Source organism: Neomonachus schauinslandi, chromosome 4, assembly GCF_002201575.2.
Source record: "Neomonachus schauinslandi chromosome 4, ASM220157v2, whole genome shotgun sequence".
Classification (NCBI taxonomy): Eukaryota; Metazoa; Chordata; class Mammalia; order Carnivora; family Phocidae; genus Neomonachus; species Neomonachus schauinslandi.
Window position 1 is genome coordinate 100244650 of NC_058406.1, and position 67279 is coordinate 100311928.

The 67279-nt window shown below is 46.0% G+C and overlaps 1 protein-coding gene and 2 non-coding genes across 3 annotated transcripts; 2 read left to right on the forward strand and 1 right to left on the reverse strand.

Annotated features, from left to right (window-relative positions):
- Positions 1-1635: 1635 nt before the first annotated feature.
- Positions 1636-35493, forward strand: LOC110581980 (neuroblastoma breakpoint family member 6-like). Its single transcript, XM_044914346.1, is given in 16 exon segments — positions 1636-1734; positions 11652-11862; positions 13789-13836; positions 14676-14867; positions 16131-16167; positions 16756-16970; positions 17066-17096; positions 19042-19256; positions 20063-20114; positions 20895-21174; positions 22122-22173; positions 24195-24243; positions 24847-25187; positions 29065-29304; positions 31523-31684; positions 35372-35493. Coding segments are annotated over 16 exon segments (2346 nt in total).
- A 10790-nt stretch (positions 35494-46283) lies between these two features.
- On the forward strand, positions 46284-46497 carry LOC123324599. Its single transcript, XR_006539907.1, has one exon. It is a non-coding gene; the product is annotated as a small nucleolar RNA U3 (small nucleolar RNA).
- Positions 46498-57915: 11418 nt separating this feature from the next.
- On the reverse strand, positions 57916-58076 carry LOC123324797. Its single transcript, XR_006540062.1, has one exon. It is a non-coding gene; the product is annotated as a U1 spliceosomal RNA (small nuclear RNA).
- Between the last annotated feature and the right edge of the window lie 9203 nt (positions 58077-67279).

Below are 67279 nucleotides of genomic sequence, written 5' to 3' on the forward strand. Positions count from 1 at the left end.
TCAGAAATGCAGCTTCGTGGGCCTTATCCCCAGGGCATTCTAACAGGCACCACAGTGAATCTAATGAAGGTGTTTTTTAGCTCTGCAGCTGGTGCCCAGGGACGGGACCCCTGTCTGCTGCATGATATCCCATTTCCCATCTAACATTCCAGTGGTTCGTGCTGCCTTCTCGGAGTTCTATTCTACATTTTCTATCAGACACGAGATAAATATGCTCAAAGAGATAATTAAATCATCCACGAAAGCGTATGTGACATGTGGTGAAGCTGCTGTTGGCATCTTGGACTGCTTTTCTGAAGGCTGTGCTTCTATTGCTTCAGCCCAGAACCGGGATTGGGTTTGAATGGAAAGATGGTTGGGACTGGAGATCAGTAAAAGCTCGTTATTGCTGGTAACGGTTATTTATCCCCTTGACAAGTATTTACTGAATGTTTCACCTGCAGGCTCTCGTGGAGGCACTGGGGACATGGGGTGAACAGGCAGACCCAGTGGGCCAGCTCTCAGGAAAAAGAACTTTGGGACAGTAGTCAGATATTTTATAGATAATCACCTAAGAACATTTTATTTGTGACTATGGTAAGTATTATTTAACACTTTTGTGTTCTGTGATCCTAATCCCTGAGCCAGTGATTTAAAAGTTAATATAAATAACAGAATTATATAATTGGGAGAAAAGATTTGTCCCCAGAAGGCCTTCCTGTTTTGTTTTTGTTTTTTTTTTTAAAGATTTTATTGATTTATTTGACAGAGAGAGAGACACAGCGAGAGAGGGAACACAAGCAGAGGGAGTGGGAGAGGGAGAAGCAGGCTTCCCGCTGAGCAGGGAGCCCGATGCGGGGCTCGATCCCAGGACCCTGGGATCTTGACCAGAGCCGAAGGCAGACGCATAGTGACTGAGCCAGCCAGGCACCCCAGAAAGGCCTTGTTTTTAACAGTGGAAATACCAACATTTGATCCAAAGTCTCCTGAAAATTATTTATTTATTTTTAAGCTGAACTTTTAATTTTGGTGTCCCCTGAAATTCAGATGTGGGTTTCTAGAGGGTGTGTTAAGGAGCCTCCACAGGAAAGCTCGCAGCCAAGGCCTGTGTGGGGGCTCTGGTGCCATCGAGTGTTGAAGGAGTTTGGGAAAATCTCTTAATCTCTCTGGGTCTCAGCTTCCTCATCTGTATGATAAGGTTGTTATTCAAATTCTCCAAAGTCCCTTCCTGCTCAGTTTCTGTGAGTGCATGAGGGACTGAGGTGCCTGTTAATCCGCCCTGGGGACTGCAGCTGAGACCTGACTTGGTCCCTTCTCTGTGTGTCTCCTGCAGGAGCCTGAGCTGAGCCCACACTGAAAACAGAAAAGAGAGGGAGCAGATGGGAGACAGAAAATCAGCAGGTTTGGAGGATGAGAATAACCCCAGGAAGGACAAGGCAATGGTGGAGCAGGTGGTTGCCAAAGGAGGTAAGAATAAGGACAAGTTGAGTTCAGAAAAATCCGGGGAAACTGAGGAATGCATACAGAAGATTCCAACTCTGCAAGGAGCAGCCTGAGCTGAGCAAGGAGTTTGGAAGAGTAACTTCGTCCACTGTGAACCTGTGCACCTGCCGAGGAGCCCCACAGGATGAACTGGGGTTGGTTTATACTGCTGGGATGCACCAGTACCACGAGGAGGAGGATGTGACCATGAGGCTCTGCTCCAGACGACCTAGCTGCGACCTTGGAGCTGCCCTCACGGTGGATGTCCTCCAAGTAAGTGTGGATTGAGAGGGATCAGTGATGTTTGGATAAGGGTTGGAGATGTCCATTCTTACTGCAGATAGTTCTGCTCTAAGGTCAGGAAGGGCCAGGGTAGGGGATCCTTGCATCTGAAGCCACATGATATTAATAATACTCTTAGTAATGCTGCCTGGGTTGGCCTTGAAGAGAAAGGGTCAAGGATCTACTCAGAAAGTGAAGTTTTAGGGAATATAATACATGAGTGGGGTCAAGTGTAGTGTAGTGGGAGAAAAGTTACTGCATTTAACAGCACCTAGTGACTTCTGGGGAAACAAACCTGACCCGAATCATGGCTCTAGATGCCAAATAACAAAGCAAACCACTTACTTCCATTGGTAACAGAAACAGGAGGCCCTTAACGCACATAAGAAGCTGGAAAGTTGCTCTGCCTGTTGGGTCATGCCATAAAACAGATCACTCGAAGGGTGGCTCAAGAAGGGGCTGGGTTGAGTTTGTGACAGTATCCCCTAGGTCTTGGAGAAAAAGGTTTGGGGCTTTGGAAGTTACAGGTGAGCTGGCTCGTAGTAACATTACACAATCTTGGGAAAACATTTCTAGCAGAATTTTGGATTCATTGGACACTAAATATTTAGTCCATGATCTGCAATCATATCTTCACAGATTACCCACTATTGGCTTGAGCCAAAAACGACTTTTCTATTCTTAGAAACACCAAGGGGCGCCTGAGTGGCTCAGGCAGTTAAGTGTCTGACTCTCGGTTTTAGCTCAGGTCATGATGTCGTGGTCGTGGGGTCAAGACCCACATTCGGCTCCGTGCTCAGCACAGAGTCTACTTAGATTCTTTCTACCTTTCCCTCCCCTCTGTTCTCCCATCTCACACTCACTCTCTCAAAAATAAATAAAATCTTGGGCGCCTGGGTGGCTCAGTTGGTTAAGCAACTGCCTTCGGCTCAGGTCATGATCCTGGAGTCCCTGGATCAGTCCCGCATCGGGCTCCCTGCTCGGCAGGGAGTCTGCTTCTCCCTCTGACCCTTCTCCCTCTCATGCTCTCTGTCTCTCATTCTCTCTGTCTCAAATAAATAAATAAAATCTTTAAAAAAAAAAAAGAAAATTAAAAAAATAAATAAATAAATAAATAAAATCTTTAAAAAGTAATGATGTTCACAAAGATGCAGATTTAAACACATCCTATGATGACTTTGATGAATAACCAGGTAAAGCAGCTGTTTTTGTTTTTGTTTTTTTTTTAAACAGAGAGCAGAATTGTAATTCAGGATGTCAGTGGAAGAGGCGAATAGCATCATATTATCTCAACACCCGAAAGTAAACAGGTAAAAGAAGGAATGTATAGAATTATATGTCATGTACACAATGATTGGTTGGTTATAAACAAATTGGAATAAATCTATGTTTATATTGACTCATGGGTCCTGTCAAAAAGGCAGAGCATTGGGGAAAAAAAAAAAACAAAACACTGGCCTGAAAGTCATTTGGGTAATTGGACTTTAGAAAACCATTAGACAAACATAAATCAAACACATTTCAAGCTGTTTGTGAGTCACATTTTAGCCCATCAAGGGTGAACTTTAGGAGAGACACCTAATACTGAATGGATGCTTTGGTTTCTTTGAGACATGTCACCTGAGCCACTGGGAATGTGACCTTGTGAGTCACACAGGTGAGCAAGCTTTACCTGATAAGATGTTAAGTTCAGTGCCTAAAGAGGTAACATAAATATGCTACACACACCAGTCTTTACTTAAACCAGAGATCATTTACTCTTGGTTTGGGGGATGAAGCTGACACAAAGGACTACAGATTCTGTTGCAGAATCAGGACCCGAGGCTTCCAGACTGTTGGGAGTGGACACCTACTTCAGATTTGGAGTCAGAGCCATTGTCTCCTAAGGCAACTGAGTCAGACAGCCAAACTCCCTCAGTCTGCTACTATTGTTTAAATGCTGTTGGTGTCATTTTAGAATAGATCACATAGAAATAAGACGGATCAGACTTGGGCACAATTCATGGTATTTGATGGATATTTCATCGCACACCAATCTAAATCTTCTGGCAGTACCTCATGTGGGAATAGATGACTGAAGACTAAGTTACATAATAAGAGAGAACATTGGCCTCTAAATTTTGCAACTGTGGTATTGCAGCTAAACACAAGATTAATTGGCAGCCTTACCAACTGAATGGCGACACTCAAGGAAAGTCTATTACTGAGCATACACAATATTTCACATGCATTGGTCCATTAGACTCTGTACAATCTGCCCAGCCACAGAACTTGCTGTGGGTTGGGTTATTCCTTTTCCTTGGGCTGCTGAGAAAAGTCCAAGTGAATGGAATAAGATTCTTCTCACCTGACAAATACCCAAATCTCCAAAGAAATGGTCACTGCCAGATCTAGCTTGAATCTGAAATGCATTTGTTTGTATCAAGATATAACATCAGTATATAAAACTCAGCTGTGTTTTATGTGAGCGCAATGCCTAACTGAAATGTGACAAGTGATATCATTTATAAGAGCATGAAGCATGAAATACTGAGGGATAGATCTGACTGAAAATCACAAAATATTTCACAGAGAAATGAATGAAGCCAGAGAAAATGAAGAGAAATTCCTTATTCGTGGGTCATAAGATTCAATACTGTTCAAACATCAATTTTCCCCATTTGATCAATAGATTCAATTCAATCTCTCTCAAAACCTCGGCCTGTATCTTTGATAGAAAGCGACCAGTTGATTTTAAAATTCATATAAAAATATAAATGACCTAGTATAATCTTTTGGAGCACCTGGGTGGCTCAGTTGGTGAAATGTCTGACTTTTGATTTTGGCTCAGGTCATGATCTCAGGGTCCTGGGATCTAGCCGCCCATCTGGCTCCATGCTCATCAGGGAGTCTGCTTGGGATTCTCTCTCTCTCTCTCTGCCCCTCCACCCCAAAATAAATAAATAAATCTTTTAAAAAAGTATAATCTTTCAACAAGTGGTAAAGTGTAATCTTTTCAACACATGGATATGGATATGACATATGTGTGTGCATATGAAAAGAAATAAATACATAAAATTGGATCCAGAACTCACACCATCCAGAAATGAGCCTAAAAGAGAGTAAGGGCCAAAGTAGAAACGTTAAAATGTTAAAACTTTTGGAAGAAAACATAGTAGAAAAATCTTTAGGAGCACCTGCATGACACAGTTGGTGGGTCATCTGACTCATGATTTTGATTCAGGTCCTGATCTCATGGGTTGTGGGATCAAGCCCAGAGTTGGTCATGCACTCAGTGGGCAGTCTGCTTCAATTTCTCTCCCTCTCTCCCTCTGCCCCCCACTTGCTCTCTCTCTGTCACTCTCTCTCAAATTAAATAAATAAAATCTTTGTTTAAAAAGATTTGAGATAGAGAGAACACAAGCAGAAGGGCAGGCAGAGGGAGAGGGAGAAGCATACTCCCTGCTGAGCAGGGAGCCCGACAGGGGGCTCAATCCCAGAACCCTGGGATCATGACTTCAGCTGAAGTCAGATGCATAACGAACCAAGCCACCCAGGCGCCCTAGTAAATAAATCGTTAAAAAAATCTTTATAACCTTAAGTTGGACAATGATTTCTTTTCTTTTTTTTTTTTAAGATTTTATTTATTTATTTGACAGAGAGAGAGCACAAGCAAGGGAGCTGCAGAGGGAGAGGGAGAAGCGGGCTCCCTGCTGAGCAAGGAGCCCGATGCTGGGCTAGATCCCAGGACTCTGGGATCATGACCTGAGTCGAAGGCAGACACTTTACTGAATGAGCCACCCAGGAGCCCTGGGACAATGATTTCTTAGATATGATACCAAAATTGTGATTAATGAAAGAACAAATTGATACATTGGACTTTTGGAATTTAAAATTTAATTTTAAAATTTAAAATTTAAAACTTTTGTTCTTCACAAGACATTGGTGAGAGAATGAAAAGTCAAGTCACACATAGGGAGAAAATATTTATAAGTTACATATCTAATGAAGGTCTCCTAATAGAACACTGACAGAACTCTCAAGAGACAATAATAAGAAGACAAACAATCCAATTTAAAAATGGGTAAAAGAAAAGTGCCTGGGTGGCTCAGTTGGTGAAGCAGCTGCCTTTGGCTCAGGTCATGATCTCAGGGTCCTGGGATCTAGCCCCGCCCCCCTCTGTCAGTCTCCCCACTGACAGGGGAGTGTGTTTCTCCTCTCCCTCTGCCCTCCCCACCCCACCCCACACCCCCGCTCTTGCTCTCTCTCTCTTTCAAATAAATAAATAAAACCTTTAAAATAAGAAAATCATAAAATAAAATGGGTAAAAGATTTGTAAAGACAGTTCAGCCAAGAATATATATGGAAGGCATATAAGAACATGACGAGATCTACGTCATTAGTCATTAGAAAAATGCAAATTTAAACCACTATCTGCCAATTAAAATGGCAAAAATGAAAAGAATTTCCATTCCAAGTATTGGCAAGGATATGTATGAGCTAGAATTCTCATACACTGCTGAGAGGAATGTTAAATTCTACAACTACTCTATAAAATAGTTTGGAAATCTTTTTTTTTCTTTTTAAGATGGATTTCTTTGAGTGAGAGGGAGGAAAGTGAGTGGGGTGAGGGGCAGAGGGAGAGGCAGAGGGACAGAATCTCAGGCAGACTCCCCGCTGAGCATGGAGCCCTATTTGGGGCTTCATCTCACCACCAATGAGATCATGACCTGAGCCAAAATCAATGTCAGACACTTAACCGACTCAGCCACCCAAGCACCCCAACAGCTGCGACATTCTTCAAAATATTAAACCTCTCCCTACCATAGGCCACCACCATTCCACTCAAATGAAAAAAAAAAAAAAGAGATATATTCATACAAGTCTATTGATAGAAACTCTATTTTTAATTGCCATTCAAATCCATTCACAGGTAAATGACCAAAACAAATTGTGGCGTATCTAGCTCGTGGAATACTACTTGGTTTAGCAGAGTAATCTCTTCACATACATAACAAAATGGGTAAAGATTTTATTTTTTGCTCAGATAATTATTCTGAGCGAAAAAATACCAAAGCAAAATAATGCACATAGCATATGATCTCAAAATATAAAACCTTAGGAACTGGAAATCATTCTGTTGTAACAGAAAGCCAATCAGTGGTTTCCTGAGGTGGGAATGTGAGGGAGCAATTGCCTGGAGCACAAGGAAGCTTTTGGGGGGGGATAGATATATCCACTACCTGGGTGATGCATGTATATGTTCAAATGTACTAAACTTTAGACTTTACTTATATACACTTTCTTGCATGAAATTATATCTCAATATACCCGTTGAAACAGTTCAAATTACAAAGGCAAAAACTTTCATACCCTCAAATTCAATAAATGTTTTTTATATTTTCCAAAAAGCTCAACCGTATGTTTTTGCAAGCTTAAAGTAGGCAATGAATTATTTCTTTGGATACAAAAACGAACTTATCTATCTTTATCTTTCTATAGGGAACTCTCGAAGAAAAGACAACCTTAAGAGAACATAAAGGGAAGCCACGATATAGAAGTATGTTTATCTCCTACAAAGGACTATTCTCTAGAATTAGATATCATATAGTCTGATAAGATAATCAACACAATACAATAATTGGTCAAAAGATTTGAATAGAAACTTCACAAAACAAGATATATGAATGGTGCATTAGCACATGAAAAGATGCACAACTCATTGGTCGTGAGGGAAAGAAGTCAGTACTACAATGAGATATCATGCGTATCTATTGGTATGGCTAAAGTCAGAAAGTCTGAAATCTCACATAAAACACCTGGACATCTCATATAGCTGTGGGGATGAAAAATAGTACAACCACTTTGAAAAGCTAACTTCCAGTTACTTATAAGATTAAACAAATACAAATCCTATGGACAGTCATTCCAATCCTAGGTATTTACACAATACGTCTACAGAATGATCAGCATGTGGATGTGTGTAATAGCTTTATTATTATGCCCCAATTATGATTGCCCCAAACTGGAAGTGATACAAAAGTCCAGTGACAGATGAATGTATAAACAAACACGAAACACTTGAAATCCTACCCAGCAATAAAGATGTCATGAAGTATTGGTGCATGTGGGAATATGGATGAATTTGTTTTTTAAAGATTTTATTTCTTTATTTGATAGAGCGAGAGAGCACAAGCAGGGGGGGGCGGCAGAGGGAGAGGGAGAAGTAGGCTCCGTGGGGAGCAGAGAACCCCACGCGGGGCTTGATCCCAAGATGCCGAGATCAGGACCTGAGCTGAAGGCAGACGCTTAATCGACGGAGCCACCCAGGTGCCCTGAAATATGGATGAATTTTAAAATCATTGCACTGCATTGTATGAAAGAAGGCAGACATAAAAGCGTATATATATGTATTTCCAGTTATATGAAGTTGTTAAAACTGCAGTGATCTCTACTATTCATGGTTCCCTGGGTCTGAGGCTGGAGGCAGTGATGGACCACAAAGGGGCACAAGGGAGGTTGTGAGGTAGTGGAAATGCCCTGTGTCTTGACTGTAGCAGAAGTTTCATTAGTGTGTACATCTATCAAATAGCATTTAACTGTATGCTTTAAAACGCATGCAGTCTATTGTACCTAAATCATACCTTAAATAAGTTGATTTCACAATCTATTGTATCTCTCTGCAGGGACAATTAGTAGTGAGAAAATGAAATTCAGTAAAACGCAAAGAGAGTAACATCCAAAATTATTAAATGCTTATGAATATATAAAAATGAAGCAGACCCAAGACCCCTAAAAACTATTGCTGCGAGAAATTGAAGAAGACTAGTAAACAGAGAAATAGGTAGCATGTTCGTTGATTGCAAGCCTCAGTTTTGTTAGGATAACAAATTAATATTATTCTGATCAAGATTGCTGTAGGTATTTGTGAAGAAAATGGCAAACCAATTTTAAAATGTATATGAAGGGACGCCTGGGTGGCTCAGTCAGTTAAGCGTCTGCTTTCGGCTCAGGTCATGATCCTAGCATCCATTCATTAAAATGCAAAGGCCATCTACAGACCAGAAATGATTATTTTCAATGTATGTATCTGACAAAACACTCATCCAAAATATATCAAGAACTCTTATAAATCACAAAGAAAATGAGAAACAACCTAGTGTATTAATGAGCAGAAATATTTTAAAAAGCCCATCCCAAAAGAAGATATCCAAATGATTAATAAGCATATGAAAAGCATAGGATATCTGCTAGATTGGTTTCTTTCTTTCTTTCTTTCTTTCTTTTTTTTAGTGGACCCCAACACAGGGCTCCAATTCACGACCCTAAGATCAAGGCCTGAACTGAGATCAAGAGTTGGATGTTACCCCCAGAAATGGATTCTAATGGCTCCCTCCTCTCTTCACTAGATATGTGGCCTTGGGAAGCTTTGTAATTTTTCTGAGGTTTTTTTTTTTTTTTCTCATCAGGAAAAGCATAGCATCTTAATAATAAGATAGTTCATAGGATTTGGTATGATCACCCAGAAGGGTACATGAACTGTACTTTTTGCTAAGAATATATTTGACCTTGAATTCTCCTTTATACATTTTTAAAAGCACAGACAGACAATTCGCAAGGAATAGACAAGTTGTTCTAAAATAAATACCCTTTCAACTTTTCTAGAAAGAAATCATATATATAATAGAAAATTGGAGAGGAACCAATTTGTATTGAACAACTTTCCCCAAACCCTGAAGCATGTCTACTTTCCATTAAGACCTGAGATGAACGTCTTGACTAGGTCCAACCCCTGCAGTCTTCTTGGTCTGGAGGGGTCTGAGAAAGTCCATTCTAGACCTAGAATGATCTGGACTCCTGGACAAGTGTTCCTCAGAAAGATAATCAACTACTCACCTCTAAAGGCCCTGAGCAATTTGTGAAACTGTGGGTGAGGTTAAGACCAGCTCAACTATATAAGCAGGACTCTCCCCTGAAACAAAGCTAGGGTATCGACGGATACCATTTCCAAAATCTCTGTTACAGGCCATGGCATGCTCCATAGGAGGGAAAACAGGCACATGAGTATCAATTGAGAGAAATATCAATCAACAGACAAGAGACATTATTAAATAATGTCCACTACCCATTACAACCCAGGAAAGCTCTCATTCAAAAGCCATGTTTTGAGGAATATGTAGTTATAAATCTCCATGATTTGGGGCTAGAAGCCAGTTTCTTAAATGGACAAGCAACCCCAAGGATAAATGGATAGACTGGATTTCATCAAAATTAAAAGCTTTTTGTTTCAAAGGACACTCTCAAGGAAATGAAAAGACAATCCATGGAATGGGAGAAATATTTGCAAATTGTATATCTGATGGAGGTCTGCTATCTAGAATACATTAAAAAAAAAAAAAACCCTTACAACTAAGCAGTAAAAAGCCAATTTAAAAATGGGAAAAAGAATTTGAGTCGACTTTCTCTAAAGGATAATACCAATGCAACACCGAATACATGAAAATATCATTAGTCATTAGGAAAATACAAATCTAAAGCACAGTGTGATCCCACTTCCCCCCACCAGTATGACTTAAAAAAAAAAAAGACAATACATGCGTTGGGAAGATTGTAGAGAAATGGAACTCTTAGATCTTCCTGGTGGGAATGTCAAATGGTGTAGTTGCTTTGCTTTGGAAAATAGTTTGGCAGTTTCTCAAAAAGTTAAACATAGGGTTACACATGACGTAGCAATTCCACTCCTAGGTAGTTAGCTAAAAAAATTGAAAATATATGTCCACATAAGGGGAAAAGAACCCTACGTAACATAGAGATGCAGGAAGAAGAATACCGAGAGAGTTGGAACAGGAAACAGTTTCATAATTAATTGCATAAATTAACATTGGTTTTTCTCCTGTGTTTTGGCTTTTGTGTGTGTGTGGTTTTTTTTTTTTGCTTTAAAGAACATTTCCTTTCCTACATACATCCTAAGAATGTATTGTAAATGGAGGAAGATCCAAATAAATGTAAAAGCTTGTCAAATACAAAGCAAACAAAGATAACTAAAGTGCTAGGATGCTTCTCTCGTGTTTTTAGTGGACAGAGGAAAAAAAAAACCACAGACACAGGGAAGACCATCATGACAGTGTAAGACATTGGAATCTATCCCTTATTGGAAACGCCTTCAGATCTGTTTTACCTTAAAGGCAAGTGGGATGAGTCCATGACAGCCCTTAAGAAAACCTGTTGGGAGGGGTGCCTGAGTGGTTCAGTTGGTTGAGCATCTGACTCTTGGATTAGGCGAGGGTCATGATCTCATGGATGGTCAGATTGAGCGCCTTGTCACACTCTCTCCCTCTACCCATCCCCCCAGTCTCTCTCTCAAATAAATAAAGATGAACAAAGAAGAAAACTACTTGGGGAACTATTTCTGCCTTGGTGATTTATACACACACAAGAATGAACAATCAGAACTATGCTGAGATAATGTTTTAGAAAGAGATGGGAACTGTGGTATTAGCACAAGGGTAGACAACAAGGGAGAGTGGCCAGTGAGGGGTGGTCCCCATCAGTGGGGACCTTCAGGGGGACCAGGCAGCCTTGTGTATCCACATGGCCTCGGCAACAGGAAGGCAGCAGCTCCCCAGGTTCCATGACACCCCGGACGTTCCAATTCTGTTATTTCAAGTGCAGACCGTCACCTGGCATTCTGGGTGCTCCCTCTGTGGTTCCAGTTGGAGTCTGAGCTAGGGGCAGGGCCTTCGGCTCTCAGCTCTGGCATCTTGAACCTTGTTTTTGTGGTTACCGACTCTCAAGAGCTGTGGGGTGTTGTTCCAATAGTTCCCAACAGTAAGTAAAGACTTCCTGTATCCTCACCCCTCAGGCCTGATTAAACCTACTTGATTTCACTGGTTTTTAACCCATCATGTGTTTGGGTTTCTTCTCCTCAGTCCCCCGCTCTTCCTCTTCGGCCACACGTCACCATGGCAGCACCTCTTGGCCCTCTGTCTGATCCAGGGGCAGAAATCAGCCTCCTGGAAATCAACCAGGAGCTTCAATCCCAGCTGGAAAAAAGCCAGCAGGACTTCCGAGACCTCAAGGAGAAATTCCTGATATCCGAAGCTATTGCCTACTCCCTGGCCAACCAGCTGCGGAAATACAGTAAGTCCTACAAGGTCATGGTCTCCAAAGAGATGGCTGTCTGTATTCCTTCTGAGAAACTAAAAACCTCTCCAGATGCTGTCTTCTCTATTTCCAATGTCATGATAAATTTCATCTGACCACAATCTGGGAAAGGTAGAAGTGGGTATTTACCCTCAGTTTGCTGAGGATGGGAAAACTGAAGACAAATAGGTTAACAGTGACATGTCAGGTGGGGTTAGAGTGAACATCCCAGTTACTGCTTCCTGGTGCAGACACAGAAATGCCTGGTCCTCTCAGGATGGTCTCTGTGCCGTATCAGATCCTGCATCACTGCTGGCCTAAGTGTCAGGGACTAAGGAACTCTCTCCGGTCCCGCTTCTCTGAGGTCCCACTGGTAAAGCACCGAGATGGTTACACTGGGGAAACATGCTGATGGCACACATGGGCGCGGAGGTGGGGAGGGGGGACGGTAGCAGGTGACACCACCTGCTTTCAAGGAGACGGAAGTGAGGTCTCCTTTCCCCCCTGAAACCGTGGTATCCATGAGTGACGCCATCCACACAGTGACTCCCCTGGTGAGAGGGAACCCGTTCACAGACTCTGCTTCCTGAGTCCACGGAGGCCATTTGATACCCAGTGGTAAGGTTGAGGGTGTTTCAGGGAACATCAGACGATCGGTGCTACCTCCTCTGTCTCTCCCTGAGCTGGGGAACTTTGAGAGATGCAGGATGGCCAGCAGGTCCAGGCCTGGGCCAGGAGACACGTGGCCAAGTGAGAATGAGGGTGAGTGGGGGAGACCACATCCCGGGGAACCACCCAAGGCAGGGTGTGGGGCAGGCCCTCCCCCACAGGCAGCCTGAAATGGGGAGCTCAGCTGCCTGTTCATTAGGAGGGGCCTGCGGTGACAGAAGGATCGTGAGGACGGGGCACGTGCAAAGCCGAGAGATAAGAAGGAATCCTGACAACTCTGAGCCCGAATTTTGGTCATTTTCTCACAATTTGCTTTCAATACAACCAGGGGTGGTATAATTAAAAACGAGTGATGCAGAGAAAAGTAAAAACTGAGGCCTGCTCTTTAGGAAAGGGAAGAGATGATGAGCTTCCAGGGAAGGACAAGCAAAGTTTTGTTTACAACTTTCCTGAAAATCATCACATAACTGTGGGAAACCGGATGTGAAGATGATGCAAAGAGATGTCACCCGAGGGCTTGGGGTGGACGTAACAGAGCACAGGGGTGAAGAGCATGGGCCCCGCGCCAGTTTTCCTGGACTCAAATCCATGCCGCCCATCGTCCTGTGCCTCAGTTTTCTCCTTGTTGAACTGTTACTGTTGTGGGACCTACTTCTCTGAGTCCGAATGAATACTGAGTGATTTCTTGTAAAGCTCTAAGAGCAGAGCGTGGAACCATGTAACTCTGTTCATATTCTACTGCTTCTCATAACACAAACTGTATTAGGATTTGGCCATATTCCTTTCAGGTGCTTCTGGTTTTATGCATTGTGGTTTCCACAAGTGTAACCGGATGAATTTTTACCTTTGAGATACTTGCTCAGTATAGAAATCCCAGCTCAGGGGACCCATCGGTCCTGTAGCCCTGGGGGGCTTACGTCATGTCCCTGCTCAGTGTTTTACTTAGGAGGCTGCAAGGCTTGCTAGAGTGGCCATAATCAGGGGAACCCGAAGTCTGACTCCACCACATACCAGTTCATCACCGTGTCCAGTTCCTCTCTGTGCCTTGGGGCTCTTCTTTCCTGGGCTCTGCAACAGGGAGTAATCGACTGCCCTGGAGTTGGGAGGCTGAGGAATGAGATGTGGAGCTCCCAGCGCAGAGCCTGGTGGCCGGGGTTCCATTTGTCCCGGGATGGACCCTGCCTCGTCCCGTGAAGGCAGCGAGCACAGCAGCATGTCCAGCTTTCCACTGAGGCAGGCATCTCTGTTTCTCAGAGTGTGAAGAGTCCACCGACATCATCGAATCCGTGCTGGGGGGGGAAGGTGCGGTTTGAGAAGGGGAAGCGGGCAGACACGGTGGCTGAGAACCTCAGGTAAGGAGGGCTCCGTGTGGGAGGCTGCAGGGAAGCCGTGGGCATCTCTGACTTGGGGCAGCAACAAGTCTGGGCCAGGAAAGGGCAGAAACGTCATGGTAGGCACGTGACGCAAATGTTTCTAAAACAACTAAGACAACAGTGATTGGTAAATGATGGACTCCAATGACTCAGAGCCTCATTCTCTCCTTTGAAAAAGATATCAAAGTCACCAAGTTCAAGGGAATAATTCGTGGCATTTAACACATTCACAGTGTTGTGAGATCGCCACCTCACTTACCTTTCACAGAGTCACGACCTGGCTGACCACAGCTTGTCATCCTTTCTTTCAGACAATGCTGTCCTCTTGACCCTGCCATTCTCCTGAGCTCACCAGTTCACACCAGCTGTCCTGTCCACCCTTCTGTGTCTGGCGCTGTGTCCTTTCACTGCACGCTGCCCTATATGTAGTTTTCCAGGGAAATGGGTGTCCCCGAATTGAGCAGCTGAAGGGACATGTCTCTGGCGTGTGCTTAGGAGGACCCCTGGCTCTGTTTACAGAAGGAGAAGATGCAAGGGATGTGCGGGGGCTCACAGGAGCATGTCTGATACAGAGGAGGCCTTGATTTACCTTCTTCTTTCTCTGCCACAGGCAGGTCACCTCACATGTGTGAATTCGGCTTCAAGGGCTCCTTTGGGGAAATTCTGCCAGAAATATCCACGAAAGCCCTTATAATCCTTTGTTCAACTCTTTGCATTTTAAAATTTTCTCTCTGTCCCACCTTAGGCTATGTCATATCCTACTTAAAGATCAGGCTAAAGAGCTGACCCGTTTGTATCAGAAGTTATGGGAAGGGAAAGACGTTTCCCAACTACTCAATAAGCACCTCGAGGACCTCCTAACCCATGGTGACCCTGAGCATCCCCAAGGGCCGGGCTTCCAAGAGCAACCGGCTGAGGGGCGCAGGCTGCCCAAGTGCCTTGTCCGAAAGCTCAGCGCAGGTAGGGCGGCCACAGGCCCTGATGCCCTGAGCTGCCCCAAGGCCCTGGGCTCACAAGAGACTCCCCACCTGCCCTCACGCTGTTTGCAGCAGCTGTCCTGGGTTCCCCATCGCGCGTGGGGCCATGAGAGGACCGGGACTGGAAGGTGGTAACAGAGAGGAGAAATGCACAGGGTGGAGGTCGTGGTGCTCCACGTGTCTGCTTCCTCCCTGAGGGAATTGCAGCCTTTGGGGCAGGAGGCAGCCTCCACCGGTGTTTGAGCCCAGAAAGCGGAATGTGACAGGAGGATGCTTGTTAGTGTGCAAGGGTCCCTGCACTAAGTGGGAGGTTCCCAGACTCAGCGCGGTCTGTATTAACTGTGGGCGAGAAAGTGAGTTTAACTTTCTCCATATCGGTCTCCTCATCTGTAATGTATATCAAATAACCTGTTGACACTGTAGTGATGAGATAGGGAAAATTCATGAATGCACTTCAGGAAAAAATAAAGCTCCTGACCGTGTGGAGTTGGACGAGGTACTTGATGCAGTAGGACTTGGAGGTGGGAGCGCTGTTTAGACTGGAACACTTTTCAGAGACAGATGTCCCCTTGATAACACTGAAGCCCCCATGGGGGCCCATGAAGTCCCTGGTGGAGGGATGAGGGACAGGGTGGTTGTCCTGCCATGAGGGCAAGGAGGAGGCTCTATGTGAGAGCTGTGAACACACAGAGAGCCTGTGGCCGTGGCGGGACCTGCGACACGCTGCGAGACACAGTTTGCAGAAGTCAAGCTGACAAGCATCCCCTGATATGGACAACAAGAGACAGTAAAACCTGTTGCCCAGGTTCAAGGATGCTGCTCCTCAGAATCAGAGACACACTGCCTGATGCATCAGAAATCCATGCCACAGCAATTCTTAAAGACAGTGCCCTAAACTCAGTAGAGTACCTAGTCATGCATAGACCCTTAGGTCTCTAGGGCCATAGAAGCCACTGTGTTTAGAGTGTTGATATGGGAAATAGCTGACGGGACATTTCTGAATTTATTTGCAGAGAATTATGAGGATGAGGAGGATGAAGAAGAACAAGAAACCCTCACTCCCAGGTGACAATGAATATTCAGGAACCAATAACGTGTGGGTAAAAATGGACAGGGTCTCAGAAAGTAGAGTGAGTGAGGTCGGGAGAGTCACTGATGTCAGATGCAAGGATAAGCGCAACTGCAGATGGTCCACAGAGGATGGCCCTGTTAGCTTGGTTGTCTGTGGTCTCTGTGGTGTTGTAAGACCAAGAAGAATTCACCAGCCTTAGGATTCCCCGTGGGTACAAAATACCCATTCTTTCCTGTAAATGGACACCGAGAGGAGATGCATATGTACTTCCTATTCAGTTCTCTAAGGTCCTTGGTAGGAAGGTAGCTAACCAAGGAATTGGAAAACAGACAACTAGCAAAATTAAACACCAAGAGAAGTACCTAACCAAAACCCAAAAACTTGGGGTGTCATGTGACACTATTAATACCAAGGTGCCTAGAAGGTCTACAGGGACTCCAGAGCTATAAGCACTTGATCACTCTATGTTAAAGTCACCCCGACTCAGGCATGTGGTGGTTGCCCCTGGTCTGCTCTCCATCTGTGCTTCATGTTGGGACTGCACCCTACTGGGATGGTGGACTCTCATTCCTGGTCAGTGCTTCTGTGGCCGGAGCTCTGAGGATCTGCTGCTGCTACTCTCCCAGCACCAGGCAGCCACACTCTGCCCTTGTAGGATGGAGTGCTTGTTCCCTCTCCAGCCGGCGGCCCTTTGCCTTTTGTGACCACTCCCTCTAACTCCCATCGAAGCCAGCTAGGAAGCCACGGTGTCTGATCCTCCTGGTTTGATCTTCTATCATTCTTGTCTCACCCGGCATAGCACGGAGCCCCAGGAAGTTGAAAAGAAGGAATTCCTACAGGACACAGTGGATGAGTGTGTTTTGACTGCTTCAACTCTGCAAGAAGGTTGTGAGAGCGACCCGTCCTACAGTGATGGCGAATTCCCATTAGATGAACGGGAATTCGGCTCTGCTCTGGATTTAGCCTGTGAATGCTCCCACACCCAAGGGGATGAAACTCCGTGTGGTCCCCCAGGTAATGTCCATGTTGTTTGTTCTGCATACTTTGTCTACAATGAGGAAGGTCATCTCTATACACAGGCGTTACAGACACACATTCCTTTAAATCAGGACATCATGGATTTGGAAACACAGACATCAGGTGGGTCAGGGAGCCTTCACCCATCCTAGGCAGGGGCCGTGCCTCTGCCACCCTGGCCCCCGGGTCAGGCCATTGCACCTATGTCAGGGGCGACAAACTCTACCCACCTCAGTAGGACATCCACAAAGTGTTGTCAGATACCCTCCTTGGATCAAATGTCTTTTGTTCCATGCAATGATACTTTCTCTTTAGGATCAATATCTCTCGAGGTCCTAGACCTGTCCAATGTTGTTGGCTCCCATGCCTGCATATCAGGAAAGGTGCTTTCCCTGGTTTCACTGCTCTCAGTCCCAGGCACTATCTTTTCGATGTTGGTTCAACTTAGCCAAGTGGTCATCTGCAAACAACTGTATCATTACCTTGTATGTATGTTCCTGTGAAGCAAAGCCGGGCTCTGGCATCACTCAGACCACAAATGGCTTTTGTGTCAGTAGAACACCAAAGATTCTTTTTGATTGGAGGGTTTCTACAACGGATTCATTAGTCTAGTCTCAAGTATTAATTCCCGTGAAGCGTCAAGAACCATGATAGCTCATGGAATAACCCCATTTTGCAGCAACACTCCAAGAAGGTGCTTGGACTCTTCCCCAGGACCTCTGGGGAAAATATATTAGGAACTCTTTTTACAGACTCTCATCGGAGGGGGATATTGGGATAATTTGTAGGGGACAAGGAAGTGAATTTCCGCAGCAGGTCAGGGAGCAGTCCTGGGCACTGCTCCTAAGACTTAATTTGGGGGGTGCCTGGGTGGCTCAGACGGTTAAGCGTCTGCCTTCGGTTCGGGTCATGATCCTGGGGTCCTGGGATCAAACCCCACATAAGGCTCCCTGCTCAACGGGGAGCCTGCTTCTCCTTCTCCCTCTGCTGCTCTCCCTGCTTGTACTCTCTCTCTGTCTAATAAAAAAAAATTAAAAAAAAAAAAAAAGACTTAACCTTGGGCATCCTGGAATATCCCTGCCAGAACACTAGGGTCTTGCCCTGAGAAACCTGATCTCCTTGCAGTGTGGGTGGTCACTGTGTTGGTAATATGGGTAGTGTAATTTCCTTAGTGTGACCTGCTGTCTTGGAACTTATTTTCAGAAAGTCAAGATGATCTTGGGGAAGGAAATGGACAACACCCAACATGCCCCAGGTAACTCTGAAGACTGTGGACTATGCATTTTCCTGGTGACCTCTGGAGACCTCACATCCAGGGATAAAGAGAAAGTGCTGCCTAGAACTATTCCATCCATTCAGTCAATAGCAGAATATGCCCTTTAACCATGTCATCTATTTTCATGTGGTAGTTGTGTAGGTCTCACTTTCTTACTCCCTCTCATGTCGAATAACCTACAGAGAGTGGACACACATGAATTGACCAAACCCAGGGATTCCTGTAATCAGCTGTTGTCTCCTGTGTGGTTAAAACCAAAGTGAGATGCATATCAGCTTTGTGCCTGTTTGACATCATCATGTTGGAGGATTTTTGATAGCAAGAGAGGAAATTGAAGAATAAATGCATGTCCTATCAAAATATTGAGAAAATGTTCCTTGGAGTCAGAATGTCTGAGAGTCAGTAAGGCCTCAGGAAATTTAGTCACTTGGACACTGCATGTAAAAGTCAATGCAACATAGGCAGCAGGGTTGAAGCCACTTGTTTTGATTCCCTCTGTGTGATGGGAGTCATAATTTTGACGTGAGTATGACAGGGAGGGTTTAGTCTCCTCCTCCATCACCTGGTTATGAGGTCAGTGCACAGAGTATCTGCTGCTCTGTCTCCCACTGCTCCTCATATAGGAGGCCACACTCTGCTCCTTATATAGGGGGATAGTTTTTTCCCTCCAAGGGGACAGCCACATTGCTTTCTGTGACCACTCGCTATAACTCCCATCAAATCCAGCTAGGAAGCCACGGTGTCTGATCCTCCTGGTTTGATCTTCTATCATTCTTGTCTCACCCGGCATAGCACGGAGCCCCAGGAAGTTGAAAAGAAGGAATTCCTACAGGACACAGTGGATGAATGTCTTTTGACTCCTTCAACTCTGCAAGAAGGGTGTGACAGCGACCAGTCTTGCCATGATGGCAAATTCCTATTTGATGAACAGGAATTCGGGTCTGTTCTGGATATGGCCTGTGAATGCTCCGATTCCAAAGGGGCTATAACTCCACGTGGTCCCCCAGGTAGTGTCCATATTCCTTGCTCCTCACACCCTGCCAGACTCATACACCTCTCCAGCCCAGGCACAGGAGGTCACTGCCAGACCTCCTAATTTTGAATTCAGCTCTTGTCCTCTCTTGAAAGTCTCTAACTTCCATTCTTAAACCATGCCCCTGAATTTCGATGCCTGCCAAGGCTGTTGGCAGCCTTTTCTGTATCTTTGGAGATGGCACTCCCCTGGTTCACTCTCTTCCCTTAGTCTATCTCTTCACTTGTCTTATCCCAAGTCAGCTGAGAACCAGAACTGGACCACTGCTATGGGACAGTGTATGTTTCTCTGGAGCAAGGCATGATCCTGAAACTTCCCTACCCCATGAATGGCCCCTGTTTCTTTGTAGCTTTGAAGATTATTCTGATTTGATGGTGTGTAGGATCCGTTCATTGGTTTAATCTGAATGGCTTATTCCTCTAAACCATTCACCAACAGCATTTCAGATGGAAAAAGCCTGAATATTGCAGCAATCCTCTAGGAAGTAGCCAGGTAGTTCCCCAGGATCTCTGGGAAACAGAATCAGTTCGTCTGCATAGACTCAAGATTTAGGATGCTGTGATGATGGCCTGTTTTATCAGGGACGTTTGTTTAATGACTCAAGAGAACAATCCCAGTGATTGCTTACAGGGCCCTACCTAAGCCCTCCTGGATGATTACTCTCACAGTTGCCTGTTATTACTGTGCTTCTATTTCTGTCCTGTGCTATGCAGGATATAGGAGTGGGCATTTGTGAAGGCGAATCTGCTTATTGTAACTCTTTCTCTTCATTATTTGCAGAAAACCGAATTGATCAGGAGGGGCTGAAAGGGCAAGAGTCAGCTGCCCCCAGGTAATTCTGAATACTTGGGGGCTGTGAATTCAAAAGTGGCACCCAGGGAAAAGCAGAAAGTGCTGAAGAGAACTATATTATCCGATGGGTCAATGACAAATTATCCATTTTCACAATGTTCTCTGTGTTCATTGTTGTACTTGGATTGCTTCCCATTTCTTAATTACTTCTCGAGTTGAGTAACCCACAGTCAGCTGACCCAGGTGAACTAATATGTCACAGGGATCGCTGTGCTTGCTCATTCTCTCCTGTGTGCTTTAGAGAGACATGCACATCTGCTTTCTGCCTTTAGATTTCGCATGTTGACGTGTTCATAACATGAAAATATCATAGCAAGTAGACAAACATATTCTATCATGCCACAATGTTCAGAGAAAGAGGCCTTCCTGGCATGAGATTTCTGTGCCAGTGGACTGCCCCCAAAGCTGCCCGCGCTTGGCCACTACATGCAGAACTCAATGCCATTTGAATGGAAGGGGGAAAGCCACCATTCTGGGACTCTGTATGTTGTGAGTCATGACTGGACGGCACAGAGATAATTCAGTCTCTTTCTTCACAAGCTTGCTATTTGGCCTGTGCACTGAGCACTTATTGTCCTTCGATCTGCTGCCCCTGTGACAAACACAACTTGTCCCACAAAAACAAGAGTTGTTTCTCTCTTTAATGGGTCCTCCCTCTCTTTGCTTTCTTGACCACTCCTTTCTGCCTTCCATCCAAGCCAGACAGGACATATGATTTCAGATCCCTTTAGGCTAATCTTCAGTTGTCCCCACCCTGCAGGCTCAGCAGACAGCTGGTAGAGGTGGTAGAGCAGGACATCTCAAGGGACTCTCAGGATGAACACTACTTGACATATTCCGTTCTTCCCGACCTGTCTGACTCCTACTGGCCTTACAGGAGCGCCGCCATCTTCCTACCTGAGGAACTGGAAGTCTGTTCCTCTCTGGAAGGGACCAGTGAGTACTCCATTGTCCAGGCGATCAAGCTCCACCTGGACACCCACAAAGATCTCCTGTTCTTTGTACCCCAGACCTCTGCTGTGCCGAGAGAGGTCATCCCGGTGGGCAGGCCCTGTAGACACATACTGATCTGAACTGGGTTCTACGATTGAGTTTTAAGCACAGAGATGAGGTGGTGAGGGAGCTTTGCTCTCTTCCTACTCCCAGGGCATGCCCATGTCACCTTGGCTTCTCTGTCAGGTCGTTGTTGGGCCAAGGCAGGCACCACAAACTCAACTCACCTCAGCAACATGACCATAGAAGGTGTCTGTCAGACCTAGTGTGGATGACATGTCTCTTTTCACCTTTAATAAGCTCTAGGCTTCATCTCTGAGCCGGGTCCCTTAAGAATCTATGCTTGCCGCAGTCACTTGGCATTCTTGTCCAGGGTTAACTGGTTTTGCTGTTCTTAGTCCCATTCTCTGTCTCCTTTAGGTTGGCTTGTCTTCCTAAACGGTTGTCTGAAAACCCACCCTAAGTGTCTCCACTGATAGCTTGTTTGTGTTTCCAGAAGCACAGCTGTGCCTTGGCATTCTCCCACCACATGAATTGGGCCAATGTTCTGAGTAGCACCAAAGACTCACTTGAATTTGAGGGTTTGTAGTTGCATTCCATCTGTTCAGTCTCAGTGTACAAATTCCACTAAGCCTTCAACAACCAGCTATCTGATGAGAGAAGGCTGAACGCTGCAGTCATCCTTTTCGAATGCAGGGAGGCTGGCTCCCCAGAATCGGTGTGAAAAAGAGAAGTTAAAGTGCTTGCACAGACTTACGACAGGGGAAACTGTGATGCTAATCTCCTAGACGATGTAAATTTTTCCAAATGCCTCAGGCTGGGAAATCAAGCCAGTTATCACAAGACAATATCGGAGGCACCCTGAAATATTCTTCTGACTAAACCTGTTCTCACACTGAACATATCTGAGTGCGTGGGTAGCATGAGACACTGGATTATTAACGTACCAAGAAGGATCTCCTTAATGACCGGCCCTGTCTGTATATATTTCCAGAAAATCAATTCCATCAGGAGGAGGAAGAAGACCAGGACCAGATATGCCCCAGGTAACTCTGAAGAATCATGGGTTGTTATTTCAGTGCTTAAACTGAAGGACTGCATTTCGAGGAAAAAATAGAAATTGCCGAACATACTTATTTCATCCGTTCTCCAATCACAAAATATCTCTTTTAAGCATGATGTGTGTCTTCACTGTGTAACATGGTTAAGTTCCTTTTATTGACCCCTCCATTTCAATAACCTGCACTCAGTTGAACTTGGTGAATTAATCAGTCACTGGGATTCTCTGCATTCCCCTCTTCTCTCTTTTTGTAAAACCAGAGTGAGAGGCATATCTGCCTCTCCCTCTTTGGTCTTACCACACTGAGGATATATTATAGCCAAAGAATATCTAGGATAAAATTCACATCATGTCACAATAGTTAGAGAAAGAGGCATTGAAGACACAAGATCTCTCCATTTTGAAGATGCCTTTTAACGCCCGGGTTCACTTGGTCGATACAATTTATGTAAAAGTGTTGAAGCCAACTTTGGGACTCTCCATGCATGTTGTGAGTCAAAACTTCCATTCCACAATAGTTCAGTTTGTTGTTCAGAAGCTTAGTTCTGTGGCCACTGCCCTGGGCACCTTCTGTTCTCTATGTCTACTGCCCCCACAGCAGCCACACTCTGCCCCCGAAACAGGAGGATAGTTTTTGCCGTCAATAATGGGTGTGTCCCTTTGTTATGAGTGTAATTCGCCGCCGCCGCCCATCAAAACCATTAGGATGCTGGGGTGTCTACTTTTCTTGTCTTAATGTTCAGATCTCCCCACCCTACCAGGTTCAGCAGGGAGCTGCCAGTGGTGGAAGAGCAGGATGCCCCATGGGACTCACTGGATGAATGCTATTTGACTTCCTCAGCACTTCCTGACCTGTCTGACCCCCACGGGACTTCTGGGAGGGCTGACATCAACTCATTCCAAGATCTGGACATCTGTTGTTCTCTGGAAGTAGCTAGTGAGTCCTCCATTGTCAAGGTGATAAAGCTCCAACAGGACTCCCAAGTTGACCCACTATTTTTGGTATCCCAACCTCTGGTTCCGCTGAGATGTGTCATTGCTGTGTAGAAGCCCGGTAGACATAGGGATCTGAGTCAGGCTCTAGGATAGACTTTTCAGCATAGACATCAGGTGAGTCAGGGACCTGCCCTTTGTTCCTCATCTCAGGCCATGCTTCTGGCTCCTGACAGAAGTTAGGACATTGGAGTCAAGGCAGATGTGACAAACTCACACTCACTTTTGCTGCATATGCAGAGGTGTGTGTCTTTGTTCCTAATTTCCTTTAAATGTGTCTCCTCATCTGCGATGCTCTCGTTTTCATACCTGAACAACGTCCCTTGAATATTTGTGCCTGTCCAAAGATGCTGTCAGCCTTACCTGTATCTTTGGATTTGTCGTTTCCCTGCTTTGACTGCACTGATCCCCAGTGTCTGTGTCCTCCGTGTTGGCTGTCTCGACTGAGTCATCCCTGGAGTATGAGGACATCAACACCTCTACCATCAGCTTGCTTGTATGTTTCCCCGAAGCAAAGCTGAGCCTGGGCATTGCCCCTCCCCATGCATGGCTCATATGTCTGTGTGGCACAAAGGATTGTACACGACAGATTCCTTTTGATGTGAGGGTTTGCAGATTCCATCCACCAGTCTGGTCTTTGGGTCTAAATTCCCTTAAACCCTCACACCTAGAGCATCTCATGGGATAAGGTAATGAGAGAAGGTTGCAGTACGTTTTTCGAATGCAGGTAAGCTGTTCCCCCAGAATCTGTGGTAAAACAGATGTTTCCCTCTGTACACGGACTCTTGAGCTGTGGCTCTATCACATCAGGGAGCTCATGCCCGATGCTTTAGGAAAGCAAACCAAGGCACAATCCCAAGACACTACCTGAGGCCTCCTGGACGATTTTCTCTCACAATATCCTGCTGCCCCACTAAGGATAATTATGCCCATGTACTAGTTGTATCGGATACTTAATTTTAATGTACAAATGTTCTGTTTAATATGACTGGACCTGTGTGTATTTGTTTGTAGAAAATCATAATGATCTTTCGGTGGAAGACCAAGACCGGATATGCCCCAGGTAACTCTGAAGAATCATGGGCTTTAATTCAATGGTGATCTCAGATCTAGGCAAATCTAGAAAGTGCTAAATGTACCTATTTTACGCATTCAGCTACCCACAACGTGGTCCGTTAGCAATGTTCTCTGTTTCACTGTGGTACTTCTACAGGCCCCTTTCTTAATCCCTCCCAAATGTAGGAACCTCTAGTCCATTGATGCGGGTATCCTAAGCAATCACAGGAACTGTTCGTATTGGATCAATCCAAAATGCCCATCTGTCGCTGCTGGTTTCGCATTATGATGTTGGCAGGAATTCATGGCAAGGAAAGTGTTTAGGAAAAAAAAAATTCACGTCTCAGTATTTAGACAAGTAGGCATTGGACACACGAGCTTTCTAGGAATCTACAGTGCTGCCAGTCTGGGGTTGTCTTGGTGATTTCTGTAAATTTCAACAAAATGTATGCAACAGTGTGATGCTGGTTTTATTGTTTTCTGAGTGTTCTGTGTGTTGTGACTCTTGTGCACAGGGTGGTTCAGACTGCTTCCCTTAAGCTCCCATTCTGGCCATGCTCTGAGCACCTCCTGCTCTCACTCTCTCCCTGCCTCCCTGATCTGTCCCCAGTGCAGCTACACTCTGGCCCCAGAGAGAGGCAGAATGGTTCATCTCCCTTGATGGGGACTTCCCATTGGTTTCCTGTGACCAGTCCCTCCTCCCTGCCAACAAAACCAGCTGGGACTCCATGTTGACTCAACCTTCTCGTTGCATCTCCTGTCCTCCCTGTAACACCAGGTTCCCCAGGGAGCTGCCAGTGGCAGAAGAGAATGAAGTCCCACAGGACTCACTGGATGAATGTTATTTGACTTCTTCAGTTGGCCATGACCTGCCAGACACCTGGAGGCCGTATACAAGCGCCTCATCCATAATTGATAAGCCGGAAACCTTCCTGGGTCTGGATGGAGCTGGTAAGTACTCCCATGTGAGGGGCACAAAGTTCCTGGGGCTCCCAGGAAGCCTGTCTTCTCTGTATCCAACAAGCTAAATAGGCTGAGACATGCACCCGTGGCAACAGGCCCTGTAGACTCAAACTGGTTTGAACTCTGCTCTTGGATTTAATTTTGAAAACATTGGGACTCCCAGGTGGTTCATTTGGTTATGCATCCAGCTCTTGATATCCACTCAGATCTTCAACTCAGTGTTGTGAGCTCAAGCCCCAGGTTAAGCTCCACACTGGTTGTGGAGACTACGTAAAAAAAAAAAAAAAAAAGGTATCTTGTGGATCCAATTTCCTTTCCTTCTGTCGCAGACTACCTTCTGTCACCTGGCCCCCTCACAAGTGCAGGCTGTTGGTACCAAGTCAGGTTAGAGAGGAGAAATGGAGGGAAAAGGGCAAAAACTCAGGCACCACTATCTCACCTGGAGACGTCTGGGTAACAGGCCTCTTTTTCTTTCTTTCCGGAAGAATCTTGTGCTGCCCATGAAATTTTATTGCCAATTGTACTTCCTGTGTGCTTCCTGCAAACTCTCTGGCTCTCCACACAGGTTTCCAGTCAGCTCCATATTTGTAGCGTCTGTGATATTGTTGCTGATTTCAAAGTTTTTGCTCCTGGGGTGACTACGTTCCTCTGGAGCATTTAGATGGAAGATCCTGAGCATCGAGTCCTGCCTGTACAGCATGGTTTCAGTGAAGCCAAAGCTCTAGGCCTGGTTTTCCATCCTCCACGGATGGCGTGCTTGTCACCTTTTCTGCAGCGTCAGTGGTTTTTTCCCCCGTGTGGATATGTTTTCAGTCACGTGTCTGCTCAGTGGTGTAAGTCCTGTAAGTGATCAATGGCCTGTGCACCTGACATGGGTATGGCCTCATTCAGGAGCAAAGCAGAGTTGTTCCCCTCTCCAGATTCTTCAGAAAATGCTGCCTGCTGAGCAAGACCCCCTTGGGGCCCCACTCGCACAGGAGTGCAGGCTAAAACCCAATTTCCCATTTCTTCCCACTCAGGTTATTTTTCGGCCTTCCCTTCTTGGAGAAGCATTTGCATTGTTAGGAGACTTTCTTTGCTCATCAAATCACCTTGTAGGAGCAGCAAGGAGTATATGACGTTCCTTACCATGTCAATGTTGTCTAGTGCAATTGGCCATGGAAGGTTTTGTCCCTCAACCCTATTTGGTCAGTAACAGCCTTTCCACACTAGGACCACCTTCTCCCCTGTTTCCCATCCCTTCCCGAGGGGCAAAGAAGCAAAGGCTTCCTCAGGATTATAGCAACTCAGGAAGCAGAAATGAAACACACAGTTATTTTGCTTTTGTTGTCTACCATGCCCCTTCCCGTGCCCGCTCAGCAGCAGCTCTATTATGCTGGAAGCATTGGGTCCTCACAGGGACACTCTCCAGTCCACGCAGAATCTCCTGTGACAGCTGAGGGTGCTGAGCCTCACCAAAGTCACGTCACTTGCCCAAGACCCCTGGCCAGTGGGGAGTGGGACGTCAGACTCACCAGATCAGACTGTCATTGCTCACAAGTCAGTCCTGTCAGGGAGTAAGTGGGGATGGGGCTCATCCTTTCATCTCTGCTTTTGTACCAAATTATTTGAAACAGTTGTAAATGTAAACAAAAATGTTGCAAGAATGCCCGAAAGACCCCTGTGACCCAGCCACATATCCGCCAACTCCTACCTTGTGAGTCGGTCTGTGGTGTGAGCAGAGCCAGTGGCTCATCCAGCCCCTCCGGGAGATCAATGTCTCCAAGAGGCTCTCCATCCAAAAGCAATCAGGGCTGAGGGGTCCCGGGCCTTTTCTGCTGCCACCAGGGGGCGCATGGAGGCTCCTCACTTGGCTGCCTGGCACCCTTGTAAGGCTGCCCAGTTCTCTCAGAGATGCTGACGGCCAGGTGTGGGTTCCCATCGGGGCAGGGATGAGAAAGGTTCAGACACATGTCTCAGAAGGCAGGTGTGTGTGATATGGCCTTCCATTCACCCTGGACCAGGGGGGCATGATTCACCCACGTGGATGGGCTGAGATGAGTGAACGCAGCGTCTACATTATACACTGTCTGTCCAGGTGCGGGTTCCGACGGCAGCGTGTGAACAGTGTGCATAGGCTGTGATTCCAGCAGCAGGGTCGCAGGAGGGCTACCCGGCCCCATCCTCCCTGCACAGGGAGAAACCCTGTAGAAACAGGCCAGTCTCACCCGAAATGCCAACCTCATCTTTGATCTAGGGCTTTTCCCCACCAGCCAAACTAAAAATAGTGGGCAGTCCTTCCGAGTTTGATAAAATATTTTCCCTTTTCTTCTGCATGTGCAAAGCATATTGTATGCGTCGATTAAATGAAGCCTGGCAGTTGAGAAAAGAGCCATAAAAGAACATGAGGAAATTAGGAGTGATAACCTTAAACACACTTAGACCTTCATTCAAGATAACGTTTGAGAATGGGCAACCTGGTTTTGACAACTCCTTCCCCAACCAGATGTGCTAATTGCAGAGGATTTAGCCTTTCCCCCAGTAGGAAGTATCATAAAATCTTATGACATGTCCTCAATTATGAACGGCTGGTACACTGTGCCTCGAGGAATGATGGAGGGCCCACCGATCCGAGAGACATGTTTGTGGCAGAAGACCTGGGAGCTGGGGAGACACCTGGTGTGGGGCTGGGAGAAGTGATGCTGGAGGACAGAGAGGGACCACAAGATCGAGGGACACCAGAGGCAGGGTGAGGAGTGGACTGTGTGCAGCAGAGAGGGCAGTGAGTGTTCACCAGCACGGTGGGCTTGTGGGAAGACAGGACTTGGGGGCATCGACAGGGCAGCCGAAAAGAGCAGATAGAAGGAGGTGGGAGAATCCATGGTGAGAGGAGATACAGGGTGCTGCCAGGGAGACTAATCAGTCACAGATTCTTGGAAACCGTTTGTAGTGACAGATGAACAGACAGGTGGGAATGAGATGCACACAGGGGACCAGGGCCCACGGCAGGGAGGTGCCACGGCCTTCCTGAGGCTGACCTGCTCTGGCGAGAGGCTGTGGCAAGTCTCTGGTTAGCCCCCTTTCTGAGAACACGGACTCCCTTCACAGTAGCAATCTGAGCATGTTTGATTAGGGACTGCGGCCCAGACCTCACTGAGGGGTGTGTGATGCAAGGACTGGGCGCTGTATGCCCTCCCTGAAGACCCACAAGTCTGATCCTGTAGCACCTCTGGCCTGGAAGTTTCCAAAGGGACTCAGACCCCTGCTACATTACTTAAAGCTGTTGGCGCCTCCCCCAATGGCAATAGAATATATCGAATACAGATGTGTGGATGGGGGAAGGGAATCAAATAGTGCAGATGAGAAACTTCAAAAGCCTCCAGAGCTGTGAAAAGTTCCCATAACTTTGTCCGTGGTCCCTTCTCTAGTGGTACCTGAAGCATCTAGAGGTACCCTTTGCAACTCCCTTCTTTAGTGGTACCCGAAGCCTCGAGGCCGAACTTCCTTCCCTGTTCTTTTTGTTTCGGGTACACACCGGCAACTCCTCCCCATGTCCTGAGGCCTCTCTACGACCTTCTCTCTAGGCTGTAGGACCAAGGTTACTACTAACAGAATGATAGGCATGAGCTCGTGTGCCCATCCAAAGGCCCTGTGGGGTCAAGGGGGGGTTTTCACCTCAGGGACTTTGCAGGCTGGGCACCTGCCGTCCCAGCAGCCCCAGGCTGGGACACAACGGTGACATCTCCTTCATACACATGACGTCTGCTTTTGTGCCTGCTCGCAGGGTGGTCTCACTGACAGGCGGGGACATCAGACATGGGTGGTCTGGGAGTGCTCAGCTAAGGAGCCCGGGGATTCAGCCCATTGAAATCTCTTCTTGCTTCAGCTCCGATGCAGGCTCCCTGTCACCAAGGGCCATCAAGTGGAAACTGGACTTTCCAAAGAGCAGAGGTGCAAACTTCAGGAGCACAGACACAGCCAAGCACCCAGGTGGCCAATATTCTGACACCGCAGCTGGACCAGCAGTTGGATTGTGGTGACAACAGAGCCAGGCTCGGCCTCTCCTGCACCCTCGGGAGCCTGGATGCCTAGATGGGTTCTGGGAACCAATGGCCCCTCTTCCAAGGTGAGTGGGGAGGGGAGTAGGAAGTTCTGGTCCCCACGTTGGTCATCACCGACTCCTGGCTGGAGGCCCCACTGGGGTGAGGTCGAACCCCACGATGCTCCAATACAGTGAGGTGAGCAAAAGCCTGTGTTTAGTAGCAGCTCTGCCCCAGGCCCTGCGCTTGCGACTTCCTGGCTGTTTAACTGGCCAACGTAGTCATCTTCTTACATATTGTCCCCTCGGTCCCCTCTTCGGAACCGCTGAAAATGGTATCTCCATTGCATCAATGCTGGGAGCATGAAACCACATCTTTTCTAGGGGGCCCGATTCAACAACAATTGCTTGATAACATCTATGAATTTGTCGTGTCTAATTCTTGGGCCTCTGTGGTGCTTCAACACTTGGAAAATGGTGTCAGGGCTTGTTTCATGCGGGGTGGTCGGTTCCTACCGGCCCCACTTCCCCGAACCCCATCTCCCGCGGCTTTCTCAGGAAGGCTCGTGTGCCCCGTTTTCTCTCCTTCAGCATCTCCAAGCCCATCTTCCCTGTTCGGCGCTCACAGTCACAATGGAAATACTGGTCTCCCGCTTAGTTTTGTTGTTTCCCTTTTCTAAAGAAATAAGGGGCCACTTTCTTACATAAAGTGCACGCGTCACTCTCTCCGCTGATCCTCCGTCTAGTTCGTCTTCTCCCCTCATCTCTGGGGCCTCGTTCCCAGCTTCCTGCTCATCAGGATCCACCTCTGCTCAGATTTCCTGACGTCTGAGATTTTCCACCCTCCCCTGGGTCGTGTCTTCACTACCCTCCCCTGGGTCATGTCTTCCTTACCCTCCCGCACTCAGTGTCCCTTCCTGGAACCTGGGGTGGCCCGGGGCTACTCTGTCAGGCACCAAACAACCTGAGAAATGAGGAAGCGCCGTTCCCACGTGGCGGTGACATAAGCAGCAGCACGGTGGCACCAGGGAGGGGCCCCAGAGAAAGAGCTCAGTGAGTGTTCGGGGATGCACAGCCCCAACGAGGGCCTTTGAACGTGACCTACTCACTGTCTTCCCCCTCGAGCCTCTCTGTCACTTCTCCTCAGTGCCCACGGTCTTGGCCCCGACTCACCCCACTGGCTCAGTCCCTCTCTCTGTGACTCACCTTCCACAGAGGCCTGAGCAGAAAACCAGGCTCCGTGCCAGGTTCTTTGTCCATTCTGGCGAGTATAACAGAAACGCCACAGACAGGCTGACTTGTCAACAACAGAAATCGATAGCTCACGGTTCTGCAGGTGCCGTAGATCCACAATCCAACAGGTGCATCTTCGGGCCTGGTGACACTGCCTTCCTGGTTCAGAGGTGGCCGCCTTCTTGCTCTGTCCTCACAGGGCGGAGGGACGAGGGAGCTCTTTGGGGTCTCTCTTATAGGGCATGAGTCCCTTTTATGGGGGGATCTGCCTCCCAAAGTTTCACCCCACAATACCATCACATTGGGGATTGGGTTTCAACCTATGAACTGGGGGTGAATACAAACTATCACACTGTGGCAGGTGGTTTGATTCTGCTCCCCCTGAAATCCTTCCGAGGTGTTGAACAGGTCACCTGTTTCTCGCCACTGCTTTTCTCTTTCTTCTTGAATTTGTGTATTTTTTCCAATTTCAACTGACCAGAAAGGGGGTTAGAAGGTTATGTTCCATGTCCCCCAAATCCCTATTTAATCATTTTCTCAATTAGATACATGCGTACATACAGACACACACCTTTATATCTTATGTCACGTACATGACGTTTATTATACATAGTGTTCATATAGGAAATGTACCATATGTTGAGGCGTGTTGTGTAAGTTCCCCAGCTTTCTCTTCCCTGGTTGCTCCTCAAAGGCTTCCCTTCAACTTTGACATTGGCTGATCTCTACAGTCTCTTCCCTCCAATAGTACGGCCTCTTTCCAGCATGATTTCCTTGCCTTTGTCTTCTCTTCCCCGGAACTACTTCTCTTTACCAATTCTGTTTCTCTCGATTTCACTTTTGTCGGTTGTGAGCACGTTGGCCTCCTGGTCCTCTTATCCTTACAGGGTAGTGTGAGAGAGAAGAAGAAAACAGGAAATAATCAAAGTGTGTCCACTGGCTTCCCCTCACCTGTGACCTGTCGGATGGCCTTTCTCATTCTGCCCACTGTCCTTCTTTGGCGTCAGTGCAGGTGGAGGCTCAGAAGGATCATGAATCACAGCACATCCTGTTGATGTGCTTTTCTTTTCAGAGCTGGGTTTGGAAGCTTCCATCTGCATGAAGAACCCTCCCAAGCTGGATGGTGATGCTGCAGAGGGCTCAAGGGACAGCCAGCGTGGGTGTCACGTCTTGGGCCCCATGAAAGCCCTCGGTGCCATGAAACAGAAGATTATCAAGAGGAAACTGCAGTTCGGCAAGTGGAGACTCGCAAGCACATTCCGTGGCCTTCAAGCTTAGGGCACAGAGGTGATCACACATACGTGGCTCTGGGGCACGGATTCCTCTTGCTCTCCTTCTGATTCTACCTCCACCCACCCCCAAACACACACACTCCTTGTTCTCTTCCTCAGTTGGTCACTCTCACAGCTGGTGCTACCTCTGTCTGGTCTTACCTCTGTTTCCCACGGGGCTGCCTCCCTGCCTTTGAGCCCCCTTCCTCAGAAAGCAGTGGCCCGCAGGCGCTTCCATCTCCATCACCTGGTTGCATCTGGCCCTCCTCAGCAGAGCGGCATCATTTACACATGTCGCCAAGCAAGTGGAACTTTTCGGGAAATCACACAATTTCTTGGCCTCTGCCTTCCTTCCCTGCTTCCCCAACCAAGGCCTCGTTCTCCCAGGAGCATTGTCTTAATGAGTCACTTGCACAAGGATTCTCCTCCGGGGTCTTTCAGGAAATCTGACCTGGGAGGACACGTAACCCTCAACTTCTCCCTGTGAATAAGAAGCGTTGAAGCTGAGGAGAAAGTGCCCCCACGACAAAATCTAGATGAGAACCCGAGTCACGGCTGGGAGTGCCACACCGGACCGGCTGGAGTCCGGTTTCTCCTCCGCCCCTATAATACAGGATACAGGAAGAAATCCATATTGCATAAAAAGCCAGTGTCCAAAACATAATCCCTTCCCTGATCACAGGTCAAGGAGTTTAGTGCTTTCTTTCCTCCTATGACAATGAAAAGGACAGTTCACTAGTCACTAAGTGGATTTCACAGCCCCTGACAGGTTCAGTGCAGTTTGAAAGAAAATATTTTAGTCAAATTTTGCCCTTTTACACCAACTCAGTAAAGCAGCTTAGGTCTCATTCTCCTGTGTTAATCCATTCGCAGGCCCTTCTTTACACCAGTAAACACTGACAGCCTATGTCCTTAGGGAAAGTTTGGAAAAGAAGGGATGAGAATCTAGAGAGCTAAAGCTAATGCTTTCTCATTTTCACTTAAGAGTTTGTGAGTCTATGTAATGAGCATATTCCTAGAAATGCCCTAAGGTCTATCCTGTGTGAGATTACCTTCCGAGAATGTTGGTGTCCCTGAGTGAAAATGACTAGGGCCATGGTTACACCCCTGCTCCCTTTGTGTGAATTCCCCTTTGAGTTTCTCGTTCTTGGGTTCTTCCGTCAGCCCCTCTGGGCTTGTTTCTGTCCAGCCAAGTGACCAACAGTGTCTACTGCCTGCCCACACCTCCAGATCAGAGGCTTCGCTCTCCCTTCCCCCAGAGGTTTGCACAGGGCCTGAGCCTGGGTTTCAGTCCAGGGTTTTCAGGCACAGGTCACATGGCTTTAGGGGCTCCTTAGTGCCTTGGACCACAGCTCCTCATCTGCACATGGCAGAAAGGAACTTGGAGATATTCAGAGGCCCCTATTGGCTCTCACAGTCTAGGACTCATTCCGTAGCCTGGACTCCGCCTCAGAAGACTGGGACAAAGGTGAGAAGGGGGTGTGTTTGTCTGCCAAGGGTCCCCTCCTTCCTACAGCAGTCTGTTTCTGAACGTATGTGTTGGGTGCTAGGTCCATCCCTCGCTGGGAGGCGTGAGAAAGCCTCAAGAGTGAAGTGGCCGCTGAGGGAGAGGTAGTTGGGATCTGGCAAAAGCTCACAGCAGCCTTGAGCTGGGATATCACCCGGCTCCCACTGGCGGGAGCACAGGGGTCCCTGGATCCTGCAACAGAAGCTGGTTGTCAGTTTGGTGAAGTATTGCTTTTGACCTGTGGCTCTCACTCTCCCCCTCAGCCTACCTGTGGCTCCCCCTTCAGCTTCTTCTCTGGACAGGGGTTCAGCTTGCTCCTAGCCTCTGTCACCACGTAGCCACCCCTCCAGGCTCAGCTATCAGCAGGATCTGAGCAAGACTCGCATTTGGTTTCTCTCTCTCTTCCTCTATCAGATACCAAGTCCTTCAGAAACTAAGAAAAGAGATTGAATGAAACTTCACTGGAATGAAACCCCATCATAAAACCCCATCATAAAACCCCATGATTTTCCACTTGATGAAAGGAAATCTAGAGCAGCGCATCGAGTTACAGCCCAACCAGAGCACAGGAGGGATCCTTTGCTGAGAATCAACATCACGATCACAAGCCATTCTCTGTGATTTTGGCTGCAAAAGACTGGTTGGAGGAGAGAAATTCTAGCCCTTCAGCTGCAGTTGTGATAAATCGCTAAGGAGACCAATGCCTGAGTAGATCACACACAGTTTTGAGAGACCATAAGTCTTGCTCTTCTCAGTTCCATCCTGCAGAGAACCGGAGTCAGGAGCATCATGGAAAAAGACCACATGTCATACTGGACATTCTGGGCCACCAGATGGGCTCTGCTAGGAGCACACAGCATTAACTACGCAGTGTTCTTGCTGGAGAGCTTTAGCCTGAATTTGAGCACGAGGTAGTTATCAGACAACTTCAGGATGTAGAACATTGAACAGGATGAATGGCCTGTGTCTTCAAACAGTCAATGTCACCACAAATAAGAGACAACAAAAAGGAGAAGAGGTATTTTGGGTTTCAAAGGACTAAAAAGAACGTGTGACTCTATTTCTTCAGTCCTTTCCAACCCAAAACATCTCCTCACCTTTGGGTGGCTGTCTCGGTGGTGGTGACATTCCCTTGTTTGTAGGGGACAGGCCAGATGTCCAGCTTAATGGCCTACATCCTGAAGTCGTCTGATCATTTCCTCCTGATTAAATTCAGCCTAACCCTTTGGCCAGGACACTCCGTAGTTACCGCTGTGTGTGTCCCAGCTCAGCCCACCCGGAGACCACGCGTGTCCAGTTTGCCCATCACCATTCTGGTGGTAGCAACACTGGTTACTTTGCTGGGGAAGGGCCTGTGCGATCTGTTCATAGCAAGACACACGAGTTTCTTTCTAAAATTAGTGATTTGGTAAGTGGTACTCTGAGAATGTATGCAGATCCTCTTCTCTACAGTCTTTCTCTAAAATGTCGCCATCTTTTAAGGATCCCGACAGTGTGTCATAACCCTGTGTGTGTTTGTGTATTGGAAGAATCCTGACTTTATCATTCCCACACAACGTGTATTTGCTGGCAATGTGATGTGGAAAAGAACATTCCCTCCCTGTTCATTATCATTAAAGGTTTTGTTTTGACAATCACGTGGACTATTGATTTTTTACATTTGATGCTCTAATCTGTTACTATCGTGGCGATTTGGTGGATCTGGATACCCAGTAATGCAAATATTCTTGGTTCTCCTTGTCATATTTAATGCTGAGTCTCCATCTCTTTTAGGCTAAACATACCATACAGAAAAGAAATTTTGGCTGTGTTTGTCTCTCTGTGGTATGGGTTTTCTTTTCTGTGTGTGCACCTGTGTGTGTCTATATGTGAGTTTGGGGTTTAGGAAGGTTGTATAGGTAGGGCTGAGCATTGCACCAAAAGGTTTTGGACACGTTTGGTTCCTTCTTAGCTTGTGAAACTTTTCACATTCAGTCTCTAAGTTTTAAGTGATCTCTTAACCTCAAACTGTTGACATTATTCTATTTTCTCTTTCCTTCTGTCTTAACCTGCCTCCTCTCATACTCTTGTTTCCACCCAGTGAAACAGATGCCGTTTACATCCTATTTTTCGCACCTGCTCCACTCCCAGATTCTTGTTTTAGATGTACAGTTAAGTCGATTCAACAGTGATCAGCTGTTCGAAAGTCGAAATTTCCCCAGTCATCTCTCGTTGGATGGAGTTCACCTTCAAAGGACTGCTAGTGATGGATTCAGGACTCCCTGAGGGTTCCATATTGAATACTCTTTTTCTACTGCCTGCATACATGGACATCCTAGCTGAGTAGAAAGTACTTGCACAATGAGATTTTACTGAGCTTTAAAATTAGAGTGCTTTCTCAGGGAAATACAAATCCAAACCACAGTGAGATACCACCTCACACCAGTCAGAATGGCTATAATTACCAACTCAGGAAACAACAGATGTTGGCAGGAATAGGGAGAAAGGGGAACCCTCTCACACTGTCGGTGGGAATGCAAACTGGGGCAGCCACTCTGGAAAACACTTTCAAGTTTCCTCCAACAGTTAAAAATAGGAATGCCTGGGTGGCTCAGTCGGTTAAGCATCTGCTTTTGGCTCAGGTCATGATCCCTGGGTCCCGGGGTCAAGCCCCCCATCAGGCTCCCTGCTCAGCGGGAAGCCTGCTGCGCCTTCTGCCTGCCGCTCCCCCTGCTTGGGCACTCGTGCTTTCTCTCTGGCAAGTAAATAAATAAAATATTTTTAAAAATTAGAAAGTTAAAAATACAGCTACCTATTAAGCCACAATTTATTTATTAAAAAAAAATAAAGGTATTTATCCAAAGGATACAAACATAGTGTTTTGCAGGGGCACCTGCACCCCAATGTTTATAGGAACAATGTCCACAACAAACTATGGAAAGAGTCCAGATGTCCATCGACAGATGAATGGATAAAGAAGATGTGGCATCTATATATACGATGGAATGCTACTCAGCCACCAAAAAAATGAAATCTTGCCATTTGCAACAACATGGATGGAACTAGAGGGTATTATACTAAGTGAAATAAGTCAGCCAGAAAAAGACAAAATACCATATGATTTCACTCATAGATGGAATTTAAGAAACAAAACAGAAGAATATAAGGAAAGGGAAGGAAAAATAAAAGAAGAGGAAAACAAGAGAGGGAGACAAAGCATAAGAGACTCAACTATAGAATACAAACTGAGGGTTGCTGGAGGGGAGGTAGGTAGGGGGATGGGGTAAACTGGGTGATGGGCATTAAGGAGGGCTTTTGATGTAATGAACCCTGGGTGTTATATGCAACTGACAAATCATGGAATTCTTTTTTAAATTATTTTATTTATTTATTTGAGAAAGAGAGCATGAGAGAGTGAGAACACAAGCAGGAGAGAGGGGTAGAAGGAGAGGGAGAAGCAGACTCCGTGCTGAGCAGGGAGCCGGATATGGGACTTGATCCCAAGATGACCTGAGCCCAAGGCAGACGCTTAACTGACTGAGCCACCCAGGTGCCCTGAATCACTGAATTCTACCTCTGCAACTAATAATACAGTAAATGGTAATTAAATGGAATTTAAATTAAAAATTTTAAAAGAAAAAAATATATATATTGCCTTGCTTTGTATGTGATTGGGATATAGAATGTAAACTGATTTTCTCTCCATTGGATATAAAGTGGTCGTTTTGGTGGTTGCTGGGGGGCAAGTCTGTAGCTTCAGAGGAGTTTTCTTCTTTTTCTTTGAAATCTATTAGTTCTATGAGGATAGGTCTTAGCGTTGGCTCCTCTGGTTCCGTCTCCCGCAGGCATCCAGGACTTTCTCTGCGACCCTGTCTCAGTATCTTTTGTTCATTTCTATTCTCTTGGCTGCTTTCTTTTCTGCATTCAGTGTCCACTATAATTTTGCACCAGTGTTGCCCTTATGAATCTTGTTGATCAGCCTCTTTTCCAGAGACTTTTTGTTCAGTTTTTTCCTAGTTTTGCCAATTCTAGTTTCCCATTTCTTGTTTCTTGCCCACTTCTCTTTGGAGTCGTGTGTTTGTTAAATGAACTTTTACCTTTTCATGTCTACAAATGCTTGTTCGTACATTTCATTCAGGTCGGGATGTCATTTTACAGTTTTCCTATGTTTTGTGATTGATTTCAGGGGGGATCTTTACTGAGCTGAAATGTTTGACTCTCTATTTCTGCTTGTTTTGTTTTCTTCTGTCACCTTGGGACACCGGTCTGCTCTACATTTTCACTTTAACACACCTGGGTTTGCTGGAATGAGAAACAAAAGTTCCACGTAGGAACGAATGAGTGCTCTGAGTAGCTTAGTGGATTTCTGAGGTCTGGATCCCTCTCTTTGGTGTAATTATCCTAATAGATGTAAAGGTCTGGCGATAGGGGAGGTTTGTCTTCTGCTCCTGGAATCCTGTTTTCTTCCAGTAGGTCTTTTCATTTCTACCAGTGGCTTCATTCTCTTTAGCACAAGCCTCCAAAGGACGCTACCTTCATCCAGGTCTGCCCCTCCCCTGAGTGCCACCTCTGTCCTCCACACCGTGCAGGCCCTTCCTTCTGATCCAAGTAGCCGAAGCGGGAGTCAGCAGGCCTCAGGCACCCTCTGAGCTCTTCCCACTCTCTTTCTGCCATCATTCACCTGTATTCCCTGCTGAGAATCCTCCCTGAAGTCCTCTCCTCTAAGTGCCTGGTCTGTCCTGATCCCCCTGCTGTCTCTGGCTCCCAGACCCAGCTAAGTACTAACCATCTGGAGTCCACAGTTGTCTCTGGCCCCTGGCTGTTCGGGGACAGGGTTACGAGCAGTGTTACTGACTCTCGAGGTTAAACCCTAACCCTTTAAAGTCATGTGTTGAGAGATTCAGCTGCCATTATCCTCAGTGGACTTGTACTCTTTATCACTCTTTTCTAGATGCAGAATGTCAATAGCACACACAAGTAGACAGAATTGTAGAACACATCATCCCCGTCCTCATCAGCCAGGTTCAACAGTTATCAACTTAGGGCTGAACTTGTTTTAATACAATCCCCCCCCACTTACTTTTTCCTATATTATTTAAAGCAAATCCCAGACATCATATTTCATTTGCAGTTTTATGTGTGTTTCCCTAAATGAGAACTCTTTTTCAGAGTATTATCATCATAACCTTTAGATATTCATAAATTAATTTAAAATATGTAATATCATAAAATACATAGTGTTCAAATTTCCCATTGTTGTATTTAAGTTGTTTTCTCTGTATCAGGATCCAAATAAAATGCACACACTCTGATCAGTAGGACCTGTCTTCAAGCCTCCTAGCAATGTGTAGATTTCTCCTCAGTTTCTCCCTTTCCTTAGTCCTCCTCCTTCCCTCCCCCTCCCTCTGGCTCTCACTCTCTGCTTCTCCCTCTCCAGCTCTTGTTCTCTCCTTTTTTGTTACTCATTTTTGAAAATACTGAGGTGTTTGTTCTGGAGCATTCCCACAGAATGCGTTATAGCCAGATATACATTAACACAGTCCATCATACTTCCTCTTAGTTCGTGGTGGAATCTCCACTGTTCGTGGAGAACAGTGTTATTACAAAGAAATGCAAGCCACACATGGAATTTAAGATTTTCTGGCAGGAACATTGAAAAGTAAAAAGTGTAAGTGCACAACAATCAAAAATAATCTTGCATCTTGCCGCTTAATGCTTCACATTAAGGGAAACAGAATTCCGCCAGAGTAATAAAAATGTGATTAATTAATAGAAAAATAGTCTATATTTCTTCAGGTTTTAAGTTTACATTTCAGTGAGCTGTAAATGAAATATAATTAAAATGCACTTCTAAGGAAAGAGGTCCTACTAACCGCATTCCAAATATTCAGTAGCCCCTTGATTCTAACGACTGCTGTGTTGGACCTGGCAGATGTAGAAACCGATCAGTTTCAGGCTTGACATGTTGGCAAGACTTCCTCTCAAGTGCTGTGTGCTCTTCCATCAGGAAGCACCTCAGGTCCCCTTATGTTCAAGGCCCATCCGTCAACTGATTCTGTGGAGCAAAATGATGATATTCCATCATCATGGTTTGGATCCTAGAAGACTAGAAGAGGGGAGGTGGTGTCTGGGGATGGGTGAGGTGATGGGGATTAAGAATTGCACTTGTGGTAATGAGCACTGGGCAATGTATGGAAGTGTTCAATCACCATGTTATAAACCTGAAACTCATGGAACACCATATGTTAACTCTACTGGAAATATATATTTTTAAAAATTTTAAGACAATTTTATTTTATTTTATATTTTTTTAAGATTTTATTTATTTATTTGACAGAGAGAGACACAGTGATAGAGGGAACACAAGCAGGGGGAGTGGGAGAGGGAGAAGCAGGCTCCCCACTGAGCAGGGAGCCCGATGCAGGGCTCGATCCCAGGACCCTGGGATCGTGACCTGAGCCGAAGGCAGACGCTTAACGACTGAGCCACCCAGGCGCCCCCCAAAATTTTAAGACAATTTTAAAAAGATGGAACATTGCTTGCTAGATTTCTTTGAGTTGACCTCATGCCATTGACCTGTGGTTGTATTCCTCTAAGCAAACATGGGAAGTTTGAATTCATGGGTCAGTGATGGATGGATGTCCACAGTGGATGTGTGCAGTGGTGTTCAGTGACATAGAAGCTGAGGTTGAGAAGAGAGAAACAGGCAGGCAGGGGACGTGATGCCCTGAAGCACCTCCTCACGTCTTCAGCACACGTTCCCACCTAGATCTTAGGAGCCAGAGACTTAGGAGGTCGCTGTAGCACCGATAAAGGTAATGGTCAACATTCAATGTTTGCGGGTCCTGTTCCTGGGTTCCCAAGGAAGCTATGCTTTCACATTTACCAAGGTCAAAATGAATCCACAAAAACTCAATGCATGGGCTCTATTTCCACCCCAAGCACACATTGTACATCTGCTTTATTAAAGAAAATAACCCAAAGGAGCATTCTGGAAAAGATAAGAAAAAGGAAGACACTTCCTTGGTTCCCATAAATTAAAGTCATGCAGCCCTGCACATGCTAGAAACCTAAGATCGGGAAATGCAGTGTCTTTCTACAATGTCTTTGTCTAACAATTTGTAACTTTTTATATAAAAAATGTACATAACCCTATACCAAAAGTTCCTTTGTCAGGACACTCTGTTCTTTGTAAAGATTGCCTGTCCCATGCAGCTGTCCTAATTGGGGCTCAAGTAAAACTCTCATCCTCTTTTTTTTTTTTTTCTTTAGAAATTCTAAAAAGTTTATTCATTTTGCATGGACAGCATCAATTCCTTCAATTTAGTGGCTGGACTTGCCTGAGTTGAAGGTGCAATGGGTGTGGCCATATGGCACTGAGCATTCAAGGTAGAGGACAGAGGACAGGATCAACCACTTCTGAAACCTTATCTTCACCCAGCCCATGCCAGTCTCCAAGCACACTGCATAATGATATTGCTGTGTGAGATTCAGCAAAGGCTTTATCTTTTTTATTTCAAGTTTTTACTTAATTTCCAGTTAACATAGAGTATAATATTAGTTTCAGAGGTAGAATTTAGGGATTCATCACGTACATACAACACCCAGTGCTCATCAGACCAAGTGTCCTCCTTAATGCCCATCACCCATTTAACCCATCCCCCTGCCCACCTCCCCTCCAGCAACCATCAGTTTGTTCTCTATAGTTCAGAGTCTGTTGTATGGTTCTTTTCTTTTCTTCATCCCTATGTTCATCTGTTTTATTTCTTAAATTCCATATGTAAGGGAAATCAATAGTATTTGTCTTTCTCTGACTGACTTATTTCTCTTAGCATCATACACTCTAGCTCCACCCACATCATTGCTAGAACTGATACACAAATTCAGTAAAGTCGTAGGATTCAAAATCAATGTACAGAAATCTGTTACATTTCTATACACCAATAAGGAAGCAACAGAAAGAGCAATCAAGGAATTGATCCCATTTACAACTGCACCAAAACCCATAAGATACTAGGAATAAAATTACCAAAGAGGTAAAAGATCTCTACCCTGAAAACTACAGAACACTTACAAAAGAAATTGAAGAGCACAGAAAGAAATGGAAAAACATCCCATGCTCATGGATTGGAAAAACAGCTATTGTTAAAATGTCTATACTACCCAAAGCAATCTACACATTTAATGCAATCCTTATTAACATGCCACCAGCATTTTTTTATAGACCTAGAACGAACGATCCTAAAATTTGTATGGAACCACAAAAGACCCTGAACAGCCAAAGCAATCCTAAAAAGGAAAGGCAAAGCTGGAGGCATCACGATTCTAGACTTAAAGCTCTATTATAAAGCTGTAGTCATTAAGACAGTATGGTCCCGGCACAAAAACAAACACATAGATCGATGGAAGAGAACAGAGCCCCCCAAAATGGACCCACAATTATATGGTCAGCTAATCTTTGACAAAGCAGGAAAGAATATCCAACAGAAAAAAGACAGTCTCTTTGACACATAGTGTTGGAAAAACTGGACAGCTAAATGCAAAGAATGAAACTGGACCACTTTCTTACACCATATACAAAAAATAAATTCAAAATGGATGAAAGACCTCAATGTGAGATAGGAAACCATCAAAATCCTAGAGGAGAACACAGGCAGCAACCTCTTTGACCTCAGCCATAGCAACTTCTTACTAGATGTGTCTCTGGAGGCAAGGGACACATTTTTTTTTTTTTTGGTCTATTTTCTGGTGTTTGTGGGACCCTGACTTTCTTTGGAAGAAAAATTTGTCAAATCCCTTTACCTTAAAAGTGATAAAAGTGAAGGCTACAAAAGTTACATGACTTATTTGAAGTCACACAGGGATGAGTGTTTTGCAGTGCTAATAAAAGTACCCAAAACAGGGGCACCGGGGGTCTCAGTCAGTTGAGCATCTGACTCTTGAATTCGGCTCAGGTCATGATCTCAGGGTCATGAGACCCTGTGGGCCTCTGTATTGGGCATGGAACCTGCTTAAGATTCTCTCTCCCTCTGCCTCTGCCCCTTCACTCCACCCCCCCACACTCACACCTATATGCTCACTCTTGCTCTCTCTCTCAAAAAAAAAAAAGTAATCATAACAATAATAGTTCATTGAGTGATATTGTCCTAAGCATTTTGCAAAGCACTGTTACATATATTATGGCATTTTATTTTCATCATAATCATTTCAGGTAATATTATTGTCCATAAATAAAGAGTAGGAAATCTGAGGAGAAACACTAAAATAATTTATTTGGCCAAATTAAAAACAGACAAAATTAGAAAAAACACTATAAGAGCAAGTAAGTTATTGCTTTCAGTTTGGGAACAGTAAGAGTAACATGTTATCATGCATTTGTCCTATTTAATCCTCCTCTATGTGACCTGGCATAATTTCCAGAACCTCCTCTTCATTCCACTAAACCATTTCTAGTGATGGCTGGACTCTTCCAAAGGCTCCCTGAAATGGTTATGGGTGTCAGGATGTCAGATACAATCTGGAGGCAAGAACGATGCATCTGTCCTTTGGAATTGGTAGTTTTGTTCCCACCTCACCGAAGTTGGCATGACATCAAATGACAGGAAGGGATAATTTCCCTTTAAATTTGGGTGTCCGAAGTCTCAGTGATTGTGATCTACTGGGCTGCACTGTCCTGAACTTTCTGGTTTCATTTTTTTTCTTTGAGTACCCAATCTCTCTATTTTTTCTAAATTTAATTTTTACATTCTTTTTTTTAAATTTAAATTCAATTAATTAACATATAGTGTATTATTTGTTTCAGGGGTACAGGTCTGTGATTCATCAGTCTTACATAATACCCAGTGCTCATTACAACACATACCCTCCCCGATGTCCATCACCACGTTATCCCATCCCCACCACCCCCTTCCTCCAGCAACCCTCAGTTTGTTTCCTTTTTTTTTTTTTTTAAGATTTTTTTTTTATTTATTTGACAGAGAGAGACACAGCTAGAGAGGGATCACAAGCAGGGGGAGTGGGAGAGGGAGAAACGGGCTTCCTGCCGAGCAGGGAGCCCGATGTGGGGCTTGATCCCAGGACCCTGGGATCATGACCTGAGCTGAAGGCAGACGCTTAACGACTGAGCCACCCAGGTGTTCCCCTCAGTTTGTTTCTTAGATTAAGAGTCTCTTATGATTTGTCTCCCTCTCTGGTTTCGTCTTTTTTATGTTTTCCTCTCTTCCCCTATGATCCTCTGTTTTGTTTCTTAAATTCTGCGTATCAGTGAGATCATATGATAATTTTCTTTTCTGATTGACCTATTACGCTTAGCATAATATCCTCTAGTTCCATCCCTGTCATTGCAAATTGCAAGATTCCGTTTTTTGATGGCTGTGTACTATTCCATCATATATATATATATATATATATATATATATACACACTACATCTTCTTTATCCATTCATCTGTTGATGGACATCTGAGCTCCTTCCATAGTTTGACTATTGTGGGCACTGCTGCTACAAACATTGGGGTGCAAGTGCCCCTTTGGATCACTACATTTGTATGTTTGGGGTAAATACCCAGTAGTTCAGTTGCTGGGTCATAGGTAGCTCTATGTTCAACTTTTTGAGGAACCTCCATACTATTTTCCAGACTGACTGCACCAGCTTGTATTCCCACCAACATTGTAGGAGGGTTCCCCTTTCTCTGCATCGTTGCCAATATCTGTCGTTTCCTGCTTTGTTAATTTTCGCCATTCTGACCAGTGTGAGGTGGTATCTCATTGTGGTTTTGATTTGTATTTCCTTGATGCCGAGTGATGTTGAAAACTTCTTCATGTGTCTGTTGGACATTTGGATGTCTTTGGAAATGTCTGTTCATGTCTTCTGCCCATTTCTTGATTGGATTATTTGTTCTTTGGGTGTCGAGATTGATAAGTTCTTTATACAGTTTGGACACTAGCCGTTTATCTGATATGTCATTTGCAAGTATCTTCTCCCATTCTGTCAGTTGTCTTTTGGTTTTGTTAGAACTTTCTGGTTTTTTATTAGTGGCTACATTATTTATAAAACTTTCTTCCTTGAACATCTCTGTTGAAGTTTGAATTAATAGCAATATGACAAAGAGGATTTATTTTTGTAAGGCAAGAAACTTGGAGAAGACCGGTCCCATCAATGGGCAAAACCAGGTAAATTTCACTTCCTTTCAAAGGAAAATTGAATTCGAAATTAGAGCTCTGACAGCTTTCAAGGTGGACTGTCAGGTGCCTGAGGCATATGTCTTCCAGGGTTTGTGTCTCTGCAGTAAACTGGAGGAAGTTAAGATGGGGTCAGATGGGCCAGGTCCCCTTCATTGCAAGAGTCCTCCGCAGTTTCTCCTCTGCCTTAGAGACTGGGTTGAAAATATCCTTGTTCTGCTATTCCTACTTCTCTGCTTTAGATAAAAGGTATACAACTCAGTGTTTCCTACTCATAAATTGATCATTATAAGAATAGCCTGGAAGAGTTGGTACAAATACCAGTTCATAATCCTGGTTTCTAGCAATTCTGATTCAGCGGGCTTACGTGGGGCCTGGAATCTACTTACTGCACTCAGGTGTTTAGTCAGTTTGGAGACTCTCTGGTATCATGGATGTCCCTTACAGTTCTTTAGAGTGATGATTTCATATATATTAGGACTTCTAGTCTTCAAAATCAACTTGTCAAGGAAGTATTACATTTTCCTGCTTTGCAGATGAAGAAACCAAAGTCACAGAGAGGGTCTGTAACTGGCCCAAGGTCCCCTTGCTGTAGGTGCTGGGGCCAGGTGTCAGGTAGAGCCCCCCTCCTACCCCAAGCCCCCTTCCCACATTTTCCATTCACTCATATCTTTCCATATAGGTGCTTCCTTTGCCTAGACCTCATTCCTGCCCCAAACCTCCGGGATTAAACTTTTTCATTGGAAAAATATCTTCACAACAAGCTAATAGCATATTGTTCTGACCACTAGCTATTAATGTGAGACACGGTGCTTAATAAAAATACTTTTGCTTTCACATCTCCAATTAACATCAATATATGGTACAAAGTGGGTTTTAATATTAACTTATTTTTTAATAGATGTTCATCCATTCCACTTACTGTTAGGGAAAGTCCTTCGTATTCTGGTGAAGCATACTGGTGACTTTATTTTTAAAGATTTTATTTTTTATTTATTTATTTGAGAGAGAGAGAATGAGAGAGAGCACATGAGAGGGGGGAGGGTCAGAGGGAGAAGCAGACTCCCCGCCGAGCAGGGAGCCCGATGCGGGACTCGATCCAGGGACTCCAGGATCATGACCTGAGCCGAAGGCAGTCGCTTAACCAACTGAGCCACCCAGGCGCCCTGGTGACTTTATTTTAAAAATCAAATAATTGAGGGGCACCTGGAGGACTCAATAGGTGGGGCATGCGACTCTTGTTCTCAGAGCTGTGAGTTCAAGCCCCATGTTGGGTGTAGATTACTTAAAAAGAAAATAATTGAAAAAAATAAAATTAAAATTTACAAATGTATATGTGTATCAGGAAATTTTTTACTCTCTACCTTCTCACATTGACATATTTACATTGTGTTTACTTATACCATAACGAATGCCTTAATTACTGTAGCTTTATAGTGAGCTTTGAAATTTAGTAAACTTCTCCATTTTAATTCTTCGAGGTCATCTTGGCTATTCTAGGTACCCTGATTTCCATAGACATTTGAGAATTAGCTTGTAAATTTGCCCCCCCAAATGCATTCTCCAGTATGAGTCAGAATAATGCTAATTTGATATCCCAACAATATTGAGTCTTCTAATCTATGACTGTAATATATATTTTTCCAATTATTTAGATCTCCTTTAATTTATCTCAGCAGTAGTTTTCAGGGATCTTTGTTACATGTGTTCTTATGCATTTAATTGTGGTGGACTTGAATCTCTATTCTATCTATTGAATTTCATTTCCTTTTTTTTTTTAAATTTCATTTTCTAAATGCTCACTGCTAGTATGGAGAAATACAGTAGATTATTACATGAATGTTACTGAGGTATAATTTAGGTACAGTAGACTGCATCACTTTAAAGTGTACAATTAAGACTATACTTTGAGGGATCATTTCTATAGTTTGTTACTACAGAAGTTTCTCTGAACGTGTAGAGTACCCGAAACCATGAGGAGGAGGTGCAGTGTTCTCTCCTGAGCATGAAGCTGGCTTTAGGTGTTGTTTCCACAACTGCCAATTGCCATTGATGATCGTTCTCCTCCTCCTTTGGAGGAGTAAGAGAGAGAGGACGCAGTGTGAGTGCTTTCTCAACAAAAGAAAAATTAAAAAAGATAAACTGTACTACTAAATGCATTTTCACAGATGTACATACAATTGAAACTACTGCTCCATTCAGGACACAGGGCATTTCCTCTACCTCAAAGCTTCCCTTGGGTGGCCCCATTGAAGTCCCTCACTGCCTTCACCCTCAGCCCCAGGCAACCACTGGCATCAAAGTGGGCTTGCATTTTTAACAACATTATGTAAATGGAACTCTTGTATGCCTACATTCCTTTCTGCAGCCTAAGGAGTCTAAAATGTATCCATATTACTACATGGATCACCAGTTCAAACTTTTTTATTGCTAAGTAGTATCCCTCTGTGTGGATGTATTCTGTCTGTCCTTTCACCTATTAATGGACATCTATGTAGTTTCCTGGGTTTAGCCATTGTGAATAAAGCTATGATGAATATTCATGTGCAGGTTGTTGTGCGGCCATATTGTGTATATACTTATGAGAGGAACGGCTGTTGATGTGATTGGTAAATGTTGACCTGTGGTTCAGCTTTTCTCAGTGGTTGGACCATTTTTCATTCCCACAAGTGTATGCAACTTCTAGTTACTTTACATCCTCACCACATGTGTTTTCCGTCTTCGTAATTTTAGCCACGGGGATGGAGGTGTAATGGTAACTCACTAGAGTATTAATTTATCATCCCAATGCCTGGGTGTGCTGTCGAAAACTGACCTCTGTGCTTCAGAGCCAAAATAGAAGACGAAGACAGTTTGGAATATTGAGGAACAATAGCTTTATTGCTTTTCGGGGCACAGGAGGCTGGAACAGGCCAAGGCCTTCGGAAACTGTAAGTCCCCTGCCCCCGGAGGCAGGGGCAGGGGGGTGGTTTATTTTGACAGAAATTGTGTGGGTGCTGCCAGCCTCCTTCATCATGTCTTTAGGGTGGTACCAGGCTCCTGAAACAAAAGGCTTAGAAGGTCGGAGTGGAGGTTTGCAGAAGAGAAGGAAAAGGTTACTTAGTTTAAAATTGAGCCTTGCGGAGACATTAGTGAAGCCATTTTGATTTTTGTTCAACTTTATGCTAGTAAGTGGTTTCAAGTGGAGCATCTTTTCAAGTGCTTTTTGGCCATTTGTGTATCTTCTTTTGTGAAGCATTTCTTCTTCTTCAAAAGCAAGTCTTTTGACCGGTTCTCCTACTGCATTGTCAATCAGACACAATCTGTGTCAGAACATTACACTGAAAACTACAGAGCATTACTTCAAGAATTTAAAGAACTAAATACATGGGGAGATAAAATTTGTGGTGGACTGGAAGACTCATTATGGTTTAGATGTCCATTCTTCACAGATTGATCAACACATCTAATACAGTGCCAATCAACATTCCAGCAGATATTTTAGTAAGTATTTAAGCTGATCCAAATGCTTATATGGAAATGCAAATCATCTTGAATTATCAAAGCAATGTTAAGAAGAGGAAAGCGACAGACTTACATTGTCTATTCCAGAATTACTGTATAAATATTTTTGCAATTTAAAAGTGATTGGTCCTATTATTATTCAGTGTGAGAGTTTCTGCACCTTCTCACTGCAGCTTGGATGTTGCTTTACCCCTTTTTCACTCTAGTTACTTGATCTAAAATTTAGCCAATATTTCCACAGTTTTTCAGTGGGGAGAGAATACTGAAGCTAGAAAGCATTTAACTTCACAGAGAGAAAGACAGATCACTGATCATTAGGGCAAGGAGGACCCTAGAAGACTTAGCGAACTTGCCTCTATTTCCCCAGTTGGCCAAGACAGAGTGGGGAGCTACTGATAGCAGCAGTTTCCTCTGCAGAGCTTCACGGTGTTGACTGCTTTGGGCTAACATGGAACCTAGGTGTTGGCTATGTCCTAGAGGCTGAAATCAGGTTGAGGTCCAGGGTCCCTGAGCCAGGACAGGGCATCCAGTTGTTGGAAAACACAGAGGGAGACCAGGACAACCACTGAGACCATCCCCAGGCAGCACTGGCCACTTCCTCCAAGGAATCGACCACCACTACACTTCTCATGACTTCTACTTACTCGACTGAGAGCCCCACGAGAATTGGGATAATGTTTTACTCATCTCTGTACTCACGACTCCTAGGACCAAACCAAGCACTGAGGAAGCTCTCAGAGACATCCCTTCACTGATCCGATAAAGGTGGTGGCAAATCTCGAATCTCAGCTACATTCCTGTCCCATATAGCCTGCAGAAATGCTCTCTGCTTTCTTCCAGGAGGCAACAAATACCCTTCCTTAAAGGGGAGCCTGCCCTACACTCTCAATGCCCCATGACCCTCCCCCGTGGTGAGCTCTGATGAAGAGGGGACGGTCCTCTTGGATTCCTCTCAATGGTTCTGTCATTAAGAAGAGATGTCCTCGGCCTAGCCCCGTCCCCACTCCATCCTCTGCACTGCCACCATACCCCAGGTTAGGAGAGCTACAATTTTAAAAAAGATTTTACATATTTATTGGAGAGAGAGAGAGTGAGGCAGAAAGCAAGAGTGAGAGAGATAGAGAGAAAGATAGAGAATAGCTGGGGAAGGGACAGGGAGAAGCAAACTCCACTGCTGAGCAGGAAGCCCCCCCGCCCTGCCCATGGGGCTTGATCCCTGGAGCCTGGGATCATGACCTGAGCTGAAGGCAGACTCTCAATGCACTGAGCCACCCAGGTGTGCTGAGCTACAAGATTTTGTTTGCATTCTTCCTCTCACTGATTTGACCTCCTCAGTGAAATCTTATTGATGTCAGAATTCCAACTTCTTAACACAGACTAAGGAAAATGAAACACTCAACACACAGTCAAGACATATTATGTGTAAAGACTTTTGAAACCATAAATTCAGAAGAATATTATTGGTATCACTGCCTCAGAGGCAAGGGTCTCCTACCCTGGCCCTTCCTGACCTTAGGGCAGAACTATTTACAGTAAGAATGGACATCTCCAACACTTATCCAAACATCACTGATCCCTCTAAGCCCATACTTACTTGGAGGACATCCACGGTGAGGGCAGCTCCAAGGTCAAAGCTAGGGGTCTGGGGCAGAGCCTCATGGTCACATCCTCCTCCTCTTTTTTTTTTTTAAATTTTATTTATTTATTTGACAGAGAGAGACATAGCGAGAGAGGGAACACAAGCAGGGGGAGTGGGAGAGGGAGAAGCAGACTTCCCGTGGAGCAGAGAGCCCGATGCGGGGCTCGATCCCAGGACCCTAGGATCATGACCTGATCCGAAGGCAGATGCTTAACGACTAAGCCACCCAGGCAGGTGCCCCTCCATCCTCCTCCTCTTGGAATTGGTGTTTCCCAACAGTACAAACCAACACCGATCTATCCTGCGGGGCTCCTCGGCAGGTGCACAGGTTCACCGTGGACGAAGTTACTCCCTTAGTTCTCCATGCTCAGCTCCGGCTGCTCCTTGAACAGTTGGATGCTGCTGTATGCATTCCTCAGTTTCCCCTGATTTTTCCGAACTCAACTTGTCCTTATTCTTACTTCCTTTGGCAACCTCCTGCAACACCATTGCCTTGTCCTTTCTTGGGTTATTCTCATCCTTCAAACCTGCTGATTTTCTGTCTTCCATCTGCTCCCTCCGTTCTCTGTTTTCAGTGTGGGCTCAGCTCAGGCTCCTGCAGGAGACACACAGTGAAGGGACCAAGTAAGGTTTCAGCTGCAGTCCCCAGGGCTGCTTAACAGGCACCTCAGTCCTTCGTGCACTCACAGAAACTGAGCTCAGAAAGGGACTTTGGAGAATTTGAATAACAACCTTATATTACCAATGAGGAAACTGAGTCCCAGAAAGATTAAGAGATTTTCCCAAATTCCTTCATCAGTTGATGGCAGCAGAGCCCCCACACAGGCCTTGGCTGCAAGCTTCCCTGTCGAGGCACCTAAAATACCCTCTGGGAACCCACATCTAAATTTCAGGGGACACTGAAATTAGAAGTTCAACTTAAAAATAAATAAATACTTTTCAGGAGACTTTGGATCAAATGTGGATATTTCCATTGTTAAAAATACCAGAAAGTCCTTCCTGGGGACAAATCTTTTCTCCCAGGTATATAATTCTGTTACTTCTTTCACTTTCAAATCATTGGCTAAGAGATTAGGATCACAGAAAAGGTATGCAGGGAAGGACAAGTTCCTCTGTTACCCATCCTGGTCTTCCAGCTTAAGTAAGAATTAAGTTTACCTGAGACATTGAATACGCATGGAGAACGGATATTGAAATTGAGACCTTTAAAGAAATATAAAGTATTAAGGCAGACAGTTTTTATGCATTTTAGACAAGGAGACAATACATTTCTGAGGGATTTTGGGGAACTTTAATTTGGAGGGCGTCTGCGCCGAAACTAGAACCTCTGCTTTAAAGTCCCTGGTGAGAAGGATGTCTTTTTACTTCTTAGTACAGGGGGTGCCTTTTTCATATGGGAGATTGGTTTCCTGCTTTCAGGGAGACAGAGGAGAGTTTGAGTGTCCTTGCACCAGTTTCTTTTCGAGTAGCTTCAATTCAAAATAATCAGTATTGTCGACCTCAGAGAGTCGTCGACCTGGGGCAGTGAAGGAACTGAGAAAAAGAGACGACAGTATAGCGAGGCACAGGGGACCCCAAGCAAACAGCCCGAGGTGCCGAGGTTTATTTTCCATAATCTCATATACCTTCTACAATGATATAGATCAATAATGATTTACAGCAGGGGCTTAATAAGGCACATTCTTCCATGTACACAGGGTTAGTCAAGTGAAGCAATGGGAGTGGAGAAGGAGTAAAGAAATCTGTAACTGGCTGTGATCAATTAACTGTAAACACCATTGTACTCAGACCTTAACACAGGATAAGAGAACTAAGAAGGGAATGCACAGTGTGCTGTTTACAGCTGGCTTCCTATCTACGAAACATCTTCTGCTGTGTACTTTAGAACAGACCACATACATCCCAAGGGCATTTCACTCTGATCCTTTCGAGTTATTTTTAACCCTGCAATCTCGAGTTTTCTCAGAGATCTCGGAGTCTGAGTGAACATGCACCAGTGGTCGTTGTGGCGTTCTGTTTCCCACAAATATGCCATTGTGGTACATTTTGGGCAATCTGACCTTGGTGCCTATGGGTACCATGGTTTCTCTCAGCCTTGCTCATTACTCAGTGCCTATTTCAGAGAGAAAGCTAAACATATTATTCTTAGAAATACCAAGGTGCACCTGGGTGGCTCAGTTGTTTAAGCGTCAGTCTGTGGCTCAGGTCAGGATCCCAGGGTTCTGGGATAAGCCTCAATGTCCAGCTCCCTGCTCAGTGGTGAGTCTGCTTCTCTCTGTCCCTCTCCCACTCCCCCCACCACCACTCCTGCTCTCTCAAGCACTCTCTCTCAAATAAATAAATTAAAAACAATTTTTTTTAAAGATTTTATTTTTTTATTTGACAGATAGAGACATAGCGACAGAGGGAACACAAGCAGAGGGGGAGTGGGAGAAGGAGAAGCAGGCTTCCCACCGAGCAGGGAGCCCGATGCGGGGCTCGATCCCAGGACCCTGAGATCATCACCTGAGCCGAAGGCAGACGCTTAACGACTGAGCCACCCAGGCGCCCAGTAAATTAAAAAATTTTAAAAAGCAATGCAATGGTCCTCTCCGGAATCAACCCACTTAAAGCGTGCTTTCTTTTTGCTGACTCCCAGTCCCCCCCATTTCTCTTTACTACCTGTCTGACCTACATCCTTCCCCCAGTGATGGAGCCGGCTCAGATGCACTGCTTAACCTGGAGGTGGGGCCAAAGAGAAGTGCACACGTGGCTAGAATGGGCTGCCTTGAGAGTGAGCCATAACGTAGCTGCCGGCAGTTAGAAATGAGCCTAAAGGACCATTAGGAATAAGCACTGTGATATTTAGTGGTATGGATTTTAGGTGTGGTATTGATATCAACTTCCTCGTACAAATGTGTTTAGACTCAAGCATGAGAACATGGGATCAGACAAAATGAAAGAAAACTGTGTCAAGTGTGAAGATACTAAGTTACCAAAGTTACTCTGAGTTGTATAATTAGTTTGTCCCTTAGCCCCTCATTTCCACCTGCAGAACCTAGAAAACGATCAACAGAGTCCCCACTTGCCATCAAAGTCAATCTGAGGACACAATAATTTAAACTGTTAACCCAAACTTTCCATTTTTTTCTTAACCTGTGTTGAATACCAGGCATTTTGATTGCCCATTCCCATTTTCAATGAGACTGCAGTGAGGACAGACAGTGAAGTGGTGCATCCAGGTAATATTCTGTTTCTTGGTTTGCTTCTGTGCTCAGCGTGTCAACTTTTGTCTGCCAGTGGACCTCTGACCACACACGGGAAACCCAACAAATATTAAAAGTGTAGGTTCTCTGGGTTGATCTACATTTAGGATTCTGTAGGGCTCTGAATGGCTCTTGATCTGCAAGGACCAACGTAGATGCCACCTCCTTTCCTTAGGGGGAGTAATTCTGATTCCTGAAGCATGCACCTGTTCATTTTTTATTTATTATTATTATTTTAATCTCAGCTAGGCTCCATGACCAACGTGGAGCTCTAACGCATGACCCTAAGATGAAGAGTTGCACGCTCTACTGACTGAGGCGGCATGAGTTCCCCCAGCATCTTTGAAGCAGGCATATACCATGATTTTCATGTTGGCAAAAATAGTTCAAACTCTGGGACATGCCTTCAATCTGCTCCACCCCTTCTGGGCATGTTTCCTGAGTTCCTGCTGTGTGCGAGTCCTCTTTCCCACCCACCCATAGGAGACCCTCTAGGAACCCAATCCAGATCCCCTGGGATCTCTGTGGTCCTTTCTGTGTTATCCTCTCCTGCTCTCAGTGTGTTTGTGCTTCTAAAGACACCTGTGAGTAGGACTGTTTTTGGGGCTCCTGGAGCTTCTTTGTACTTAGTCCCAGAGAATGGGGAGTACATGCAGTATATGACCCCCAGCCCGAGGTATCTCCCCTCCCCCAAAGCACTCAGCCCTTCACTAACAGGTGCAGCAGGGTGAAATCCCCATTCCTGGCCCAGGGGAGACTAACTCTGAAACAAATGTGACCCCCAGGTTCTCCTGACCTGTCAGGACAAAGCTTCCCCACAGTTGTTCCTGGAAATCACACCTTACACAGCAATAAACTCAAAATGGTCACACCTAAGTATAAGAGCCAAAACAACAGTTCAAGAGGAATACGTGGGAGAAAATGGTCAGGAATTTGCATTAGGCAAAGAGTTCTAAATCACTACAGCAAGAACACGATATGTAAGAGAAAATTGAAGATGAAGAACTTTTTTGCATCAAACTTTACCACTGAGAAAAGGAGGAGAGAAGCCACTGATTAAGAGAAAATATTTGTGGATTAAATACCCAGTGAGGACTCACATTCACAAGAGACAAGAGTACTTTGAACTCACTCAATGAGCAGAAGCAACACATTTGTTAAAGCCAGTGTAAGACTGGAAAACACATGTTACCAAAGAAGACACATAAGTGGTTCATAAGCACATAAAAAGGTAATCAATGTTATTAGTCCTCAGGGAAATGCAAGGAAAACCAGGTACCATTTTACACCAACTAGTGCGCTTATGTTCCAAAGACAATACCAAGTGGTGCTGAGGATGTGGAGAAACTGGACCATCCTATATTGCTGGTGGGAACGTAAAATAAAAGAACCCCTTTGGGAGCTACTTTGAGAGTTCTTAAAAGTTTAACACAAGCTTCCCATAGGACCCAGCAATTCCACAACTAGAAATCTACATGAGAGAAGCAAAAACATATGTCACTCAAGTCTCGTTCAGAAATGTTCGGGGCAGCGTTATTCACAATAGGAAAAACCTGACAACAACACAAAGGGTCATCGGCTGGTGAATGGACAAACAAAACTGTGGCCTATCTGTACCATGGCATCTATTCGGCAACAAAAGGCAGAGAAATCTGATCCAAGCTACAGCATGGAGGAACCTGAAAAGGATGCTAAGTGAAAGAAGCCAGTCACCAAGGACTACGTATTGTAGCAAAGTGTCCAGAAAGGAGCAATGGACCAAGACAGAAAGCAGATCAGTGTTGCTTGGGGCTGAAGGAGGGAGCGGAGATTGTCTGTAGAGGGGTTGGACGGGGTGTGGGAAGGTGAAGGAAGCCTCTGAAACAAACTAGGGCACTAGCTGAACACCTTTGTCATTGTAGGGTACTTTTACAATGGGTGAACTTTATTGTATGTAAATTTCACCTAAAAAAAGAAAGAAGGTGACAGTCCCACATCAGTGGGTCCTGGGGTCCCCAGGCAAACACTGCCTGGTAGGGGCCACATCCTGGAGTCCCAGCAGGTGGTGACTCAGAGCTTGGTTTCCTGACCTCCCAGCTGGAGTCAGGGATTCAGTGCCTGTGCCTTCAGCCTCCGCCCCCGCAGTTCCCCTGGAAACCACCAGGCGGCAGACGACTTAAGGGAGGGGCCCTCCAGGTGGCCCAAGGAGACCACCGGGCAGCAGGCAAAGACAGGGGCACCAGCTGGCTGGAGATTGGAGGAGGAAGTGAGGGCTGCCGGGCCCATGGAAGCCGCTGGCAAGATCTGGATGGATCTTAAGTAGGTTTGGTCCCCTGGGTGGGCTCTAGCCACCAACCTTGAGGGTAACAGCCAAAGGTTCCCTTTGATGCTCCCTCCTGCGCTGACACTGACGCTCCCCTCCCCGGCTCAGCATAGGGAAGAGCCTGTGTTGTTATTCACCTTCTTCTGAGTCTAAATGGAACACTTTGGGCTGGGTTTAGGGGAATCTGCCCTTTTCTGGCTGTCTATATAGGACCAGGTCCTGGGTGCTGAGCCATCCCTGCAGGGGCCTAGAAGGGGCGCTCTGGTCCTTCACATTGGAGCTGGGCTTGCAAAGAAGGGTTCCTGCTAATCCATATTTCCCTGGCCTAGGCTGTGCATCCTGGTCCAAGATCAGGGGCTGCAGTGACCTAAAATAAGGAACCTCCTGTGTGTCACTGCTCCTCTCCGGCAAAGTCCTCTCTGGCCCATGGTAGTGGTGGGGGGAGGGGAGGGCACAGACTCCTACACGACACCGTCCACCGTGAAGATTTAAAAAAAATGTTAGAGGACAGATCTCCTATTATATAGTCGGTGGTGAGGTAACAGCTCTGCGTGGTGACAGAGGGTAGCTACACTTGTAGGCAGCCTGACATAATTTAGAGAGTCGCCCAATCACTGTGTGTCATGTGAAACTGATGTCACATGGGGAATCCACTATGAATCAATTAAAAAAAAAACCTGAAGATGAGGGGGAAACATTTGAAAAGGAAGCAATGAAACTATCGTTGACTGGGGAACAACATGGGTTTGAATTGTACTGAACAATGTGGGTCCACTCACGGGTTGATTTTTTTTTTTACAAATATAGTTTAGTACAAATATAGAAAATACACTTTCTCTTCCTAATGATTTTCTCGATGATATTTTCACTCTAACTCAATGTATTGAAAGAATAAAGTATATAATACAAGTAACATACAAAATATATGTTAATCAACCGTTTTTGTTACCTGTAAGACTTCAGTAGGGTATTAGTAGTTATGTTTTTTGGGGAGTCAAAAGTTATACGCAGATTTTCAATTGTGGGACTCTGTACCCCTAAGCCCCAGGTTGTTCAAGGGACAATTTGTATCTGTATCTGCAGATGACATGCTCCTGTATACAGAAAAATACCAAGTACACACACACACAACCCGACCACTAGAGTCCATAACCTAATTCAGCAGAGTTGCAGGGTACAACACAGACAGATCAGGTGTTTCTATACCCTAGGATATACTGGGAAAAGTCGATTAGGAAAACAATTCCATGTACAAAAGCACCCATCAGCATAGTATCTAGGAATAACTGAGTCAAGGAGGCACAAAACCTGTACACTGAAAACTACACAACAATGCTGCAAGAGATTAAAGAAGACCTAAACAAGTGGAAAGATATTGTGTGTTCATGGATTGGAAGAGTTAAGGTAGTTAAGAAGGCAACCCTCGAATTAAGAGGGTTCCTTTTGCTTAGTCTATCTGTTGGGCACAGTCTCTATTCCCAGCACTGTGTGAGCACCAGGCCCTGTGCAAAGGATTGCCCCCTGACTTGCTGTCCATGCCAACCCAGGGCCCCTCCACAGCTCTGGCTAGTGATTTCCCGCAGCTCTGTCCTCCCTGGGACTCAGTCCTGGGGTCTCTCAGATCAGTGTCCTCAATTCCAGCAGGTCCACAGGGCTCCTCTTCAGGTTCCCCTCCCCCCAGTGCCTTGCTTGGAAACTCTCTGGAGCCAGGACCTCTGAGCAGCTCTAGGGCTCCGCTCACCTGTGTCTGGGATGGCTGTCCCCTTTGCCTGATGCCCAGGATCTTGGAAATCTCCATTTCGTGCATCTTGTGTGGCGCTGTTGCTGTTTTGTTTAATTGTTTCAGGCAGAAGAGTAAACCAGCTCCTGAGTCCCAAGTGGTGTGGCTCCCCTAAGTGAAAATCAAAGTTGGGAAACCATCAGTTGTAGATTCTGAATAGAGGCCTTTAGGGAGTAGAGAAAAAGCACCAGCTCAGCTGAAAGCATGAAGCCAGAAACCCCTTCAAGCTCGGATTTACAAAGCAAAGCAGCTACAGCAGTAGGGACAGTTTTTGCTTGAGCCCGAGAGCTGCAGAAGGCCCACGGCCCCTTGTCCAAGAGCTAACCTCCTGTTTGGGAAAGGTCTGTGGTGCCAAACCCAAGGGTCCTTTGGGAGTAGGCAGACCTGCCTCTCTAAAAGCCTGTCAGGGGGCGCCTGGCTGGCTCAGTCCAGAGAGCACGGGAGTCTCCATCTGGTTTCGTGAGCCCGATCCCTACTTTGGGTGTAGAGATTACTTCAACAAATAAACTTATAATAAATAAATAGTATATCAAGCTGGACCGTCTCTAGTCTCGGAAGGGTCCTCTGGAGCAAGGCTGAACTAGGTAAGCTACCAAGTAGCCTAATCAAGGATAGGGAGGCTGGGGATTGGGTGAGGCTTTGCAGGGTGCCTGGTGGGATACGTGGGGAGGGGAGGGAGGAAGGAGAAGGGACGCCTCCCTGTGTTCCGTGGGGAGTGAAAAGAAAGCACCTTCGCTGTATCAGGGACTGCAAACCACGTACTGAAATATAAGCAGAGACACTGCTCTGCGAAAAACAGAAAAAAATCCCGACAGCCAAAGTGGGATGTATGACCTGTGGACAGAAACTGTCCTGCGGGCTTTTGATTGAGAGACAGCCAAACCCAGATTCTCAAGAAAGCAGCCCTGAAAAGCTCCGGTGTTTTCTTCAGCGTCCAGGTATCGCCTCAGTGAGCTTCCTCTTCAGCCACTGTCATCAGCCAAAGTCATGGAAAAGACAAAAACAAACAAACAAACAAAAGGAATAAGAAAACAAAAGCTATTTTAAGCAACCAACAACAGGTGAAAGCGCGGACGCAGTCCCCACTACCACAGATTACGCAGTCGAGGTGTCCACACTCGGGGAAATCGCAGGGGTCAGCACGTCCGCGGTGCATGGACGGGCCTCGCGTGGGAAAACCACCTGCTTGATCCTGGCGTCTCCCCTGCCAGGTAAGTGGGACTCGCTCCGCTTCCGCCCCACACCAGTCTCACCCCGCCTTCCACCGGACACACACGCTCAGTCGCCTAGCCGCACCCCAATACCCTCGGCACCCACTCCTGTCCCAAGCATCCCCAGCCTCCACCCGACGCTTCCGAATGCGATGGAAGAAACGGCGCTGCTACTTCCTCAGCCCCGCGAATTCGAACGCGCAGAACCGCACCGCGACATTGCCTGGTTTACATCGGACCCGCCCCGTCTGTGACGTCAAGGGCTTCGCCTCAGTCCCCACCCCCACCCCCACCCCGTCTCCCTGCCCCCCAGCTCCCCTCCCACCTTGGATTTCAGTGCTGGTGCTCTTCCTTCTCTTCCTCTCCCTCCTCCTCCTCCTCTTTCCTCCCTCCCCGCCTTCTCCCTCCCCCTGTCCTGGCTTCCTTCCTCACCTTCCCAGTCTCCTCCATCTCCTTCCCTCTAGCCTGATTTGGTTACCACTTCTCCTCCCTGCCCCTCCACCGCTGGGCACTTCCCCCTGGATGGGATTTCTGCAGTCAAAGTCTGCCTTGGGAGGGAAAACAGCCAGGTCTGGAAAACTAAACAGAATAAATACTTTGAAGAGATTTGGGCAATTGTATGGACATAGGTGGAGCGCCCTAGGATTCTGATTTGCCTTTGTCTTGGTTGCGCCTTGAGGTAGTGGTTTACTTTTACCGGACTGTTGAAATTAGAGAAGATTGGAGGGCGGAGAGGGGGCGTACAAGTTTAGTTGTCACCTGAGATCATAGTGTGCTGGTGGGCAGAATAATGCCCCCTCCCTAGGAGCTGCCCATGCTAATGCCAGGAACCTGTGCCCATGTTCCATCCCGCAGCAAAAGGGACCCTGCCGAGGTGCTTATGTTATGGACCTTGAGATGGGGAGATGATCCTGGATTCTCCAGGCGGCCCCCTGCAATGACAAGGGGGTCTTAAAACCCAAAGACGCAGAGAAGGAGGTCAGAAGGAGGCTGTGTGAGGAGGACTCTGCCTGCGGGGGCTGGGGCTGGGGCTGAGCATGGAGAAGGGGTCTCTAGGAGCTGGAACAGGCAGAGAGACTCACTGTCTGCTTAACCGAAAAAATAGAAACTGCCAGTTATCTTACCAGCAAAAACGGGATTCGTGGGGAATAAAAGGGAAAGGCGATTTCGGACAAACGGCTGTGGCAAAACCATAGGCCAGTCCCGAGAATAAAGGGGAGGTAAGCTCTTCTTTTTGGAGAGAAAGGGTCAGTTGGGAAGGCTGTTATAAAAGTCCATTGGGGTGAACTGTGAGTTGGAAGTGTGCTGGCGACTCCCTGGGGGACAAGGCTAGCGTTTCTTACTCTGGCCGGGTTAGTAGAGGCCTATCCATGTGCGATGTCAAGTCCCTGTAAGGTCAGATCAGTCTCTTCCCCTGGGGGCTGCGATGCCCTAGGAGGTAAGGAGGGCGGAGGAGCTCCCTTGCTGAAGCCTCCGGACTGCATTTTAGTGAGGTTTCCCTTGACTTACTTCCACCCTCTCCTAGAGCCTCCAGAAGGGAAGGTGGCCCTGTGGACACTGGATTTTAGTCCAGTGAGAGCCTTGTTGGGACTGTGCACCCTCAGAACTGTAAGATAAAAAAAGTGTGTGAGTGGAGCCCTTTCTGGGGTGTCTTCGGGAGCAGCCCTGCTGTGCCTGGAGGGGGGCTAGGCATCCCTGCCCCTCCTTTAGCGCCTGGGTTGCAGTCCAGGGATGTGACACACCTGATGGCTTCCCTCTCTCCCTAGGGAACAAAAGTCAGCCCCGGGCTCAGGGTCACCCATGAGACCCCCCAGAAAGGCTCTGAGGAAGCCCGGACTTGCCAGGAGGCCACTGGTAGTCGTCCTCACCTTCCTGCGGAGGACACTTGAGACAACAGAAATGAGCAGCGCGGCCTCACGTGCGTTAACGAGCCACGCCCACTGGCCCAGGCCTTTTGCCCACAGACTGCAGGACACCATGCACTCAGTCCCGCGCAAGGGGCGCTGGGTCTCCTGCGCCCTCCCCCAGCGTCAAGCGAAAACTGTCTCCGAAAAGCCGACGAGACGGCGGCAGGGGAGCCGCAGAAGAAGCGCACGTACCCGGGTTCACCCTCAGCCCCGGGTGGACCTCCACAGGCTCCGGGACGGGCCCTAAGAGCAGCGGCTGCCGCTGTACAGCGCCCCCCAGCGGGGGAGGCTGACCCGGGTTTGACGGGGGAGGCGGCACTCAGTGCTGACGCGCCTGCGCAGACCAGGAAGGAGGCTCCCCGGCGGAGAAGCCCCAGGCGGTTAAGATGCCCCTGCGGGACCCCATCCTCCTGCCAGAGATGGTGGGCAGCACGGAGGCTGTCTGCAATGGCTAGACCTTCAGCCAGGTGGAAATCAAGCTGCTACCTGCGCGAGGTCTCCATCACCTCCAAGCCTGGGAAGCAGGGCAGCCCTGCCTGGGCGTCCTGGAGCCCCCTGGTCCTCCTGCTTCATCCTTCTCAAGTAGCCTGTTGGGCCCCTAAGGGCAGAGGCTTCTCTTAAAACAAAACAAAACAAAACAAAAAACAGTGCCCTTAGAGCTGGCGCAGTGCTTTGTAAATAGAAACTTGAAGGGGTTTCTTACTTCAACGTTTCACCCGGGCTCTGGCTACTACATCCTGTAAAAAGTCTGTATTCAGAATCTACGTGACATTTCCCAACTTGATTTTAAAATACGGGAGCCACACCAATACGGACTCAGGGGAACTGGATTTACTCTCCTGCCCAAAAGAACAAAGCAACTACAAAGACAGAAAAGATGCATGAAATGCGCATTTCCAAGATACCGGGTTTCAGGCAAAGGGGACAGCCTCCCAGACAGGGAAACACACAGCTGAGCGGAGCCCTACAGCTGCTCCAAGGTACAGGCCAGAGAGTTTCCAAGCAATGCAGTGGGGGGCGGGGGGAGGGACAGCAGAGATTGAAGAGGAGCCCTGGGGACCTCCTGGAGTTGAGGACACTGCTCTGCGAGTCCCCACGACAGCGTCCCCTGGAGGACAGGTCTGAGGAAAGTCACCTAGCCAGAGCTGCGGAGGAGCCCTGGGGCTGCATGCAGTGAGGTCCTGCTCAGGGCCTCCATGAGAGACAAGGCCAGCAAGTCAGGGGGCAATCATTTGAAAGCAGTAGAGGGAACGGGGCCTGGAGCTCTCGCAGGCGAAATTACCCCTAATCAGGAGACAGATCAGTCATCTGAAAATAACCCAGAGCTGACACATGTGAGAACCGCCAGAGAAGGATATGAAAGCTTTTATTACAACTGTTTTCCATCAGTTGGAACTGTTAAACAGATAAACAGAAAATATAAACAAGACCCTATCTATCTTTAAGAGATGAAAACTACGATGTCTGAAAGGAAATGTACTACAAGGGTTTGACAGAATTTAGAAAATGCAGAAGTAAAAATTTTGATAGAATTGTATTGAATCTGTAGATCTATTTGCATAGTATTGCCATATGAACTACATTAAATCTTCCAATGCATGCATACAGTTTTTTTTTTTCCATTTGGTCTTTCATCTCTCGCAGAAGCAATGTTTTATGCTTTTCAGTGAACAAGTCTTGCTTCTCCTTGAATGATTTTATGCCTAACACTTTTACTGTTTTAAGTGCCATTATAATGGAATTGCTTTCTAAATTTCCTTCTCAGGTTGTACATTGCTAGTGCATAGAAACACAACTGATTTTTGTACATGTGGTACCCTGCCACTTACAGAATGAGTCTATGGACTCTAATATTTTTGTGTGTGGATGATTTGAGATTTTTCTATCTTTAGGAGCATGTCCTCTGTAAATAGAGATACAGGTTGACCCGTGACCAATGCGGGGTAAGGATGGTGACTCTCAAGATCAAAAACCTGTGTGTAACTTTTGACTCCCCGAAAACTTAACTACTAATAGCCACTTGTTGACTGGAAGCCTTACTGATAACATAAAGTCGATTAACCCATATTTTGCAAGTTATATGTATTCTACACTGTACACTTCTAGTAAAGTAAGCTAGAGAAGAGAAAATGTTATTAAGAAAATCATAAGGAAGAGAACATATATTTAGAGTAATACACTGTGTTTATAAAAAAATGCATGGATAAGTGTACACGTGCTGTTCCAACCTGTGTTGTACAAGGTCAACTGTAGTTTTATTTCTTCCTTCCCACACTCTTTTTTCTCACTTTCAGTTTTGAAAAGTATTTTGGCTGAGGATAGAATTCTGTACCTAGAGAGGGATTCCTCAGTCTCCTCTTGATTAGAACGAACTTTTTAAGTTCATCCCTGACATTAAATCTAAATTAGACCTGCTTTGGGGCTTGGAAATGGGGGGGAAAAATCACCCTCCTTTCTTCTCACTGCATTTTAGACTTCCTCCTAAAAATGAATGTCAGGGGGCGCCTGGGTGCTTAGTCCTTAAGCGTCTGCTTTGCACTCAGGTCGTGATACTGGGGTCCTGGGATCGAGCCCGGCATCGGGCTCCCTGCTCCGCAGAAAGCCTGCTTCTCCCTCTCCCACATCCCCTGCTTGTGTTCCCTCTCTCACTGTGTCTCTCTCTGTCAAATAAATAAAGAAACTCTTAAAAAATAAAAAAAGTTCTTGCAAATAGTGCTGAGGACTCAGACTGGCCATTGCTTTGCTTGTGTCTCCCAATGTTATCCTCAAAAATGTGAGGAAGACTTCATACTAGGTAAAACTTAGGACCTTGGTGGGCTAAATATTCAGCAGCCTTTATACCAAACATGTTGCTAACATACCTTTCATGACATGTGGAGAGGATTGAACAAGAAAATATGAAGTGAAACAGAGCCATCTTACCTTGAAAAAATATAGGCATTTTTGAATACCCACAGTAGCATATGCAGAAAACTAGCCTGGCTGCCCTGGAGCCTTGTAGGCTTTACACTGCACGTGCAGGGTCTCTAGGACGCGCGCGCGCGCGCGCGCGCGCACACACACACACACACACACACACACACACACACACACACTCTCTCTCTCTCTCTCCTCCAGTCCATCTACGTAGGACTTGTGATCAAATCAGGAGCCAGTCGGAGAGTAGTAGGGCCCAGAGCCTGTGAACAACAGATGGCTAAACAGGAGCCCTTGTCCCTCCTTTTCTGCAGAAGACACGCCCATTACGCGGCGCCCTCCCTTGTCACCTGCCCTCTGATCCAAGACCCACCCCACGTCTTTCCCCGCCCACCCCACCCTCCTGGCCAATGGCCAGCCTGTGACCGGGCAGGAAGTGACGTCCACACCCCCTGGGTTTAGGCCTCCTTGGATTCTCAGGCCTCATTGGGAGAGCAGTGTAGCAAAAGAGTTCTTGAAAATGGAAACTATCATAGTAGGAATAAGAACAACAATAAATAGATTCGCAGAATCATGGGAAGGATCTGTACTGGAAATCAGAGCAAAAACTGTAAGAGAACAAAAGGAGAAGCTAGACCCAAAAGGTGTGTCTCGTAAGTCCAGAGGTGCAGAACAGGATTTCCAGGGGAACAAGAGATGTTAGGCGAGTGTCCCGCTCAGCAGGGGGCAGGCGTGGGGACCAGCGCCCCACAGGGTCGTGGGAAGAGCGAGGGAGGGCAGGGCCAGGCACCGATGTGGAAGGAGACCCGACAGAGCCGGCCAAGTCCTGGATGCGTTTGGCCGAGACCGCCGGGCACCCAAACTGAGAGCTAGGCCTTTGCCACAGATTCCAGAGAAATACATTCCCAACAGCTTACATTTTAGTGGGGGGGAATGATGAGATGTTACAGGACAAGAAATGTAGCATTTCCTTCTGAATGTGGCATGCGAGAGTCCTGTCATTTTTGTCGGCAACACAGAATTCCGATTCTATGACACCACATCGCTGTAGATACCGTGACATGATTTTTGGGCTCAATGTGTTCCGAGTCGATGCAGTTAGACAAGGCGGAAGTGTCTAGAGTGGCAGCTTGGGGCCAGAGAGACCACGGAGAGGACCCGCGCTTGCCTCTGGCTGGGTAATCAGAGAGCTCGCTCCCCTGTGAACTGAAGGTTGGAGTTTCCAGCCCAGCTGGGAATACTGGGTTATAACTGGTCCGAGGCTTTACTGAGCTAGACTGTGCTACACATTCTTTCTTAGCTAGCTTCTTCCTTAACTTATCCTCAATATCTATTTTATTTTTGTTTTTTAAGCTTTAAAAGATTTTACTTATTTATTTATTTATTTATCTATTTATTTATTTATTTATGAGAAAGAGAGCACGCCCCTGCAAGCCTGCAAATGGTGGGGAGGGACAGAGGGGGAGGAAAAGGGAGAGAATCTCAAGAGGACTCTGCACTGAACCTGGGGTTCAATCTCAGGACCCTGAGATCATGACCTGAGCCAAAACCAAGAGTTGGAGGCTTCAGCAACTGAGCCACCCAGGTGCCCCATATGTTTTAAATGTTTCAGGGATTTTATTTTTAAGTAATCTCTACATGCAATGCGAGGCTCGAACTCACAATCCTGAGATCAAGAGCAATCTCTAGTTTATTTTTGTTTATTTTTTTTTAAGATTTAATTATTTGAGAGAGAGTGAGTGAGAGATAAGGAGAGCAGGGTGGGGAGCAGAGGGAGAAGCAGACTCCCCACTGAGCAGGGAGCCCGATGTGGGGCTCGATCCTGGGACTCTGGGATCATGACCTGAGCCAAAGCAGGCGCTCAACTGACTGACCTCCCAGGCGTCCCAGCAATCTCTAGTTAAATCAGAGTTGGGAAGGTCCTGCCTGGACACCTAAAGTTCATGTTAGTTACCTAAGGGGGTTCGTAGAAAGGGTCTTTTTTTTTTTTTAGGATAAATACAAGTTCTGCAGTTCCCAAGCCTAGGTATCTCATAGACAATATAACCTTTCTTCCTGAGGCTGGGTTTTTACAGCTGTTCGTTCTGGAAAGTTGGTGTCAATTCCTTTAAGCCAGATTGTTGGGAACACATTTCTCATTAAACAGATTGGCTTTTTTATTCCTCACAGCCAGAATGAACACACCCCAAGGTCCCAGTGAGAGGATCTCTTATAGGATATGGGCTTTAGTTGGGTGAAGTGGGGGAGGATGGAAAGAGGCAGAGTTTGTTCTTATTGAACACTATCAACACTGGCAAATCTATGATTGTGGTAAAGAAGTCATAGTCGTTTCCTTAGGGAGGGAGGTTGAAGTTCAGATGTAGGTTGCACTGTGACCTTGTTTTTGTCTGGCCTGAACAGTATTGTGAGTAGCCTTGTTTTGTCTCATTTCATCAAGGTCTCAAAGCAATCTTGTCTGAGGTTGATATTCTGCACATAAGATTATTTATTTCAAACATGGGAACAAAACAGCCAGGCTGGGAGTGTCAGAGCAGTTCAGGGCATCAGAGGCTGGGATTGTTCTTTGTCCCTGGAAATCCCTAAAACAGAGAACAAGAAAAGAGAGCGCTCTGGTCTCCCAAGCTGTAGCTGCAAACCTGAGTGGGAAACTGTGACTTGGACTAAGTATCTTGAATTTCCTGTGGCTCCATTTCTCATTTCAAAATGGGTCAAAAGGAATTGTTCCTGCATGCGTTGTCCCAGGTGTTAAATTGGTAGAGTAGGCAGCTAGATATGAGCTGGAGACAAGGATGGTGGTTCACAGTGCTTTCGTGGTTTCCCACCTTCTGGGACTGTCAGATCCGGACCAGCAGGTGCAGAGCATGTGCTCTCCTTTCCAGCCCGTGTCCTACAATAAGCTATGGCTTCCTTATTATAGATTTACATTGTGGTTTCCATCCCCCAGTGGGGGAAGATGGCCTTGACAGTTCCAGGAAGAACTTTGTGAGGGCCAAAAACTCCCCCTACTGACCAGTAGGATGAGTCCCTTCGATGATTGGAAACAACCTCAGTTGGAGACCACCCTAGCTATGACCCATAATCTATGAAACGTAAAAAGAATAGATAGCCCTAAGCCCGGTACAGTTGCCACCCTGGGGTTTGTCTGCTCTCCCATCTTGAGAGTGTACTGTAGTTCAACCAGGAATGTAAACCAACTGAGTATCCAAATAGGACTGTAGAATTGTGACAAAAGAATTTTCCCAGGAAAAATCCTTGTGGACACTGTTGTTATAACAGTGGGAATACTGATTGGCCAATGTCCCCTGACATTCAGATGTGGGTTCCCAGAGGTTATATTAGGAGCCTCGACAGGGAAGCTTGCAGCCAAGGCCTGTGTGGGGGCTCTGCTCCCATCAAATGATGAAGGAGTTTGGGAAAATCTCTTAATCTCTCTGGGTTCAGCTTCCTCATGTGTAAAATAAGGTTGTTATTCAAATTCTCCACAGTCCCTTCCTGCTTAGTTTCTGTGAGTGCACGAGGGACTGAGGTGCCTGTTAAACAGCCCTGGGGACTGTAGCTGAGACCCTTCACTGTGTGTCTCCTGCAGGAACCTGAGCTCAGCCCACAATGAAAACAGAAAACGGAGGAAGCAGATGGGAGACTCAAAATCAGCAGATTTGGAGGATGAGAATAACCCAAAGAAGGGCAAGACAATGATGGAAAAGGTGGTTGCCAAAGGAGGTAAGAATAAAGACAAGTTGAGTCCAGAAAAATCAGGGGAAACTGAGGAATGCATACAGCACCATCCAACTCTGCAAGGAGCAGCCGGAGCTGAGCAAGGAGGACTAGGAGAGTAACTTCATCCACAGTGAACCTGTGCACCTGCTGAGGAGCCCCACAGGATGGATCGGGGTTGGTTTGTACTGCAGGGAAGCTCCAATTCCGAGAGGAAGAGGATGTGACCATGAGGCTCTGCCTCAGACTCCTAGCTTTGACCTTGGAGCTGCCCTCACCGTGGATGTCCTCCAAGTAAGTGTGGGCTTAGAGGGTTCAGTGATATTTGGATAAGTGTTGGAGATGTCCATTCTTACTGCAACTAGTTCTGCCCTAAGGTCAGGAAGGGCCAGGGTAGGAGACCCTTGCCTCTGAGGCAGTGATACCAATAATATTCTTCTGAATTTATGGTTTCAAAAGTCTTTACACATAATGTGTCTTGACTGTGTGTTGGGTGTTTGATTTTCCTTAGTCTGTGTTAAGAAGTTGGAATTCTGACATCAATAAGATTTCACTGAGGAGGTCAAATCAGTGAGAGGAAGAATGCAAACAAAATCTTGTAGCTCAGCACACCTGGGTGGCTCAGTTCATTGAGAGTCTGCCTTCAGCTCAGGTCATGATCCCAGGCTCCAGGG